The sequence below is a fragment of the Coptis chinensis genome, chromosome 2 (genome assembly GCF_015680905.1).
Source record: "Coptis chinensis isolate HL-2020 chromosome 2, ASM1568090v1, whole genome shotgun sequence".
In the NCBI taxonomy this organism is placed as follows: Eukaryota; Viridiplantae; Streptophyta; class Magnoliopsida; order Ranunculales; family Ranunculaceae; genus Coptis; species Coptis chinensis.
The window spans coordinates 99,217,172-99,288,551 of NC_141457.1; the positions used below are offsets into that span (position 1 = coordinate 99,217,172).

Below are 71,380 nucleotides of genomic sequence, written 5' to 3' on the forward strand. Positions count from 1 at the left end.
GTGATTCAAATAGTTGTAGAAATGGATGATAGTAAAGTCTTCAGAGAGTCAGCCTATAGGAAGAGTTTGAAAACATTATTATTTGCTATAGTTAGTGTTATTTTATTTGTAAGAGTTTGACCACCATTTAGTTGTATTTCAAGGTACTCATTGATCTTTGTAAACCTCAATTGTGTTCATATTTGACTTTATGTATCTTGATTTGGATTCGTCCAATTTCAAGGGAATGGTTGCAGTGGAAACTTAGTTACCACATTGTAGGTGTACCAAGGTCATATGATCATTTATGTGTAATGCATCGATCACCGTATTAGTAGGATTAGAAAATAATTAAGGTCTTAATTGTCAAAATCCTTGAACAATAAAAATAAAGGGTTAACCCACACACACACACACACTAGATGAGCCAATTAGGATTTCCCCACTAGATGAGAAATTAGGGTCTCCCCTAAATACACAAAAAAAAAGTCAGGCTTTGACTTTTTTTTTTGTGTATTTAGGGGGGAGACCCTAATTTCCCATCTAGTGGGGAAATCCTAATTGGCTCATCTAGGGTAATACTAGTTCACCCAAAAATAAATCGTCATTTAACGGATAGAATTTAAAGGTTTAGCGAATAAACTTACCTCTCCCGTAGTTAAAGAGCAAGTATCAATTTCTTCTCTCTCTCATAGAAGACAAAGTTTAGTCACACATATTTTTTGCAATTCATCTCAATCTATCACTAGAAGGTATGTACTCACAAGTAAGTAATCTCCTCTTATGTGTTTTGTTTTCACCTGAAAGTCCAAACTAACACAATCAAATGTATACTGATTGAGCTATTCTTCATCGAACTCATGATGACAAATCTTTTGTTGCAAGAATTTTTGAAGAAAGTGAAAAGGTCCAGGTATGAAATGTCAAATGCTTTATTACAGATATAATTTGTGTTCTTCCATCTTTTTTGTTTGAAAACAAACAGTTCATTGTGTCAAGGTGTTCAAAAGGGCCTAGAATCACCGGCATACTACATTGGCAGGTATGCTCCCACCGTTGTAGTTATTTGATGTTTCATTAAGTACATATTCTATGCAAATCACATGTATTATTACAGGGTATATGATTAATTCGTTGTAGAAACACCTAATTTTTGTAATTTTAGTGTAACCCCCAATGAATACCAAAAGTCCACAAAGCTTTTGATACTTGGTTAATGAATACTTAGTTAAGTTAAGGATTTTGGATACTCAGAACTTTTATAGACTTTGAGTTCTGTTTAATTGTCATTGGGGTTGAATTCTTCACACCAACTTTAATTTCTTTAACTTAAATGTTTAAGTACTTTGCTCTTCGCTTAAAAGTTACATTTCTAAATATTTTCCTGTGATAATTTTCCTTCACCATTTTCATCTGCTATTGCGATCATTTACATTTATTTTGGTTTCAATTTGAAATTGCATACATGTAGATGGTTGTGATTTTGATCCTATGACCTTAAGTATATAGGCTTCTTCAGATTGACAAGGATTCATCAAATTCCATGCTTTCACTTGGAGAACTATAAGCAAGGGAAGCAGGCGCTAATGGTTGTTTGAAGTTGATTTGCACTAATGTGGAGGTTAGTTCAGACTCAATATTTAGAAGTACATATAGTTGATGGCAGATGACATGCACCTTGGTATTGTCTTAATATGGCAGAATATATAAGTAGGAAGCTAGCAGTTACATGATTCATCATGGGTTAGGGGGTAACGAATCAAGTAGTAGCTAGACTTGCTAGCAATATTTTTGAGTGTGGTTGATGATGCTACTTTGAACTTTGCCCCTCCACTGAATGTATAGTGGAAAAAACTCTATGGGGGTATTTATGATACAAGTCATTGAGTGCAACTGATAAGGCGTTCCTCTCTACCTATATTTTGGCACATTTATCGTCCGAAGTTCCTATCTGTTTTGGTGAGGTTTCTTGGCTAAACCTTTTGAATGATTATATTGCAAATGGGTTCACGGGGGATTCTATAAACTACTCATTCCATTTCTAATCTTTTTTTATTGTTAAACTTTTTTATACTCACTCTACCGAGTTACTTTATATATAGACGAACCTCAAATGCACATTTGAAGAACTTTTATGAATTGACACCTTTTCTGCGAAGGTCTATCTGAATATGTTTCTTTGTTTCGATGGTCATGTGTCTTCAGGTATGCTCAAATTAGCTCAATGCATGTTCTTTTTTTACCTAATAACGCAAGCGACATAGTACACTAGAAAAGAACATGTAGGGTTCTCACCAAAAGGCATCTCATGGGAAGTGCTTCAGTGGTCACACAATGATATGCTTTTGTTTTAACCATCACGACTCCATTATGCAAAGGAACGCCATCACATTAAGAATTTCATAATTGCACCAGTTTGAGGTACTTGAATCTATCTATGTTAATCTAACATTACTTTATAGTATTTAAGCTGAACAATCACTATTGCAAAACCTTATCTGATGGGTTTTCATGATTTCTTCTCCACATTCAAAGAAAGGTAAAGAGTCTGGTTCCTCTATAACCGGGTACATAGATTAATCTCTGTAACCGTGTTATTTAATCGTTGGATCGTCTCGAAATACACACATTTGCCTCGAAATACAGACCACGACCTTGACATTCGTGTGTTATGTATCTCGGCACAGTTTTAACGGTTAAATAACACGGTTACAAAGATTAATCTCTGTACCCAGTTATAGAGGAACCGGACTCAAAATTAAAAGCTAACAAATATTTGACAAATAGGTAAAATATAGAATAACAACATTTGTTGAATTTGTTGGACTGATGGTCCTTTCAACAGTATCATGATATTTTATCTTTGGTTAGCATTGAAGATGAGGGCTACCACCAGGTTCCCTATTCATTTACTTTTTCTTAAACTTTTTTTTTTCTCTTGCTTTTTTTTCCTTTCTTTATTTGGTTGTTCATATATCTTTTTCCAAAATTTTGTCTCTGCAATAGATTTCAGCTCTTTGTTCTTCTATTTTATATTACTTTTTGTTAATGTTGAGATGATACCCTCAAAGAGATGAAAAACTCAAACTATTGATTTCTTCAACTATAAATTTCTAGGTCAAATGAGATGGATCCTGCTGACTTTAAAGTTGAGGAATTTGTGGCCAGCAAAGACCCCTTAAACTGTTTTTATGAAGAGTTGTTGTCTAGCAATTGAGGGTATATAACGCTAAGAAATACTTGGCATGCCATTAGTAATCACTACTCAATCACTATATTTTCAAGTTCGCGACCATTGGAATTGTATCACATATCAAATATTTCTAGAATGATATTATCTTATCATTTTGTAATTGAGACCATTTAAAACTCCACTATTCACTACACCATAATACCTATTTTGTAACAGTGCAAATTTTCAATTAGTAACGGATATAATTGTTACTGCATCCATAACAGTTATATCCGTTACTTACTACAACAAGCGTTACTTAAAATTTTGAATTAATATTTAATAATGTTTTCACGGTTAAGTTGGGATATGCTAACATTTATATCCGTTAGAAAAGGAATACAATTAAATTGAAAAATAAAGAAATATCACGAGCGTTCTTTTTTCTTATTTTTTTCGGCTAACACTTAATCTTGCCTCTTTTTTCGTACGACAGGAAACAAAAAAAAAAAACACTCTCGAAGAACCCTAGCTTCTCTTCGCATCTTCTCAAATTTCTCTTCACTAAATTCTCGACGAACCAGGTAAATCTCGTCACTAAATTCTCGATTAATAAAGAAACTCATGCTGATGGATTCTGAATCACGTAGATTAATTGATTGGATGGAAAAAGGTGTTTATGATGCGTTGTATAAGAAGTACCTGAAAACGCTACTTTTCTGTGTTTGTGAAACAATAGAAGGACTAATGATTGATTGAGGAATATGCTTGTAAGCTAAATTTCTTGTGAATATCTCTTGAATATATCATGAGAAAATGAAATTGAAATGGGAAATTGTGGTTTGTTTGTTTGTTTGTTTACAGTTTTGTTTAGTTATTCAAATTCGGATAGTCAAGAAGTGATGATGAATATAAGTAGAACTGGGAATAATAAGAAACAAGGAGCAACATTCGAGTCTAATACTACTATTAATATCACTCCAAATCAGATGAGGTATACCAAAATTACTTGTTTTAGTTTGTGTTTGAGTTTTTACTAAATGATCAATGTGAATAATTGGGTTTTTAGGAGTTCTGCTTGTAAAATGGTTAAAACTTTGGTTCAGTTGATGAAAACTCTTGACAGAATGCCTGAAGATGTAAAAAAAAAAACTAATAATCCATTTCTGTTATCTAAAGTTACACTGTTGGTTTTGATGTATTTGTGAACATTTATGAGTTGTTGATAAAATGTTTGAATTGATTTGTGTTTCAGCGTACTATTTTGATGAAGCTTCACTACTATATGATGATATTACGGTACGATCAATGCTTCATCTCTGACTTGTTATGAAACTTAAATGTAGTCATGTAGTATGCTTTAGCTAGATATGTATGTCGTTACGATCCTAGACTTATTATTGGTTCATTTGGTAGTTATTTTTATCCTTGAATTACCCCTGGACTTAATAATCAGTGAATGTGCTGCAATTAAACTTGCCTACATATCAGCTGACTACTTTAACTACTTTGTGAGATGTATTATTTATGTTATTTCTAAGAGCTGATGCCCACATATCAGCTCATGTTCTACTTTTGGCTGTATGGTATTGAATGCTACTACAGTCATATTCCAAGAAGTTGTAAGTCTAATACCAGTTCCAATGGAATTAGATCGCTCTAATCCTTTTTAGTTATAGATCTCTGAAATTATAGATACGATTCTTTGTAGAATTATCTTTGGCTTTTGAATACTCCAACTTTTGCATAGGAAGGTGGATGAATTGAATAAGACGATAGCTGTCGCTGCCAGAGATCTTGCCTTTTTTAGTATCGATGAAGTGGAGCTAGAAAAATGAAAAAGATGGACCAGCACTGCTCATACACAATTATGATATTTGACTGTTCACTAGAAACTCTTCTTTTCCTGGCTTTATTAGTTGACCGAAACTAATGTATGGATTGCCAGTTTTCTCTTTTTAATTATAGGAATATTGGATCTTACTCATACAGGGCGTCACTCCTATAATATTTAGCACCTGTATGTGTGTCATGCATTGCACGATTTGTAATATGAAAAATAAGTCTGGATCTCCGGACATGTTATAATATTCATTAGGTAGCTATAGTGAGGAAATCCGTTGAAGCTGGAAAAGAGCAGAACAACACAATCAATAACACAAATGGCATGTACCAAGAGCTGATGAGGTTTCTAAATGGCAGTCCGTATCAGGCAAGCAGATCAAACCAGTATGGTGCCCGAGATAATGATGGCTTTATTTCATCAGAATCGGATAGGCAGCTGCTTCTCATGAGGTAACCTTTTCCCCTATTGCGTTCTTTCCTTGTAAAAGGTGGAGGATGCGGCGGAGACTATGGTGGAGGCTGTGGTGGAGCTCAAACTGATTTCTACTCAGTAAACTTTGTTCAATTGCGGCCGATCTCATTTACTGACTATTTTACTTGTAAGTTTTCCCATTTTTCAATCGCTATTTAATTTTAGTTTGCTTCTCTTTATATATACGTATAATAATAAGTACGGTTCATAATTGCATTTGACTTTAGATGTGTAGTCTCATCTTAATATTGGGTGTATGACAACTCTTTAATGACATGCTTTTATCTTTTCTAGTAGTTTTTATCTTTTCTAGTACGGTTCATCTTAATAATAAGTACTAGTAGTTTTTATCTTTTCTAGCCGGGCTTGAATTTGGTATATACAGTGCTTTGAGAATTGAGATTATTGAAAGGGTACTTCTTGAATTCGGCATATCAGACTGCATTATACACACACACACACACTGATTTTGCAGTTGAAAGTTTAAGATGTTTGTTTAATGAAGTCTGAAGTTGAATTATAGTCCAAGTGTCGCCTCATGCTATTGAACCGTTTGCTATCTTGGAATGTCGTAGCTCACTTTTATGTTTACATGCATCTATAGCTCACATTATTGTGTAAAGAAAGTTAGCTATATTGGTAAGATTCAGATGAAGGAAATATTTTTATTGTTGTACTATTTTAAGAGCTAGCTTTTGATCTCGAGTAAATATGTTTGTTATCTTTCACCCCTTTAAGTACAAATCATAGTTCTGAATCGTTCCACAGTTATAACGTTTTTATGTAGTGACGATACACTTTACTTTTGAATATGGTAAAGAGTAGAGGCTGTGGCGGTGGCTGTGGGAATATGGTAATTAAATAGTGGAGGCTGCGGTGGAGGTTGTGGTGGTGGTGGCAGCTGTGGAAATATGGTAAAGAGTGGTGGTGGTGGAGGGCTGTAGTGGCAACAATCTTGCAAGCGATAGCAATGAGGGGTGGCATTCAGTCATTCACGCATGTTGAGCGAGGGTGGCATTATGAAGTTATGATGCTTCAGTTGATATAATGTAATTGTGCAAGTACTAGTTAATTGTAATAATACTATAAATTTTCTATTTTGATATATATACAAATGTTGGTGTGTGTTGTTTTTATTTTAGATCTTCATTTAATGATACCTGGATATGAAGTTGTCACTTAAAAAATATTACAAGGGAAATTACTGGTTTTAACTTGAAGAGACCATTAGAAAGTGTTGAATCAAGAAGATAGAAAGAGTTGTATTGGACATTATTTGACCCAGGATTTTTTTTTTTTTTTTAGTGGCTACAGTTTACTAACGGATATTTCTGTTACAAACAATTGTTAGTAAATTAAGTGACCACATCTATTACTAACGGATATATCCGTTAGAAATGACAAATTTAATCGGGCCACCAATAGTTGACTATTTGTTACAAATAATTTTAGTAACGGTTATATCTGTTACTAAAAATATTATTAGTAACGGTTATATCCGTTACTAAATTTGGCCTAAGTGAGAGTGACGCCACAGAGTTAACGGATATAACCGTTAGTAAACGCCTTTTCTGTTGTAGTGATTTACTTATTTAATGATATATATGAAGTCTTCATATAGTTGTATCAAAGAGTTTTGTTAGGATTTCAAAAGGAGGAGCATGTTGGAGTTATCCCTCACATGAGGAGAATGAGAGAAATCAGTTCAGCTTGTGTGGAGAAGACAGAGCACGCCCCGTGCCCTCCACAAGCCATTCTAAAGCGCGCCCCGCGCTAAAGTGCCTGGACATCGTCCAAGGCAAGAGAGCGCCCCACGCCCTCCACAAGCCAATATGAAGCGCGCAATGTGCTCAAGCGCCTGGACATCGTCAAGGCAAAAGCGGCGCCAGCCCTCGATACACTAATTTCGCCGGCCCGGCGCCCATGCCTATTTTGGCAGAATTCTATTTTTGCGAAATCACAAGTTTTGCACTATATGTTTGGGTTTTTGGCAAAACCAAACACATGAGAGGCAACACAAAAGTCAGAGAATACCCAATCTTGAAAGCTATCAAGATTGAGAGATAACCTTTACAGAGATACAACCCTATAAAGAGATAAGAGTGATCTAGTAAGGTGAGAGACTGAAAGGAGAGATTATAATATTCCTTCCCACTTTATAAAAAAACTAGCTCTTGTGGAAGTAGGCACCATTAGACGAACCACGGTATATCTTTGTGTTGTGGTTTGTTTTTACTGCTTTACATTATTATTTGTTGTTAATAGTTGTTTAGCGAGTTGGGCATATTAGCTAGTTGTAGTTGATATTGAGATTGTTGTCTGGAGTTGAATTAAGTTTAAATACAAGTTATCTGTGTAGTGGGGAATCGATTGGTATTGGTATTAACCCCAACAAGTGGTATCAAAGCCTTGGTTAGATTAGCCTAGGGTGTTATCCAAATCTTGGTCGGAAGGTCTTTGACAAAATTCTTGAGAGAAGATTTGAGTTTAAATAACTTGTAGAAATGGACCATTCCATGAACACTCGCATGACGAGTCTGAATAGGAAGAACTACACCATTTGGAAAGCCAAGATGGAAGACTTGCTTTATTGCAAGAATTTGGCACAACCCATTGAGAATGGAGGAGAAAACCGGAAGCGGTTGCTGCAGCTGAGTGGAGCAAGCTTGACAGAAAAACAATTGGGTACATTCGACAGTGGATTGACGACAGTGTCTTTCACCATGTATCCCAAGAGACTACAACTTTTGGCTTGTGGAAGAAACTCGAAGACCTTTATGAGAGGAAGTTGGGCGGAAACAAAGTGCTGGTCGTTAAGAAGTTTGCCGACACGAAGTACCAAGAATGTTCTTCAATGTCTAAGCATCTTAACGAATTACAGAATACCATCAATCAGATGCATTTGATGAAGATTAATTTGGGAGACAAAATTGAGGATTTGTTTCTATTAGGCTCTCTACCCGAAAGTTGGGAGACATTAGCAGTCTCTCTGCACGGAGCAACCAAGGATGGAATCGTTACCATGGAGATGGCTACCGCGTCTTTGTTAAATGAGGAGACTAGAAGGAGCTCAAAAGGCAGCTCCTCTCACTCAGAGATCCTTGTCCCAGAGAAACGGGGGAGAGGTAGATACAGAAAACCATCTCGTTATAGAGGTGATGATAGAAATAAATCTAGGGGTGAATCTAGAACTCCTAAGGCAAAAAAGCAATGTTACTATTGTGCCACCAAGGGCCACTTCAGATATGAGTGCAGAACACTGAAGAGGGATGAGAAGAATAAGCGCGGTACATGAAGACATGGTGCAGAAAGAAACGGAAACACAGAGATACTATCGCGACTTGCTCGACCCTAGTGAGAATTGTGTCGATTGTGGTGTGTCTTTGTTTTAGTACCTCATGTGGGGATCTGAGTGGGTGATAAATCTGAGGAGCATCTATCCGTCACAATCAAGACGGGGAATTCTTCACTACCTACAGCTGTAGTGAATATGGTGAAGTGAATATGGGTAACATTGGCGTCTCAAAGATTATAGGCATTGGTGATGTTCATGTAGAAACCAATGTCGGTTACACCTTGACACTCAAGGATGTAAGACATGTCCCTGACATTCAGCTAAGTCTAATTTCAATTTGGGAAGTTAGATGGCGATGGCTTTGTAAACCTGGTTTGGTAGCGGGGGTATGGAAACCGGTGAGGTTCCATTATAGCCGAGGGAAGAAAACTTGCTCTCTTTACAAAAAACAGGCTAGTTTGTGTAAAGAAAGAAGTGAATCTGCGCGGAAGAAGAAGCTTCCTCAAGGCGTAGCACAAGAGACTATGTCATATGGGCATAAAAGGGATGGAAGTTCTTGCTAAGCAAAAGGCCTTGCCAAACATCAAAGGTACACATTTAAATACATGTACTCACTGTTTGGTAGGAAAGCAACACAGGGTGTCTTGCTAAAGATTTCCGTCTCACAGAAGTCCTTGAACTAGTGCACACAGGTTTATGTGGTCTTATAAAAGTGAAGTCCCATGGGGGAGCTTCATACTTCGTGACCTTCATTGATGATGCGTCAAGAAAGATATGGGCCTATAGTATGAAGACCAAGGATGAAGTACTTGGCGTGTTTGAGAAATTCCACAGCATGGTGGAAAGAGAGACTGGGAAGTTGTTGAAGTGTATTTGCTCAGATAATGGGGGTGAGTATATTGGGCCGTTTGAAGAGTATTGCCAGAGTCATGGGATTAGTCAAAAGCAGTCGTAACATAATGGAATAGCAGAGAGAATGAACCGTACCATTGTAGGGATGATGAGATGCATGTTATCTCACTCTAAGCTACTTAGAACCTACTGGGTAGAAGCAATGTGTACAGCCGTACATGTTATCAACCTATCGCCGTCAAAACCTCTGAATAGTGATTATCTAGAGAGAGTATGGTTAGGCAGAGATGTTGATTATGGATACTGGAGGGTATTTGGGTGCAGGGCATTTGTGCATATTCCGAAGGATGAGAGATCCAAGCTTGATGACAAAGCCAAGCAGTGCATTTTTTTGGGTTATGGAGATGAAAAGTTTGGTTACAAACTCTATGATCCGATTAATAAGAAGGTAATCCGAAGTCGAGATGTTGTGTTCCTGGAAGACCAAACCATAGCAGACTTTGATGAGGGTGAGAAGCTACAGGCTTTCACTAATGATCTTGTTAATTCAAAACCAGAAGTTCCTACTATGGAACGTGCAGAAGGCATTGAGAATGTAGAGAACCATGAGTTTGAAGCTCATGATAAGAATCCTATTGCTCATGATGGGATAGAACCTATTGGTATAGAAGATGCAGATAAAGTGCATGAACCACCACCAGAGCAAGCAGAAGTGCATCCTCCTGAGGCACCAGTAGATGGGGCAAGGAGGTCAAACAGAGAGAGACTAGCTTCAACCAGGTATCCACCACATATGTATATCATACTATCGGATGGTGGAGAACATATGTACTATTAAGAGGCACTTGAAAGTACATACAAAGAAAAGTGGTTGAAAGCCATGCATGACGAGATGGATTCTTTGCATAAGAATCACACTTATGAGTTAGTTGAGAAACCGCAAGGACGAAAAATTATCAAGAATAAGTGGATATACAAAGTCAAGCATGAGGAGAACAATCCTCACCCAAGGCACAAAGCTCGCCTTGTTGTGAAGGGATTCGGTCAAAGGAAAGGGATTGACTTTGATGAGATTTTCTCTCCTGTAGTGAAGATGACTTCTATCTAGGTGGTATTGGGTATGACCGCAAGTATGAACGTAAAGGTTGAGCAGCTAGATGTTAAGACAATTTTTCTTCATGGAGACCTTGAAGAAGATGTCTACATGGACCAACCAGAGGGGTTTGAGGTCAAAGGCAAGGAGCACTTAGTATGCAAGCTGATAAAGAGCTTGTATGGGTTGAAGCAAGCACCAAAACAGTGGTACATAAAGTTTGATTCCTTTCTGGCGAAGCAAGGATACAAGAAGTTTGCTTCCGATCATTGTGTATTTGTTCAGAGATTTCCATATGGGGATTTCATAGTGCTATTGCTGTATGTGGATGATATGTTGATAGTTGGCCCAAACATCAACAAGATATCCAAGTTGAAGAAAAACTTGAGTAAGTCCTTTGAGATAAAGGATTTAGGTCAAGCAAGGCAGATACTTGGGATGCGGATCACTCAAGACAGAAAGAGTGGGAAGTTGTGGCTTTCTCAAGAAAGCTATATTGAGAAGGTGTTGAAGAGATTCAACATGGATCAATCGAAGCCAGTCAGTTGTCCGCTTGGTGGCCAGTTCTGCATGACCAAAGAGATGTGTCCAAAGGGTGAGCATGAGCAGAGTTAGATGGAAAATATTCCTTATGCATCCGCAGTGGGCAACTTGATGTACACAATGGTGTGTACAAGACCGGATATTGATTTCACCATTGGTGTTGTAAGCCAATTTTTGTCAAATCCGGGTAAGAAGCATTGGGAAGGTGTTAAGTGGATATTGAGATATCTCAAGGGCACTTCCAAATCATGTTTGTGTTTTGGTGGAAGTAAGCCCTTACTTAAAAGGCTAATCGATGCGGACATGGCGGGTGATGTTAACTTCGATGAAGTCCACCTCAGGTTATCGGTTACTTTTTATTGGGGGCGGTTTCTTGGCAATCTAAGTTGCAAAAGTGTGTTGCCCTCTCCACTACAAAAGCCAAGTATATTGCAGCCACTGAGTGTTGCAAAGAGATGCTATGGATGAAGAGGTTCTTCGACGAACTAGGGCTAAAGCAGAAACAATTTGTGGTTCTATGTGACAGTCAGAGCGCCATCCATTTAAGCAAGAATCTGAGTTTTTATTCTAGATCTAAGCACATACATGTGTGTTATTATTGGATTAGAGAAGTACTCGAAGACAAGCATTTGTGTATCGAGAAGATCCATACTGACAAGAACGGGTCGGATATGATGACCAAGGTCTTACCGAAAGGTAAGTTTGATGTTTGATGTGCTACCGCCGGAATGGTAGCAGACTCCTCCTGTTGATTTGGAAATTACATGGAGGTATCCCCCCTCACTTTTCGGGAGGGAGAGATTGTTGGAGTTATCCCTCACATGAGGAGAAGGAGAGAAATCAGTTTAGCTTATGTGGAGAAGACAAAGCGTGCCCCGCGCCCTCCACAAGCCATTATGAAGCACGCCCCTCGCTACAGTGCCTGGACCTTTTTAGCGAGCTATTCCCTCTATAACTATAAAAATAAGCATAAAAGGAAATTAGCTTGGTTCAACTAAAAAGTACTCCATCACGAGGAAAGCGGTTCAGCCAAGAAAGAAATTCTCATTCTAGAATGCCTAGTCCGCAGGTAGAATCGGATGCCAGCCGGGGTAGACGGATCAGTCCGTCCAAGGCAAGAGCGCGCCATGCGCTCAAGCGCCTAGACATCGTCCAAGGCAAGAGCGTGCCCTGCACCCTCGATAGCACAATTTCGAGCATTCCCCGCGCCCATGCCTATTTTGGCAGAATTCTATTTTTGTGGAACCGCAAGTTTTGCACTATATGTTTGGGTTTTTGGCAAAACCAAACACACGAGAGGCATCACAAAAGTCAGAGAAAATCCAATCTTGAAAGTTATCAAGATTGAGAGATAACCTTTATAGAGATACAACCCTGTAAAGAGATAAGAATGATCTAGTAAGGTGAGAGACTGAAAAGAGAGATTGTAATTTTCCTTCCCACTTTATAAAAGGACTAGCTCTTGTGGAAGTAGGCACCATTGGCCGAACCATGGTATATCTTTGTGTTGTGGTTTGCTTTTACTGTTTTACATTATTATTTGTTGTTAATAGTTGTTTAGCGAGTTGGATATGTTAGCTAGGTTGTAGTTGATATTGAGATTGTTGTTTGGAGTTGAATTGAGTTTAAATACAAGTTATCTATGTAGTGGGGAATCGATTGGTATTGGTATTAACCCCAACAGAGCATTTGCTATTTTATTTCTTCAAAATAATAATAATAATAATGAACAATTAGTACGTAAATCATGGCAGTATTAGCCAAATGAACAATTAGTATGTAAACCAAAACAGATAGTTCTTCTTCTTTGTGAAACTCTCTTCATGGTATCGGAGCCTGTATAGACCCTAAAACTCTCTTTTCTCAAACTCCTCCTTTCACTTTCTTTTCTCTCTCTTTCTCACTGTTCTCTCCTTTTTCACCCTAGCGGCCTCTTTTTTTTTCTCCTCATCTTCTCCTTTTCATATTCTCCCCCTTCTCATCTGGACCGCCCATCTGTCTGTTCATCCTACGACCCTCCTACCGACCGTACACCTGCCGCCCCATGGACTAGGGTTTCGTGGCCTTGATTCGCTGCTCCTCATTGTCCCTGCTTATGCTGCCTCCTATCCCCTACAATGCGGACTTAGTCCAATCTTACTACATCGTGCCACTACAAATTCCTCTTCTCGACTCCGCGGTTCTGTTAAGGGATCCGGGGTCGAGAACCCTCACTGTTATTCTCTTTCCACCGCCCATACTCTTTTTTCTTGGTTTGCGTGTGGACTGGACCGCAATCATCACGCGCGTTTTTAGCCGTCCCTCGTTCCTTGCGCTTCCACGTGTCTCGCGTTGGCTGGGCTACCCAACTGACTCCTCAAGCTCCACAACCCCAGTAATTACATTTTTACCCCTTCAGTATTTAAACCCTCTTCCCTCTCCCTCCTCCTCATTTCGCTTTCCCTCTCTCTTGGTTCTGATCAATCTCCGGTTTGCATGCGCTCTACTGGTTTCTTGGCGGTTCTTCCCTCCTTCCGGACCTCTACCCGGGCATAACCACTCTCCTTGCTCCCTTTGGTACGTTTTCTAGGCTTGCTTTATTTTTGTTCAAGCTAAATAGTAGGTTCTTCCCATTCTCTGCGTCTGTCTCTCTGTCTCTCTGTTTTTCTGATGTCGGGCTCTAACTCCGACGATTCTTCCACTTCCTGTTCACCCCAAGTAGCGTCTCCGCCTCCCACTCCTCTTACAGCGGCCCCCTCCACCTCCGGGCGCCCAGCCTCTTTGCTACCTCCACCCTCACGATGTCGCCGCCCTAATTTAGACGCCATTAGGGCTGCTTATGGCATTCCAACCAACATAACTCTAGAACACGTGCCATCCATCACACACTACCCTCACCTGGTTCTCCGTCGTCCCGGTCACCTAGTGATCATGGTGGGTCAAATTATTACCGGTCTACGGCTACCCCTCACTCTCTTGGATGTCGAGGTGTGCAACCACTTCAACATCCCCCGCCAAGGCATAGGAAACTTTTGGAGGACTATGTATGCCGCGAATGCTTACAATAAAACCGGCGAGCCCAAAATCACCAGCCGCGACATCTTCTCCCACTACTTCCTTAAGAAAAGCACCAAAGATGTCGGTGTGGGATACCAGTCTTTTTGTGTACGCCCTCAGAAGCTACCCCTCTTGCTCCGTATTACATCCTCAAACAAAGTGTGGCACCATTACCCTTTATATGTTTCAAAACAATTTCTATCCGCGGACCTTCCTTCCGATTTAAATCTTAACCATCTCACCTTCATCACCCGTGGTGAGTATCCTTGTCTTTCGCTTCTTTCTTATTGCATTGTTTCTGTTATGCTCTAACTCACTGTTCTTCTCTGTGTTGTAGGTTGGCGGCCAAACTCTAAATCCCAATTCTACTCGACATATCTTGTCCCATTTTTCAAAGACTCTGCGACCTCGGACCCGCTCAAGCCAGTCACTTAGGCATCCACCCTACCACCGCCACCCCGCTGTTGCAAATTCCCAGTCTACAAACCTTTCGTGGCTTCTCAGCTCTCTTTTACCACCCTCCCCCTCCCAAAGAGCGAAAACCCCGAGCCTCTCCGCCTACCAGAAAAAGATCCCACATTTTGTCCTCCCACCATCGTCGTCCTCGCACCTCCTCTCAATCCCTAAGATCTCGAGACTCTCCCGCCACCTCCGTGCCCGAAGACATCCCCTCCAACCACTCCATTTCCAACTGGGACGACCAGTATACTTCCCCTAACTCCCCCACCGACGACATGGACGTTCATAAACAGAAGCTTTTTGATAGCGACTCTGAGAACGATGAGGTGACAAGGTTTCCCCAACCGAGGCGATGGCTCCTGCTGAAATGCCCCCGTCCAAGAGATAGCGGACATTGGCCTCTGAAGGGTCAGTCCCTGTAGTTCTGCGGACCTCTGTGTCTGAAGCACCTGCCCCCATCACCTCTTCACTTCAACCCGCAGTCCCTTCTCCATGCGCCCGCCGGCCTGGCAAAGAACCGATTCCCGGCGGCCGGTTTTCGATCGCCCCCGAGAAGACTTCTGCCCCATTTTCAACGTGCGCAACCGCCAAGTATCCACAGCTGACTCTGCCCTAGACAATGCGGCAGTAGCCTCTTCCTTATTCTACAACGCCCATTTGCCCAGGGACATCGCCTGCGCCGATGGGGGTTCGTTTGATACCCACCGCACCTCTTTTTATACTAACTGGGAATGGGTAAGCCCCTCACTTTTTTTTTTTTTTTTTTTTTACCTCTTTATTTCTGTTTCTAGGTGAGCTTGGACATTTCTTTCATGATCCGTGGTCTTCTCAACACCAAGAACAAGTTGGCTACCTTGGATAAAGAGGTCAACGACCCTTCTGGTTTAAAGGCTACCTACGCAAGACTTCAATCCGATCTAGCTGCTGCTAACTTGGCCAAACTCAAGGCCCAGGACAAACTGCAATCCACAAAATCTTCCCATCATAACTATATGGATACGGTCAATGACCGTCTGAGTCGTCAGCGGGAAATGCTCCTTGAACAACATCAACTCAACCTATCTGCCTTAGCCCAACAACACCAAGCTGCTGTCGGCACCCTCAATCAAGAACAGAAAGATGCTACCGCCGCCCTACTTCAGCAACACCAAGATGACATGGCTACTCTTCGCGAACGCTTCAAGCTTCTTGCTGACAAAAGGGTAACCAAGAAGATCCATGAAGAGCTTGCCCGACTCACCCAGGAAGGACGGCTTCTGCCTGAAAAGCCCTACACCCCAGCAGCAGCCCCCTTCGCAGACGCCTAGGAAAAAGTGGCTGCCACCGAGACCCTTCCCTGCTCCCCAGTGCATGAAGAGATTTCCAACCCTACCGCGGCTACTGAAGAGACCCCTACCGAGACCCTGGAGAACGTTACTGCAGCAACCACCACCGTCCCTTCTGAAGCAGTTTCTGATGTCCTACTTGCCATTGACTCCCCCTCCGAGAATCACTAGAAATACTCTTTGTCTTTCGCACTTTTTGTAATAAGTCACTTTATCCCATCTGGGTCACTGATTGTAGTACATTTGTTCTGTTTATGTTTGAATATTAATCTCTTTCATGTAATGTTTGATTTTTCTTAACATGTTTGTCATCTCTTCCTCTCCTGACTTTGCTACTTGCGCAAGCCACCCCGCCCCTCTGGTCTACCGGTCTCTCCCCCCCCCCCCCCTTTCTTCTGTGGTTTGGTCTCTTTACTTTACTCCAATGTAGCCCTTGCCCTGTCTTTTTCTCTATGTTTAGCTGTTCCATCAACTGTGAGCCAGCCTCCATGCTCCACGACTAGTTCCTTGCATTAGTGATAGGCTCGTTTCTCTCGCTGTTTTTGCAATGGTTGAGTATATTTGTGAAGGACTCCAACTCCCCACTATTTCTCTCCATGTTTGGGCCTCATTCCCCACATGGTACTAGTATCTCTAATCCGCGAAGAGCTCATCCCACTCCGCGGACCATATAACTTCAGCGAGTCGATTGAGGCAACTCCTCTTGCCCCTGACTCCTTCTAACCTCTTATCAGCGAAGGGCTCCTCCCCTCCGCTGTCTCCCTCCACGCTGGGATTTCATGCCCCATGTGTGACTTGCATCTCTCCCTGCGAAGGGCTCATCCCGCTCTGCAGGTTCTATCTGCAGTCTCAGCCAGTTCCTTGGGGCAACTCCTCTTGCCCCTGGCTTATCTCTAGCCTCGTATCAGCGAAGAGCTCATCCCTTCCGTTGTCTCTCTCCACCCTTGGGCTCTATGCCCCACGTATTATTCATGCCTCTTATCCCGCTCCGCGGGTTTCATAGCTTTTGAAAGTCATTGGGGCCTCGCCTTGCCCAGTCCATTCCGACCTTGTGTAATCGTGAAAGTCTCCCGCCCGTTGTCTCGTTGGCATTCCATGTCTCATGTTTATTTTGGACCCCTACCTTTATAAATGATGGTTTCATCTCAAAAGTGTTGTTGCATTATATATTTACATACAGCCACAGATTCACGCATTAGATTTCTATTATGTTCAAGTGTGATTATTTTTTTAACATTCTCACGTTCCACGACTTCTCTATCAGCTTGCCTTCTTGGGTCCGCAATTCGTAGGTGCCAGCCCCTCCGATATCCACCACCGTATAAGGTCCCTCCTAATTCGGACCCAGCCAGCTTTCCAGCTTTCCATCTTTCCATCTTTCTTTTTCCTGGTACTAGGTGTCACTCGGCGGAGCACTAGGTCACCCATTTGGAATTATCTCGGCTTGACCCTCCTGTTGTACTGTCTTTGCAGTCTCCTATGATACTCTTCCAGCTTTATACCGACAATGTCTCTTATCTCCTCTGCTAAATTCAGATCTGCTGCTAAAATTCTCCAGTTTGAGCCCTCCTCCACGGCCTTTGTTCGCGTTGTAGCTGCCACCATCTCCGATGGGATCACGGCTTCCACCCCGTAGGCCAATGAGAATGGAGTCTCTCGGGTAGATGTCCGAGGTGTGGTCCGGTAGGCCCATAGCACATGATTCAGCTCGTCGGCCCACGCCCCCTTCTTGTCTTCCAATTTCCTCTTAAGGTTGTTCATGATGATCTTGTTGGATGACTCTGCCTGTCCGTTGCCCTCGGGATTGTAAGGGGCCGAGAACCCCTATCTCACTTTGTAGGCTTGTAAGAACCTGGTCACCTTCGCTCCCGTAAATTGAGTCCCATTGTCAGCTATGATGGTGTACAGCAACCCAAATCTGCAGATGATATTCTCCCATAAAAACTTGATGATTTGCGCTTCCTTCACTTGCTGCAGGGGTACGACTTCAATCCATTTTGTGAAATAATCCGTGGCTGCGAGCATAAATCTCCTTTTGCCACTGGCCATGGGCAGCTGTCCCACTATATCCATTCCCCACATAGAAAAAGGCCACGGACTTGAGACATTATGAAGGGGTTCAGCGGGGGCGAATATCAACTGGGCAAATCTCTGACACTTGTCACATCTCTTAGCAAATTCCACAACATCCCTTTTCATGTGGGGCCAAAAATACCCCTGTGTCAACAATCGATGTGCTGTCGTTCTTCCCGCTGAATGGCTCCCGCAATCCCCCTCATGTAGCTCTGCCATTGAAGTTTTTCCGTTGAAGAACGACATTTTAACAGTGGTCCATTGAAGTTTTTCCGATATAACTCTCCTTCTAGTAGAACGTATCTCCGAGAAGTTTGCTCCCATCTCCTTCTTTCCTTTTTATCCGTCACTTCATTTTCTACCAAAAAGTCTTTAATTGGCTCCATCCTGCAACCCTCCTTCTCTTTTGCGACCTGAGAAATCTCCATCACATCCTCGGTGCTCGGTTTCTCTAACCTTCCCACGCGTATCGTTCTTTCCTCCGACCCGGGATTTGCGGCTGCCAGGGCATCGGCGTGTCTGTTCTCTCCACAGCCCAAATGAAGGAAACGGAGTTTTGTGAATTTCGTAGATCGTTTACGCACTACATCCAAATATCTGGCCATCCTGGGGCATCGGGCGGCGAACCCTCCATTCACTTGACACACCACTAAGTTTGAATAAGAATATACTGTCATCTCTTTCACTCCCAAATCTTCAGCCATTCTCAATCCTGCGATCACCGCTTCATACTCCGCTTCATTACTGGACGCCGTGAACCCTAGTTTCATGGTTTGCTCTATTCTGCTATTATCAGGTGTAACCAACATCACTCCTATGCCGCTGCATGCATCGATAGCCGATCCATCCGCGAATACCCTCCACCCATTCCTCCTATCCCACGGGTCTAGGAGGTCTGGCTCACCTTCCCATTCCAGCTCCATAACCTTTTCCTCTCCCCACGTGGGATCCTCCGCGGGAAACTCTGCCAGAAACTCAGCCACCGCCTATGCCTTTTCCGCGGTTCTTATCTGATATTGTATCTCATAGGAACTCAGCATCACTGCCCATTTGAACATTCTACCAGAATTTTCTGTCTTTAGTGCTTGTCTTAGAGGCAAATTCTTTACCACCACCACTACATACGCTTCAAAGTAGGGCCGGTTTCAGTTTCAGGGTTGAAAAAACTAACGCCAAGGCATACCTCTCAATCCTACTATATCGCATCTCTGCATCTAACAAAGTCTTGCTCTGAAAATATACCGGCTTCTCCATCTTGTCTACCACCCGAAAGAACTGAGCTGACTGCATACTCCGTGGCCCCCAAGTACAAATACAGTTTCTCCCCGGTCTCGGGCCTTGACAGCAAAAGTGCTTTGCCCAAATATTTTTTCAACTCCTGGAATGCCTCCTCACACTCCGCGGTCCATACGAAATCCGGTGTGCTCCTTTAATCGTCGGTACAGCAGTCTGATTTATCGAATGACTTGGAAATGAATCTGTTTAGGGCCGCAACCCTTCCTGCTAACCGCTGTACTTCCTTCACATTCTGCGGAGATGGCATCTCTACTAGGGACCTTATCAGCTCGGGGTTAGCCTCGATCCCTCTATGCGTAATGATATAACCCAAGAACTTTCCCGTGGTCACCCCGAAAGTACACTTCTCAGGGTTCAGCTTCAAGTTGTATTTACGCAGTATCCCAAAGGTCTCTTTCAACCCGTCTATATGTTCCTCTTCCGACATACTTTTCTCCACCATGTCGTCTATATAAATCTTAATTCCCTTCCAAATCTTGCTTTCAAACATTTTCTCCCCTAATCGCTGGAATATTGCCCCTGCATTTTTCAAACCAAATGACATCCTTGTATAGCAGTAAGTACCGCCCTCCACCATAAACGATGTCTTCTCCTGATCTGGCTCGTACATCGCGACTTGATTATACCCCATCGATGCGTCCATGAAGGAAAATATCTTGAACCCGGCCGTCCTGTCCACCAACTCATCTACTCACGGCATGGGATAACTGTCTTTCGGGCACTCCAAATTTACATCAGTAAAGTCCACGCACATACGTACTTTTTCATTCTTTTTTGGTACTGCGACTATGTTAGATAACCAGTCCGTGAACTCCACCTCTCGGATTATTCCCACCCCATTCAATCTAGCGACCTCTTCTCAGATCCCCTCGGCGTATTTTGGCCTAATACTGCGCATCTTTTGCCTCACATGTTTGGCGCCCTCTTTCATATGTAAGTGGTGACATGCGAACTCTGGGTTCAACCCAGTAACATCCTCTATAGTCCAAGCGAAGACATCCCTATTATCCGATAAGAACTGTATCAACTTATCCCTCCTTCCTCGGGCAAATTGGATCTTATAGACGTGAACTTCTCCTCTTCCCCTATCCCAATATTCACTAATCCTACCTCATTGATCGTCTTTGTATCCGCCGATGTCCCATCCTCTCTCTCCTTGGAGGTGCACTGTAATTGCTATGTCGGTCTCTTCCTAGGGTTGGAAGTCTCTCCTTCCGATCCGTTGATCAACCGCTTCATGGTTCCCCGATGACTGTTCTTGGCAGTTACCTGATCACCGTAAACCTCGTACATGCTGGTAGGGGTGGGGAACCGTATTACCTGATAATATGTTGACGGGACCGCCTTCATCTCGTGAATCCACCGTCTTCCCAAGATTGCATTATATTGCGAAGCCGAATCTACCACCGTGAACCGAGCAAAGACTGTCACCGGCCCTGTTGTCACGGGTAATAAGAGTTCCCCCATGGGCTCTGTTATACTTCCATTAAATCCATATAAATTAGTTCGCGAAGGACGTAACTGCTTAGGATCGACTCCCATTTCCTCCAAAGCACCTCTGAACAACAGATCTACTGCACTTCTACAATCAATCAACACCCTTTTCACCATGTAGTTTCCCATTGCCACTGTAATGACTAACGCATCTTCATGTGGTGAGTCCACTACCCATAGGTCCACGTTGCTAAACACGATTCTATCCTTTTCTGCCGCCGCCACCTCTCTCTGTCGTGGCCTATCTATTCTCTCATTAATTTGTTGGATGCTCGCGGTCCGCCGTATCTTGTCTCTATGAGCATTATGACTCATAACCTCCCCGCTGTAAATCACATTGATGGTTCCTAGTATTCTTCCCTGCGGCGGCCTGCGCTCCTCATTCCCAGTGTCTCTCACAAATTCTCCCATCCTCCCTTTCTCTACCATTCTCTGAACCAACCATTTTAGGGCGTAACAGTCATTCGTCTCATGATTCCTTATCTGATGATATGCGCAGAAAGGTTTCTCAAGTATTTCTATTGGCATGCTTCGCGGTCCTTCATACCCTGGTAGACTCTTTATTAAGGGTAAGATCTCACTGAGCGGTTTGTTCAATGGAGTCTGTTCCATCTCGCGGTATGACTTCCTTTCTCTGTACTCCCTTCGGATTCCTTCCCGGCTTCCCTCTGCTCGCGCTCCGTACCCGCGATATCTCCCACTTTCTTTTTCCGACGTCCCCGCTTTCCGGTGTTCTCGTTCCTTCTCCAAAGATAACACGGCATTCCCTGATCTCTTGGAATCTTTCTGCATAGAGTCTTCATATCTTATATACTTTTCCACTCGTGGATACAGCTCATGTAATGTCGCGATCTCATTCTAGGCTGGTTGGATTGGTGCACTCGCCCCCGGCGCAAGCTCTCTCAAAGGCTATCACCATTGCCCTCCTCTCATCCAGATTTTTTAACTTTCGGTGTCTCGCGCCTTTGAACCGGCTAATGTAAACTCCCCTAACTTATTCCGTGGACCTTTGTCGCACATTGAACAGAGCCGCGATGTCCACCACCCCGCTTTTTCTGATGTATGAAGTGATTTATGAACGCCTACTCCAATTTCTGGAACTGGCAATCTGTAGTACCAATCCGACGCCCCTCCTTTAAGGCTAGCCAGGAACATCATACATCGCAAACCATCATACCGAGATTCCTGCCAGAGTGGCATCTATTGCCTAAAATGATGAATGTGGTCCGCTAGATCTCCTTTGCCGTCGTACCTCTCGAACCTCGGCTGGGCGAACCGCTTTGGAACCTCTGAAGCCCATATGTCATCTGCTAACGGGTTGCGATTCAACCCCGCCAAAGACTGACCGCCCCTAACGACTCTCCTTCGTGCGCGCCGGTTTGCCTCCCTATCATTGTATATCATCTCTTGGACTTGCTCCATTGTCAATCCCGCTACCGGATTTTCTACTAGATTCGGTCCGGGCTCCTCCTCGTCTTCAGATCCCTCATTTTCAGACCCCTCGCTTAGCTCTTCCCCAGCCTCCTCCTCCGTCTTCTCTCTCTCTTCGCAGCTCATCGTTTTCCTCTCTCAGCCTCTCGATCTCTTCTTGCATCAGGCATGTTTCTTCCGCTGCTTGCCCTTCTTCTAGTTCTTCCCTTCCTCAATCACCGCTTTCGGCGTCGGCTCATGAACCCTAATCTTCTTTGGCCTACCCACTGCTCTCTTTGGTGTCATTTCTAAGTTGCTTTTCTCTAGTCCCCACAGATGTCGCCAAATGTATAGACCTTAAAACTCTCTTTTCTCAAACTCCTCCGATCCTTTCTCTTTCTTTTCTCTCTCTTTCTCACTATTTCTCTCATTTTTCATCCTAGCGGTCTCCTATTTTTTTCTCCTCATCTTCTCCTTTTTATATTCTCCCCCTTCTCATCTGGACCGCCCATCTGTCGTTCATCCTACGACCCTCCTACCGACCGTACACCTGCCGCCCTATGGACTAGGGTTCTGCGGCCTTGATTCGCTGCTCCTTATTGTCCCTGCTTATGCTGCCTCCTATCCCCTACAATGCGGACTTAGTCCAATCTTGCTACATCGTGGCACTACATAGTCCTTAAAGCCAAATGGCTGATTTTGGATCTTAAGATCAGTTTCATTAGTAACTTCATCTCCATCGAACTCACACAAAAGAAAATTATCATCTCTGGACAATTTTGATTTGCTAGGTTTCGTTGATGGAACAATTCCATTCCATGTCCAGATAAAATGTTTCAAGCTACAAATGCCGATCAAACTATTTCTATTCTTCTTAATGACAGGTACATTGAGTGGAAGAAGCAAGCTCGTATTTGGATTAATGCTACACTCTCGGAAACTGTTCTTCCATTCGTTCTAAATCATATAGTCTGGTTCTAACTGAAGAAATCTCAATTGAAGAACGAAGTCGAGTCCCAAATCAATCAGATATGATGCCAACTCAATGCAAACAAAATCACGCGACACCTGACTTGTCAAATCTCTCCATGTATATATTCTGATTATCAAATCTCTGTTGGTAATGGTCAAGGCTTACCGATCGATTGCTCACACTGGTACATCCACTCTTACCTCCTCTTTATCATCTTTTAAGTTGCTTAATATAATACTTCATGTGCCTCATATTTCTCATAATCTGCTGTCAGTTTATCGATCAGTTTACAAAAGATAATACTTGTTCTTTGTTTGTTACTTCTACTAGCTTCTTTTGTTGTTAAGGACAACAATTCTGGGAAGATCCTTTTTCAAGGGCAGCCTAAAAATGGTTTCTACCCTTTCCATCTCAAAGTCAGACCATCAAATGCTACTGCCATGATCTTCTTCCATTTCCATTCCTTCAACATCAACATGAACCTCAGCTCCTACTGCTCTTATTAATGAAAGAACTTCTTCAACAATATGGCATCAACAACTAGGCCATCCCTCTCACCAACTTTGCAATTTGTTTAACATAAGCGTCATGTACCTGTATCTGACACTTTCCATGTAAACAATTTCTTTTGTGAATCTTGTAAATTTGGCAAAAGTACCAAATTACCATTTAAAGAATCTTTCTCTCACACTACTTCTCCATTACAATTGCTTCATATTGATTTGTGGGGACCTTCCCCTTGTTCTTCTGTCTGGATTCAAATATTATCTGAGTGTTGTGGATGACTGGTCTCGATTTACTTGGATTTATCCTTTAACTTTGAAGTCTGATTTTTATAATGTTTTCGTCCCTTTCACCACATCAGTTGAAAATCAATTCAACACACACATCAAGATTCTTAGAACTGATGCAGGGGGTGAATTCACTAGTAACTTGTTCAAACAATTTCTACAGTAAAGGGTATATTTCATCGGTTTTCTTGTCCTCATACACCATAGTGGAGAGAAAAAACAGACACATTCTTGACTTAAGTAGAATTTTATTTGTTCAAAGTAATATTCCATACTCTTATTGGGTTGATGTATTTCTTACTTTTGTCTTTCTCATAAATAGATTGCCCACTCTAGTTCTATCACAAAAAACCACCTTTTGACTTGTTGTTCAATCATCCCCCTGACTATCATTTTCGTAAATCATATGGATGTTCTTGTTATCCATGGATTAGACCATACACAAATAGTAAACTTCAAGCTAGGAGTGTTCACTGTGTTTTCATTGGTTATAGTCCACATCATAAAGGATATAGATGCTTAGATGTGCAAACCGGCAAAATATATATCTCGCAGCATGTTATCTCTAATGAATCAAACTTTCCATTAATTTCATTCCTCTCATGTTTTTCATTCCTTAATTCCTACTGCTACTTTCTCTTCTAATCCAATCATTCTTGTGTTTCCTAACTATGCGTGCTCCATAACAAGAAGTTATTTCTCCACAACCTTCAAATAATTTCCAGACCACTACTTCTCTTCAACCACACTCAAGTTCATCTGCAGTCACAATCTTGCCCCTTCTCCACAACATTCACATTCTACTAATGCATCCACTCCTCAATCAAATTCTAACTCTCCTTCAAATTCTAATTCTACTAGTCCATCAAATTCATCGTATTCTTCTCCTACTCCTCATGTTCAAGCTCCTATTCAATCTATTTCACAATTTTATCCTGCTACTTCTACTATTCCATTCATTGTTCCCGACAATAATCATTCTATGCATACAAGAGCCAAAGGGGGGATATCAAAACCTAAAATCTTCACTGTCACCAAACATCCAATTCCTAAACTCATTCTAAATGCAACCAGTCCTATTCTTCAAATTCCTACTTGTTACACACAAGCCATCAAAGATCCAGGTTGGCAAAGAACAATGACTGATGAGTATGATGTTCTTATGAGAAATGACACTTGGGACTTGGTACCTTATCATCCTTCTTTTAACCCTGTTGGAAATAAATGGGTTTTTCGAGTGAAATAGAAGCCAAATGGTTCGACTGATAAACTGAAAGCGAGGCTTGTAGCTAAAGGTTTTCATCAAATCTATGACTTTAACTATCATGAAACCTTCAACCTAGTAGCTAAACCAGCTACTATAAGACTAATCATTTCTATTGCTCTTAATCACGGCTGGCCTATTCAGCAATTGGGTGTTAGAAATGCTTTCTTGCACGACCACTTAAAGGAAGACATTTATATGATCTAGCCTCCTGGTTTCACCCATCCTGACAAACGTACGCATCTGTGCAAACTTAAGAAATCCCTTTATGGTCTGAAACAAGCACCAAGAGCTTGGTACCACGCTCTTTACTCTGCACTTTTGCAACTAGATTTCATTCCTTCTCATGCAGACACTTCATTATTCACAAGAAAAGATTCTACATCAGTCACTTATTTTTTAGTATATGTGTATGATATCTTGGTCACTGGGAATTCTCCTAGCTTTATTCATCATGTGATTCATCAGCTTGGTTTATAATTCAGTATGAAGAACCTAGGTCAATCCACACCCCAAATTAGGATTTCTCCCCCACTAGATGAGAAATTAGGTTCCCCCCCCCCCCGAAATACAAATTTGACTTTTTTTTGTGGGTGTATTTTTTTTTTAGGGTGTGGGGTAATACTAGTTAACCCTTGCATTATTTGTTGGGGCTAGAAATAAAAATAACTAATCAAGCCATCTATATGACTCAGTCTAAATACATATCATCATGGATTTGCTGAAGAAATCACATGTGGAGGGTGCCAAGCCTTGTTCTACTCTGGTCTCTGCAGGTCCAAAATTGAATAATGTTGATGGTGACCCTCTTCAAGATCGCCAAGAGTATAGATCACTGGTGGGTGCTCTTCAATATCTTTGCTGGAATCGACCGGATATCTCATTTTCTGTTAATCAAGTGTGCCAGTTCATGCAGTTTCCTAGGACTACACATTTTGCTGTTGTAAAAAGGATTAATCGATACTTGAAAGGCACCATTTCCCATGGTCTTGTTTTTAAGAAGAGTTCCACTTCCATTACTGCATTTTGTGACGCTGATTGGGCAGGCTGCCCTATTGATAGGAGATCAACAAATGTTTTTTGCATCTATTTCGGTTCGAATCCTATCTCTTGGAGTGCTAAGAAACAATCAACAGTCTCAAGGTCCTCTGCTGAATCTGAATATCGAGCTCTAGTTTATACTTGCACTAAGTTACATTGGTTATGTCAGCTCCTACAAGACTTGCATGTTCACTTACCTAAACCTCCAATATTGTGGTGTGACAATATTGGTGCCTTAGCGTTGGCTTCAAATCCAGTTTTCCATGCCCGCACCAAACATATTGAGGTAGATTACCATTATTCAAGAGAATTAGTTATTAGTGGTGCTCTGCTTTTGAAATATATCTGCACTGATGACCAAATTTCAGATACCTTCACTAAAAGCCTCTCTGCAAGCAGGTTCAACTTGTCAAGGTCCAAGCTTTCAGTTGCTTCTCATCCTCAGATTGAGGGTGTAATAGTGTAGTTAGTTATATTTAGCTAAGTGCTAAAATAGATTATTGACAGATCGATGTCACTTTTGTATTGGTAGTTAGTGAAAGAGAGGTGAGATCATTCTATGACAGATGTCATGTTTGTATGCATAGTTAGTGAAATAGCGGTGTGAGTGATTTACTATAAATACGTGTACTGCTGAAACAGAACTAAGTTTTAGACAATAGAAATTTTCATTTTGTTTAGTTGTTCTTCTTCATGAAACTCTCTTTAGCACACTAGTACGGTAGTACCACGAAATATCATGCACATTAAATATCATGAATATCAAGTTACATTTTGAATACTGTAGTATGCACATTAAACGAATACTCGAGTCTGCATGTAGGTGATGGTTGGTTGGTCAAGGTGATTCCACTATGAAATTAAAATGGAAAAAGGAAAAAAATAAATACATAGAAATAGTAGTTACCTCCCAAATGAAAACCACTGTCTGGTAGGTATTATTGTTCATGCTTGCCTTTGATTGGGAGGATATATCTTAAACATCAATCCTTTTATTAGATTTAGGTGTTTCAATCCTCATTGTGCGTCGTTAGGGCAGGAACTTCATTTATTTTATAGTGGAAATATTTGTAATTTATTTTATTCGTTTTGAGATGATCTAAGTTGTTGAATTTTTTAAGTGTAAATGTTATGCTATTAATAGTTAATTGTTTTATTTCACGTTAATATTTGGTGAATTATCTTGTTTGGATTTGGTGTGTATACGTTATGGAGGTTGCATTGTATTAAGGGTTCCGATGGGAGCTCCAAAACAATTATAGAATTGAAATAAGACAAATGATTGATAATGACTGTTCATTTAACTTGTTGAGAATATATGTTTGCATTGTACTAGTGGCGGATATACCTAAGGAACATATGAGGTTTCGAATATGATATGCTATATATATATATGTCAGTCCTATCAGTGTATAAAGGTGACTATCGTGGTCGTGGCTAGAGATATTTGTATGTATTATTATAATGAATTTAGATTATGTAGTTAAGTTTGAATTATTATAAATATTAGATAGTTTCACTCGTTTTAAAATATGTTTTGCAGGATGGTAAGTATACTAACTTTCTTGTAGGGATGACTTACCAAATAAAGATTTTTTAACAAGGTAAACTTATTTTATTTGTTGGTTAACTTTGATAAAAGGACATCTCACATTGTATATATAGAGGAACTAATAGTGTTGATGTAAATTATACAATGTTTTTAGTAGATTTTAGACACGTTAGGGAAACTAATGCCTTCCAAGGGAAGGAACTAAATTGTCTCAAGGCGTAAGGGTTTAACTGTTCTGGCATTCGTCAAGACGGTTAAGTAGCTGAGTTAAGTAATGAGATATATATATTGTTATGATTTCTAGGTTATGACAGGATTTAAGTTTATGAAATGTCGAAAATACAGAGGAGATTTTGTCGAAATTTTTGTAGGATTTTTCTGCCTTTGTATAGTTTGAGTTTTGCTTGGTTGGTCCGTATCATGTCCCGAGTTTCGTAATGATTGTAGATGCCACATGTCTTTGGTATTCAGTCATTATAAAATTTGGGGCGTGACATGTGATGAACTATTGTAAACAAGGAAGATTCATTCATTCATCACGGCTTCAGGTCGGAGTTGCAGGTTATATATTCATTCGAAGACAATAATTGGATCTTTAGCTCAAAGGGTAGAGCACTTGGGATTGTAATGTATTACGTACGTCTCAAGAGATGGTGGTTCAAATCCACTAAGGTCTTTCTATCTTTCCCAATAATGCTTCAAGAACTTGTTGCAATGACTGACTTTCTTACTGGTTCCTATAGGTTGCATTGAAATAAAAATAGAGATCAGTTTGCGGAATCAGTTTTGAGAATATTTAATTGTCCTTCTTTAAATTACAGGGTGGTAGCTTCACACTAAATGTGGCTTCACCTGTGAAAGCAAAAGTTTCAAATAAAAAAGCAATGTCCTAATAGATAAAAGACACAAGTGAACGCTTTGTTGACGCTGAACAAGTCACCTCATGCACCAAAATCACTAGTATGATACAAGGACTAAAACTGAATATAAAAGTATTACCATCGTTAAGATGTGATTTGATAGAAATTGCATTTCTAGAACAACCAATCGTAATTCATATAAAGATTACAGGGAATGATTTTTTCTTTAGTTATTCTTTTGTTTCCTTTAGTTGATGGAAGAAGCACATATGATGGGAGTCAATTATCTCCGATCGATATCATTTGATGGAAATTTAAAACTCATTCGGTTAATATGTCTTTGTAGTATTGTACTCAAAAAACCTGGATAAATCCAATATGGAATATATCGGATATATCTATTTTTTTGTGACCAGTCCAAATTATTTAAAATATCAGAAATATCAGATATATTGGAAACATCGGAAATATATTGGAAATATCGGATTTATATTAAAAAATGGTCAAAAAGTCAAACGATATATATCATAAATATCGGATATATCAATTATCTCGGTGATATAAAATTTTATATTGGAAATTCCGATATATATCGAGAAAAAAAGGATTCTATATTCGGTAGATATATATCAAAAATATCGATATCGGTGTACCAAAATACCGATATATATCAACGATATATCGGATATATCGGCGATATTTTGGTCCATGGTATGATATAGGTGAAAGTGTGAAACCATATACAAAAGTAAGAGTTACTATAATTTTTAAATCTTAAATATTTTAAAAACACAAAAAATAAAAAATTGAAAATTTTATCGCGGCAAATGTTGACAATCAAACAACAACAAATAGTTGCAAATCACAACAAATATCATTTGCCAGAATATCATCAAACAATGACAAATTTAATTATGCCACAAATTATTTGTAATTTTCACGAGGCAAATTCGCCATTAACAAATGGTGACAAAATTTGGGTTCGCAACAGCTCTTATCAAACGTAACCTAAATGCTTAAATTGTGGCTACGAGTCTACAACTTCACATAAATGAAAGTCTTCGTATTCTACTTTGACGTGTCAAACTAAATGTATATGCTCCTGCTACTTCTGTTTTGCCTACCACAATAAATGCATAGCTGCCCATCGTAATCACAAGTATTAAAGGTGTCACAATGCTTAACGTAAACCATGATATGGAGTATGGACTTGACATATAATCCATTAGCTGTTTTTGATCAATTTCCTATCACGACCAATTCTCTTCAAACGACCGGTTTAAGAGTATATCCTACTCGCCTACTCGGATAGATAATAAGACACACTCATCAAGATAATCCAATTCGTTCATCTCATCTGTTATATTTGTGAGAAAATGTTGGCTGCTCCCAAGTCCTTATGAAAGACCAAGAGCATTGTTGATCATCCTTCAAGACCAAAATTAGTACTCGTGTGATTTACGCTCCATCAAGGCCCAAAATTTCGATATCGGTTAATATATTGGTGTACCCAAAAACCGAGATATATCGGATATCTTGGATATATCGGATATCTAAGTTTTTTTGGTGACCAGTTCAAAGTTTCTAAAATCTCGGATATCTCGCCGATATATCTCGGATATATCGGATATTTCAGAAATTTCAATATTAAGTTATTAACAATTGGTAAAAAAATCAACTGATATATATCGATTATCTCGGAAATATCAATTATATCGGCGATATAAATTTTCATATCGGAAATTTCGATATATCTCGGAAAAAAAAGATTCAATATTCGGTGGATATATGTCGGAAATATCGATATCGGTGTACCAATTTACTGAGATATATCGGCGAGATATCGGATATCTCGGCGATATTTTGGGCCATGCGCTCCATGTGTCCAAATTAAATCTAGCCAAAGTACTAAAATGGTTTTCATAGGTCAGTATGCAGAGGTGACACTTGAGTTGGCACTTAGTCACTTAGAGTTGATATAAAGCTTACTAATACCGTTACCGATTTAGTTTCCAAGTACCTCGAATCATTCCTCAGAAAAGTTACATAAATTTTGAACGTAAACAATTACAAATTATACTTAATGGAAAAGAGGAAATCAGGAATACAGTTTTTTGAAGCCATACTTAATTACTTATCAATCATCATCAACTTCCTAGATCCGACCGCTTTAGCATTATGTTCAAAGGTGTACTTACAAATTACAACTCACTCTCCAGGCTCCACGACTCCACCACTTCAGCATTCAAATTTGTGTGGCGGAGGAAAACATTTTCCATAGCAAAAGTCCTGCATGTTCCTTACTTCTTTATTCCACGAAGGCCCAATTTTTATGGAACTTAATTATGGAACAAAAACCAAGTAGTAACTGCGCGCCTCACTGAAGTTCTGGGAACATGGCATGGCATATACATCACTAGAAGTGCCAAATTCGAGATTGTCGATCCACCTAGGTACCTAGATACAAACAAGGCCCAAAATATCGATATCGATGAATATATCGGTGTATCCAAAAACCGATATATATCGGATATATCCATTTTTTAGTGACCAGTTCAAACTATTTAAAATATCGGATATATTATATATATCGGAAATATCGGAAATATATTGAAAATATCGGATTTATATTAAAAAATGGTTAAAAAGTCAACCGATATATATCATAAATATCAATTATATCGGCGATATAAAGTTTTATATCAGAAATTCTGATATATATCGGAAAAAAAAGAATTCTATATTCGGTGGATATATGTCAAAAATATCGATATCGGTGTATCAAAATACCGATATATATCGGCGATATTTTGGTCCATGGATACAAACATCCAAATCATAGACTCAATCATATGTCAAAATCATTGTATAATACTTTAAGTCAAGGCACATACCCTTTAAGTCTTTTATCCAGAGGTCGTCACCAAGTAAATGAGTTTAAGTGGTTTTAACGGGCTTTGGACTCACTAAACTGCCATATCACAATTTGTGAAATACAAAGTTAGCCGTCAAATAGGACCATATGCCCCCACATCAAGTCTTTTTATTAGATAGATGATCAAACGATTTTAATTATCGTTCAATATGTCAAAGACTGCTTCTACTCAAACTCTCTTGGGACTCCATTTCTTACGTGGCATACAAATCACACTTTCTCTTTTCAAAAGTAAAAAAACAAACATAGAAACAAAATAATAACTAATAACTTACCTAATTAAATAACTAAAATCATAAATAATAACAAATGAATAAAAAACTTACCAATATTTTCACAAACAAGTAAATAAATAAATAAAGAACCAATCTTAATTACTTAATGCAAAAAAAAAAAAAAACTTGAATAAGGTTAATTAATTTTCTTTTCTAGTGCATCCCCATCTTTAGTCACACCATTTTCATATTCAAAATATTAATTCATCTTCCATCATCTTTCTTTATACGTTTGTTCAAGTCAATAAATAGAGAACATACAATTTTTTTTTTCTCTATTCAAAACTAATATAAACTAAAGACATAGGAAAATAATTTTATAAAAAAAAAAAGGTGTGCTACATGTGAAAAAAAAGGGACGGAAGTGAAACAGAACCAAGCTTTGCAAAACGTGATAAAAAGTAGAATTTTGTAACAAGAAAGAGATAGGGGATTGATAATGAGTAAAGTGATGTTTTTGGGTGTTGGGTTTTTTTGGACAATATATGTAAGTTTTTTGTTATTTATTTGTTACTATATTGAGTTTTAGCTAATTAATTGGGTAAGTTATATATATATTTATTTTTGGAAAGAGAAATATAATTTGGATACCACTTAAAATATAGAGTCCATAGGGAGTTTATTAAGGGAGTCTAAATAGATTTTTTGCATGTCAAAATCATCATAAAATGCTTATTTGGTATTATCGAATGATTTCTATTAAGAAAACGCGGTGGTCAAACTTACAATTCAACTTGTCAGAATCTTTCTTTTTTGATCATGCAACAACACTAATCTTCCACAATGTGGTTGACTTAGCCGGTCGTCGAATCACAAGTGCATATTATGGCGGAATATGATTTAACTTCTTGACTTCTTCAGCGAGAGGAGGCAGGTGTAATATGAATTGAAGAATATAATTGAAGTCAAGATATACAAAGGGAGAATTCATAAGCCAAATCTGAAGGTTTTATAATTTGGACTTGTTTAACACGGGCTGAACCGCTGAGGTGGCTTACTTAGGTACGAAACCAAAAAATGATCCAACAAAAATCCAAGCTTGCTAAAGGACAATCTAATTTTCAACGCAAAACTCAAAACAACCAGCTAATTAAGAACTTTCCCTCTTTAGCTTCAGGTTCCGGCCTATATAAGCATCTCTTGCATGCCCATTTCAATCTAACATAACTACTACAGTCTTATAAGAACAACAGTTCTCTTCATTGGAATACTCTATCAGAGTCCTTCATTGCTTTCTTTAAGCTGTTCTTATCCATCAATTATAAGTTTTCCTTCACCTATTGTCCATATAATGCAGAAATCACAATCCCTTCTGTTACAACCCCCAACGTATGGAAATCTAGTTACAATTCTTAGTATTGATGGAGGTGGTATAAGAGGAATCATTCCAGGAACTATTCTTGCTTTCCTAGAGTCTGAACTCCAGGTACAGTAGTATCTATCTAGCTACATGCATGCATGCTAATTTCTTAATTACTTAAAAGAGATGAGTATTAAGTATAACTGTATAAGCCTGACCTCATAGGCCTGGCAAAACCACTGGTATATCACCATCATATCCCACCTGTAGACCGGCCTCCTCCTGTGTTTCCTTTTTTTTCCCCCAAGTATACACAACTTATTCTCAAAAGGAAATTATATATTGTTTTTTGGTAACTCAAAACGAAATTATATTGAACATATCAAGCTATAAGTGTTATTTGCGTGCGAATTCTAAAACTTTAAATACAGTTGTATATCATTATGTAGATTTTCGTGACAAGCAAAATTTAAATAGTTATACCTTTTAGTTTTCCAAATTAAAACACAAAAAAAAATGTCTTTTAAGTACAGTAGTGCTACAATACTTGTTCTTTTTGAAAGTGTTGTTCCTTGTTGGATTCCCCTGTTCGATCGCATCCCTCATCTGTGCAAACTAAAAGAAAACAACAACATGCATGCTATATTGCTGATGTATTTAGCCATGTTATAGTTGTAAATAATCTTCTAGGAGTTTACAATAGTAAGATATCTTTTTCTCACTTGCTTTGATTGCATTTTGGTTAATGTAGAAGCTTGATGGAGAAGATGCAAGACTTGCAGATTACTTCGATGTAATGGCAGGAACAAGCACTGGTGGACTTGTGACAGCCATGTTAACTGCACCAAATGAAAATAACCGCCCTATATATGCTGCCAAAGATATCGCTCGGTTCTACCTTGAGAACTGCCCACAAATTTTTCCACAAAGAAGGTACCAAAAGTACAATCAAAATTGCCTAATGCACTTTTAGTATCATAGTATGCAATGGTTTCGGATTTTTCGACGTACGTGAGATTAATTCGCCATTGGCCTCACATTTACATAAAAAGTTCACGTCACAATTCAAGAATGTTGTCCGTTGATTTTGCGAATTGATTCTCAAAAAACATTAGCTTGCATAGTTATTTGTTCAGGCAAATGAATAGGTACGTAATTGATGATAATTTATATTGTTATTTTTTTATAACAGCGGGTTTCCTTTGACAAAACTATACACAACTGCGACCGCTCCAAAATATGATGGAAAATATCTTCGTAGCCTTCTAGGGCGAGAATTAGGAGAGACGAGGTTGAACCAGACCTTGACGAATGTAGTTATTCCTGCTTTTGATATTAAGCGACTTCAGCCAACTATCTTCTCAAGCTATGAGGTAATTATTCCTCTCTTTCTTCCACACACGCATCACACACAATTAGAGATTTCAGTCATTTCACTAAGAATATCTTGTCATGTTCCAGAACAGAGAAAATTCATTTTCCACAAACGATTCTTTATATTGAAATTTCAATGATGGCTGAATAATAGTCGAATATTCTTCTCAATAGGCCATATTTTATTGGTTCCACAGACTTTGGATGTCGAGTTCTGGACTCCAAGATAGTTCCTGCTACATAACACGCGTTTATGGTCTTTTTTTCAACATTCCCTAACCTATGCGCTACGGCGCTACCTATATTTTACCAACTATTTTTCTTACTTAAGTAAACTATGTAGGAAACTGAGTCAGAAACTTTTGTTAACAAACAATTAAACTTCTGCTACTTGTTTAATCAAATAAAGACTTAACAACACTATAATCAGAGACCCAATCATCATTAATTATCTCTTATTTTTTAATCGGTACCATCTGTATTTATTAAGTGCTATCAACTTCTATCAGTTATTAGTGATGTTAATATTCCTTTTAGAATACAATGAATAAAATAACACTTTATTCTTATGTGAATTTGAAATGGATTAGTAACGATAAATTAGTCGTCGTAATATATATGATCATATTGTACTAATGCAGGTGAAAACACATCCTACCTTGGATGCCCGTCTATACGACATATGCATTGGCACCTCTGCTGCGCCAACTTACCTTCCCGCACATTCCTTTGTAAACACAGATGAACAAGGGAATTCCGACGAGTTTAACCTTGTGGATGGTGCCGTAGCTGCTAATAATCCGGTAATATATACAGAACATGAATCAGTAATATAGAGTATTAATCAGTGCAAAAAGAAAGTTATGTTGCTAAAAACTACTTTGTAACATTTTACATCATGTGCTTATTTGCCAGGCTTTGGTTGCCCTCACTGAAGTGACCAAGCAAATTTTCACTGAGAATTCAGATTTCTTCCCAATTAAGCCAATGGACTATGGTCGATTTCTTGTTATATCGCTAGGCACTGGTGCAGCAAAGTCTGACGAGAAGTACAATGCTGTTATGGCAGCCAAGTGGGGAGTTTTAGGTTGGCTCACTGCTGGTGGTTCAACTCCATTAGTTGACGTGTTCACTCAATCTAGCGCAGATATGGTTGATTACCACCTTTCTGTTGTTTTCCAAGCTCTGAAGTCAGAAGCCAATTACCTAAGAATTCAGGTACACATTAATAGTGATGGTGAAGTTGTTCAGATACATATATGAGTCCGGTTATGCAATAACCGGTTACTGGGATCCCAACCCAGTAACCGTGCGAAATCAGATGCCATGTGTCCTAGCTGCTAACGGCAAGTTAAACACGTTTTTCTTTTTCTTTTTTTCCATTTTTCAACAATAAAAGATAAAAAAACCAACGAATAAGAAAACCACACTTCGTCTGCCTCCTCCTCCAAAATCTCACATCCTTTCTCTAGAAAAAAAATATATACGAAAATGAAAACAAAATCGTGTTTGTTTTGAGAGAGAATCTGTTTTGTTCTAAATTATTCATAATGTTTTTTTAGAGGGAAAGATCAAATACTTGAACAACACAAACATCTTTGTCCACTGTATGTTAGTATATATTTGACAACAACCAAGAAACATATCAAAATCATCAACCAGATCGTGTGTTTTTTTCTCAACTAATCTCTTGTTACATACCCACAAGACCACAATTTCTTTTATTTTTCTTTTTCGATTCTTTTTTTTTCCGTAAGAATCTTGGGTGTGGGGGGATTATTTAGAGGCCGAGGAAAACGAGTTGTGGAGCGTGGGAGGTGGTCAGCTTCCTTGGGTTTTTTTTAGTTTGTGAGTTTTTTGTGTTTAAAATAGAAAAAACTGAAAAAAGAAATGTAAAATGAACAAGAAAACGCAGGTTAACTTCTGTTAGCCTTAGATTTTACACGGTTACTGGGTTGGGATCCCAGTAATCGGTTATTGCATAGCCGGACTCTACATATATACTATGTAAGAATTTTTATTGAGCCATGCACCATTTAGTGAGTACTCAATTGCATCTATGTTCTAAATTCAGGAGGACACATTGGTCGGCATGGAATCTTCGGTTGATGGCGCAACAAAAGAGAACTTAGACAATCTTGTACTAGTTGGGGAAAAGCTATTGAAGAAACCAGTTTCAAGGGTGAACTTGAGAACAGGTCTCGCAGAGCCTGTGAAAAATGGTGGCACTAATGAGGAGTCTCTCACAAAGTAAATATATGCATTTCTCAAAATTTACTCTCAGAGATAGATTAGACATCCATAGTAGTAGTAAGGTACATATACAAGAGTGTCTGTGTTAGAGTACTCATTATTGTTTTCTAATGGTGTTTACAGGTTTGCCAAAATGCTTTCAAATGAAAGAAAACTCCGGGATATGAGATCACCACGCACTAAATCCTAGATTATCTGAAGCATGTTCGAGTACGAGTGGAGCTGTGGAAATGTTCATGTATTTAGGAGATTGGATTAATTCTGTTAATTCTTTGTCATGTTCCTATTGCAATGTAATTCATTTAATTCTATGTAAGCTAAGTGAAATGTACGTGTAACGTCTAATTCATTAATTATTTTTACATGAAATAAAGTTTGATTTGTTATCTTTCTCTTCGTCATCAAGATCAATGATATAAAACCTACATAATATATTTTTCAATTCTACATAGGGCATTTATTTTTTTGGCAAGCCTGTTTTAAATGAGATCGGTAACTCTGTGATGTTGACGGAATAAGCCCCAGACCTCTGGTATCATCACCCAAAGATTTTACCGACTTTATTAGTGGGCACCTGTTTATAGGGCCTTGCTCAATCTAAGGGTGCATTTTCTTGAGTGCTGTAAATCTGCAACAAAATGGTTGTTTTTGGCATTCCTGATCAGTTCCAGACAAGATCATTAAATAACTCCTTAGGGTTTTCTTCTATACGCAGAATGGATTAATCTGGGAATTAATGATATAAGATTCTAATACCTTTATGTTTATTGAGCGACATTGAGGCAATGCTCTGGCTAGGAATTGTTTCATTTGCATGGGCTTAATCTGATTCAAACTTCATTGGGTATTTATCTTACATTGTATCTTCTTACTAAATATTGGAGGCCTACACAGGACTCTCACAAATGTAAACTGTAAGTTTTCTTTTGCTCAATACAATTACCTTTTTAAGCCAAAAAAAAAATATATATATATATTTATCTATAGTTTTACGTCAAGACCTTTAGTTTGGGCTTCAGGCTTGGGCTCGGTCGTCATGCACAACCAATGTTCACTTTTTGTAGAAGGAAATTGCTTTTATGACAGTGTCAATAAGACCAGGCTCATTAGCCATGCTTACTGAAAATCTTGAGTAGTTGTGAACAATTCCTGCATCAGTCGTTTACAATTTCAAATCCGTTCCAAAATTTCTCAAAATCTCAAAGCAATTTGTTCTTTCCAATTTTCCATATCACTAATTAGCTCCCCGCCACCTTAATAATTAAAGCTATCATTTTCACTCCCCACCTCTTTTAGTCTTTAGCATTAAAAAAAGACCTTAGAGTCAATTATTTTGGACTATTCCACATGGGCGGCTCTTGATTCTCGAATGGTCCTGTGCAAAAATGGACAACCTATCCCTTTCTCAAATTTTGTTTTGGAGCACTCCTATAATTAAATTAACTTTCTTGGGACTCTATTTCCTATGTGGCATCCAAATCCCACTTTCTCTTTCTAAAAATAAAAAAACAAACATAGAAATAAAATAATAACTAATAACTTACCTAATTAAATAACTAAAACCGTAAATAGTAACAAATAAATAAATAAAAAATTTCCACAAACAAAAAAAAATTAAAGAAAAAAAACAATCTTACTTAACGCAAACAAATAATAATTGAATAATGTTAATTAATTTTCTTTTCTACTGCATATCTTTCTTAAGTCGCACAATAGGGTGGGAATTTGGCCCTAACGATCCTAACCCGGCCCTGACCGACCCAACCCTAAGCCCTATAAAGCCCTTACAACTAAAGCCCTCACAGAATTTAGGGTAGGGCCTAACCCTAATTTCTAATGCCTTTAAAAAGTAGGTCGGCTAAGGTTCAAACATAAAGGCCTAACCCTAACTAAGCCCTAACCAAGCCCAGTTATAATTTATTTTATAAAATCAACAACTAAAACTATCCAACTCAGCATTACATATTTTCAATTAAAATAACACTATCATTTGTAATTTATCACTTACAGGTATGGGTCTTACAATAATAACTTGTCTTTATATCATAAAACTTGTAAACCTAATTGTTTCTATCTCACAACTCACGACACCTCACAACTCCCCCGACTAACCTAAATAACAATAACAATAATGAGCGGGCACCAAATTTAATGAAAAATAGGTTGACGTTAGTAAAACTTATTCCATACTCTTATTTGAATTGTCTTTGCGTTCTTCAATATTAAATGTAATTTTAGTGAGATTTGAAAGTACAAGAAATAACGGATTTATGTCGGTGAAAAGCTCATTCCAAAATGTCTCTTGTGATTTTAAGCTGTAATTTTGAAATATAAATATGAGTCATTATATATCTTGAGTTTATTAGATCATGGATATGTATTTTAAATTGTTGAACTTATTAAAATTATTACTTAGATTGGTTGTTATTCAAATTTCAAAGTGGTGGGACTTTTGAGTTTGCAAATCTTTGAATTTTTTTTGTAATATAAATGAGTTTTACAAAATGATGCAATAAAAAAAGAAGAAAATATATAGCCCATTGGACCCCGGCCCTAAATTGTTAAAGAGGGCTTAGGGTAGGGTCGAGCTCTGAAATTTAGATTTATGACCCTACCGACCCAGGCCCTATGGGGACTTTAGGGCCGGACTGGCTCGGCCCTAATAACTGAAAGGCTTTAAATGTTTAGGGCCGGACTAGCCCGACCCGGCCCATTGCCCACCCTTATCGCACAATGTTCATGTTCAAAACATTCATCTTCCATCATCTTTCTTTATACATTTGTTCAAATCAATAAATAAAAGAACAGAACAAAAAAAAAAAAAAAAAATCTTCATTCAAAATTAATATAAACTAAATTGATAAAAAGTAAAACTTTGTAACAAAATAGATAGAGAGATGATTGATAATAAAGATGGTGAATTTTTGAGGCGGTTGGTTTTTGTTGGGCGTTGGTTTTTTCTTTCCTTTTTTGTTTGATGAAATATAGATAAGTTTTTTATTATTTATTTGTTATTATATTGAGTTCTAGCTAATTATTTGGGTAAGTTATTAGTTATTTATTTGTTTATATTTTTGTTTTTTATTTTTGAAAAGAGAAATATAATTTGGATGTCTAAATAATTTTTTGTTGAGCTGTTTTTTAGTTTTGTTTTTCAATAATCATATGCCCGTTTGGCTTCCTATTTTATGTTTAACATTTTCACTCAACTCCTCATTTATTGGCTAAACAAAAATGAATTCCTATCCTATAAGTGGAGCTTAACTAGAAATTTATCAAGAGAGAGAAATTTTGAGTTTAGAAGTTAGATTTTAGGAATTTTATATCTCATAATTAGTTTTTCCGTACTGGACAACAAATTATGGAACCCTGGCACTCACCTCAAAGATGCCCATATTAATCCACAATTCCACACTCAACTTTTTCAATGACGCAAATTCTTAATAAATTACTCTTAGGAAAGGGAAATTCGTCTAGTAGTCCTTGTTTTTAGTCCATTCGCGCATATTACTTTTTTGTGTAATTTTTAGTCGCACATCCTTCACCTACCAAAGAATCGTGAAAAGATAAGTCATGCATAAGCAAATTTGTTGATGAAAAAAAACATGTACCACCCACCTAATTATAGACACTTCAGGCTTCAATTCAGTGGCTTCAGAATTCAGATAAGTGTTGAACAAGTGGACAAGTGGACAATATGGCGCACAAGTATACCGGAGTAACAAACAAAAGAAACTCGCACACCTTACATTCGCACGATCTGTATTCTCTATGTAAACTGTGATTGTCTTTACTGCTGGTGATACTTTTTCCCCACATCAATTTTACTGAGCATTTTGGGCACGCTGAGCATGAAATCTACGGTGTGCTACATGTTTATACGTACAAAAAATTATTACATATAATATCTACCATACAATTTCGTCTTTTTGCAGATAAAGATATAAATGCTGAACTATAGACTTATCCCAGTAGAATGGAGCCTGGTTTTGTTATTCTAAAATACTGTGTCCTAGCTGTCCAGACTCAGTGTGTACCGTTGGTTTGCATTGAAATACACACGGACATTTGTGTGTAAATCTCGAGGCATTATATAAGCGGTTGTGATCTATTTTGGATAGCTGGGCAACAAACTTTGGGACAGCATAGTTCAGTAGAATGATGCGTAGATGGAGCACAATTCGATTAAAATATAGAATCACCCTAATAGTCTGATTTCATGACCTGGTAGTCTAAATTATGGGTTTGGTAACTCTAAATTATGGGTTTGGGTAGATAATCTAAATTATGGGTTTGGTAACTCTAAATTATGGGTTTGGGTAGATAATCTAAATTATGGGTTTGGTAACTTTCAGAATCTCACATACAAGTGAAGGCAGCCCATGTTTAAAAGGTCGCAGAAAAATGTAAATAAAGATCAGTTAAGGGAATTGAGACGGAGTACAAATGACATATACTAAAGCTATTGAGACGGAGTACAAACTCAATAGTTGATAAAAAGTCATAAGAAGATACTAAATACCATATACATGTGCAGATGCAAAAGAAGACATGGCTTAATATGTTTCACTTCCACTGGGTACACATATATTATATAGTAATTTATAGTAATTTTCTCCTAAAATTCTATGTATGGTAGGTAACTGATCTGGTACATGTGCTTATGCCCTCATAGAGAAAAGGTCCACATTAGCCATCCAAAAATCAGAGTAGTTAGCAGACGGAAGCAAGCATTTGTTGTGAAGTTTCACAATCTACAAATATAAGATGATAAACATTTAATCAGTACGTAAATATCACCATAAATATAGTTCATGATCAAATGCCATTTTCATTCATTAATCGTCGTCTATAATTCAGGCGCTTTCGTTCTCGTAGTTGGGACATTTGCTCTGCTGTCATTTCGGCCATTTGCCGTCTATAACGGATACGACAACGTTCTCTATCATAAGGCAACTGATCTTTACTCTTATTAAGATTTCGTCTTCGCTCATAAAAGCGTCTCCGCTCATGTTGCTCATCAATTAATCTTCTACTTGATAGAGGACAATGGCCAATGTATTTCGCAACATCGGTCGACATGATGACACCTGCTGGAGAACGAATATACATTAATAAATACAATAATGAAATATTTCAACAATATAGAGATAGTAATTTCAGACATGATGAATTAAAAATAAAAATAAATAAATAAATAAAATGTAAAGAGCGAGTTCACGAACCGCTTCTAAACTAAAAGAAAAATTATTGAACTTAAATACTCATCAGCTTGATGATTATAGTAGAAATAGAATCAGCAAATGTGAAAAGAGCAATACTATACCAATAGCAAGAGTTTGGATTATTTATATGAGCAGATGGAATGAGTTGATATAAAAATCACTCAAAGATGAAGTATTACACTATATTCAATTGAAATTAATCCGTGGGAAATTGGGAATTTGAAAGATATGCGTGAATAGAGATGGAAAATTGGAGCTTGAAGAATCTGGAATAGGTTGTGGACCATCCATAAAGCCCATCAGAAAAGAAATAATCACACATTGAAAGACATCTATGCCTTTATTTAACATCATATATTACAATTAGATACAATACAGGAGTCCATAAATATCAGAATTAAGGATAAAATAGGAAATGAAAAAATCCTTGCGATGAAACGGAACTATTAGGCGGGGAGTTTATATATATATATATACTAGGATATGCCCGTGCCTACTACCATGAGACCTCGGCACAAGCGACATTACCCCAACAACTCATCATACCGCCGTCATGGCGCATACTACATCTTAAAGCGTAAAATATTCTAAGAGCCAAATAAACAACTCAATTTATAAATACGTTATGCAAGGCCATCCCATTACCCATTATCTATAAGCCCAAATCAATTGGAGTATTAGCAGGTTTATGAAATTTGGCCAACAATTTATAAGTTCAATTTTTAATTGTTGATTTTTGGTTGATTTTTGGATAGATCCCATAAGTATTGATTTACACTTAACAAAATTACACAAACTCTCTAAACACTTGGATCTTACGCCACAACTTAGAAAAACCGATAGGCCAAGATTGGATCGGATAGATCTCGCTCTACACTATTATTTTTTTTATTATATATATATATATATATATATATATATATATATATATATAGGTGAAAGATATGAATCTCCAGCATTATGGACATACCCCGATAATAATAGAGCAATTATGGCTTCGAACATGTATGACAAACTAGTAAGTAAGTGATATGCGTCACCCATCCACATATGCGAGGAGGCTAAATAAACGCGTCAGTGAAAAGGCCAAATTTGAGGGTTTTGGATAAGTTGGTTTCGCCTCGGTACAATACACGGGCTTTTGATCATCAAATAATTGATTGGAACACTTCCAAGCAAGTAGTTGTTGAAGCAGTACTAGAAACATATTTTCCAAGTCAAACGACTTTAGCAATTGGTTGAGAGTTGAACAAGAACAGTTTCCCTCTTAGGCCTATATATAAGTTTCACTTCATCACTTGGTCACCACAGAGCTTCAGAACTCAGTTGTTACTTAACTCTCTTCACAGATTACAGTGTTAGCTAAATTCTTTGTAGCTATCTGTAGCCTTTCTTGTTCATTGGGACGTTGGGTTATATATCGCAGAATCAGTCCTAATGAAAAAAACAAATTCCCTCCATTTACAACCCGCAAGGTACGGAAATCGAGTGTCAATTCTCAGTATTGATGGAGGTGGAATTAAAGGGATTATTCCAGGAACTATACTTGCCTTCCTAGAGTCACAACTCCAGGTACAATATATAAGATATATATGCTTTGCCTGCGGACTTGTAATCGATGAATTCTGTAAATTAAATGTATACTTGAACGTATGTGTTATTTGAGCATTCTTATAAGTGATTGTGGTTAATTCCCTTAGACAGAAGCGCCGAGGTACTCGTTTAAAAGACAAGGTTATATAGTAGCCGTACGTCCTGTACTTGTATGCCTACGTCTATAGACTATATACACTATAATGTCTCGAATGTAACATAGATTGGCAATCTAGCTATTTGGGTTTTTTCTTGTCAATCTGTTTCAAGTTTTGAGGATTTTGCATGTTGGTGTAGAAACTGGATGGGAATCCGGATGCAAGACTTGCAGATTACTTTGATGTAATAGCAGGAACAAGCACTGGTGGACTTGTGACGGGTATGCTAACTGCACCAAATGAAAACCAGCGCCCTCTGTTTGCTGCCAAAGATATCACTCCATTCTACCTTGAGCACTGCCCAAAAATATTCCCTCAAAATAGGTACTACTGACGATAAGTAATCAAGTAGTTCAGTTTATTTTTCAATTCATGGGTCTTTCAAAAATAAAGCACGCGGAACCTGGACATACAACTTGACGTCATAGCTCGCCCAAGCTAATTACATCATGTCTGGAAAAAAATTAGATTGATTAGAACAATAATTGACAGATATATATGCATGTACTAGATGCTATAATTGTCTATTGAAGTATATGAACAGCTAATTGTAATATCTAGTAATCGAAAAACAGTAATAATAAAGCAGGTAAAACTTATCACTGAGGATTGTGCTCGGCACAATTTCCTTAAGACGAAAAAACGGTCGGTATGGTTCTCTCAGATAAGTGTATGAGCGTGTCACCAGCCAATGACCAGCTCTGCAGGAACCCTCAGCATACTCCAGACAAGTTTTAAAACAGAGAAAAATAATGTTGTGTTTTCGTATCTGTAAAACAGGAGAGACCTTTGTTACGCAACTTCAGGCTATTGCCTTTATGGTTTGACTTGAATCAAGGAAAGATTTTGTAACTGTTACAGTTTTGGAAAGAAGACCAAAAACAAGCCCAGTACTCGCACCCACGCGAAGCCCAATTGGGTGGATTTGCACCCCCCCCTGCGCGCGACGTGTGTGGGCACACGCGCACTAAGGTTTTCTGGAGCTCCCGCCTTGTGTGCGCGCGAGCACCTCCTTATATCTCTCTACACTATCCCTCCATAAGGACACAACCAATATAAACTTAAGAGTCTTAAGTTTAGTAACCAATGTGGGACTAAAGCCCCCCACATTAGAGTGTAGTAGATACAAAAGGTCATGGGTTCAAACCCATGAGGACACAAATTCATTCACATTTCCAACACTAATTAATCTTTCCCATTTTATATCAGCGGTCTGTTTTCTTCAGTAAGAAACTTGTTTACATCTGCAACGGGACCAAAATATGATGGAAAGTATCTTCACAAGCTTGTGCGGGACACATTAAAGGCTACCAAGTTGCACGAGACTTTGACGAAGGTAGTCATTCCTAGTTTTGATATTAAACGACTCCAGCCAACCATCTTTTCTAGCTACGAGGTACTCTCTCTCTTCTATCTTTCTCTATTAATTCTCGATGAATTTTAGTGTTCATTGTTTGTTATAGACATAAATCCAAGTTTGTTACGGTGATTGTACATAATCAATTCGCAGATAATTGAGTGTTTTGGAAGTTTGGAGTTAATTTTTGTGTAGTGATACTCTTGATCTGCTAAGCAAATCAATTTTGGTAGACATATTATTCCCTAATAATAAAAAGAGTTAACTGGTATTACCCTCTACTAGATTCCTAATTGGTAGGGATAATACTCGTTAACTCTAATAAAAAAAACGTAGGGCTCACTCTTGAACTGTAGAAAATTCATGTTCTAGAATTAAGAAATAGAGATGTTTCCCTAAAGTGAATGGTTGAAAACTGAAGAAGCCATATTGCTGGACTAATACTTTATGTTTAAACACGCATGAGCTGTTCCATTACTGTTTAGGCATATAGTGAACAGTACTACTTTCTTCTTTTATTTGAGTAATTCTTTTGGTAATGCACTAGCTAGTAACAATATTGCAGAAGTGAACCAGAGACCATTGCGATTTGACGTTATTAATTTACTACTGTAGGTGAAGATAGATCCGGATCTGGATGCTAAACTATCCGACATTTGCATTGGCACGTCTGCGGCGCCAACTTACCTCCCTGCCTACCATTTCAAAAATGGGCGGGACTTCGACCTTGTGGACGGTGCTGTAGCTGCTAATAATCCGGTAAAACATATAAAATACAACAAAGATATCCTAAATGCATATCCAAATTTATCATAAATGAATAGTACACCAATTAGTAGATAGTAATTTGAAACTTTGAAAACTATATATGCATTTCAAAAACGGACTTTCACATTGAACTAAGGGATGAGATAGAGATAATTTATCTATTATGAATTTTTGTAAAGATGATCTTTATGGTTAGTAGATCATATCTACAAAATATTAGATTTAAATTCATTTTGTAGGTGAAGTTATAGATTGTTTTAGATTTGATACTTATTTTAAAATCTTTTTAAGAACCTATATATTATGTTATATTATATATTTTTATATATTATTATTATTATTATACTTCTCAATTCTAATATATATTGAATGTTATTTCAGGCTTTGGTTGCCCTCAGTGAAGTGACCAATGATATTTACAGTCATGACGATCCAGATTTCTTCGAAATTAGTCCAACGGACTATGGTCGATTTCTTATTATATCGTTAGGGACTGGCTCAGCAAAGACTGCAGAGAAATACAATGCTGATGCGGCATCCAAGTGGGGGGTTTTGGGTTGGCTTACTGCTAATAGTTCAACTCCAATAATTGATTGTTTCACTCAATCGAGTGCCGACATGGTTGATTTCCACCTTTACGTGGCTTTCAAAGCTCTTAAATCTGAAGGCAATTATCTAAGAATTCAGGTAATACATGTATAGAGTTAGGATGAAACTAAGTTCTCTTTGACGGTGAATTTAACTGTATCGAATTACCTATTATTGTTACTAATTTTCACCTTGGCGTGAATCATTTAACACTAGGAGGACACAATGAGCGACTTAGAATCTTCGCTTGATAATGCGACAAAAGAGAACTTGGAGAATCTTGTACAAATTGGGGAAAAGTTGTTAAAGAAACCAGTTTCAAGGATAAACTTGGTAACAGGTCTCTCAGAACCTGTGGCTAATGGTGGCACCAATGAAGAGGCTCTCATAAAGTAAATATATGCACATTCCTATTACTCTTGAAAGACAAATAAATTAATCAATATATATATATATTAAAAATCTGTTTTGTAGTACTAATTGTTGTTTCTATTCATGTGTACAGGTTTGCAGAACTACTATCGAAAGAAAGAAAACTCCGGGAGATCAGATCACCACATACTCAAACACCAAATCGCTCAAACTAGAGGTGTCATGCTTGATGGTGTTCGAGTAGTTAGTTCTTTTCGAAAGAAGAGTCGATCTTCTTATCGTGACTAGAGCTACATACTATCCATTAAAAATTAATTCCAGTTTATCTTCAAGATTTAAAGCAGGATATTTTTTCTTGTTAGAGAAGTCCGTTCCTCGTGAGATTAACTTATGCAGTAATTCTTGAGTTGAATAGAATTATAGCATCTCACCTTTTGGCAATTAAGTTGTTCAGAGGTATAGGCAAAGATAATTAAACTGTTTTCCAATATCCTACCTACATTAATATCCGTTCTTTCTAAAATACTCCTATTGAACCACGTTAGCAATATTTTTAAAAAAGTATCTATTTAAAAAATAATTAATCGTTTGATTACCAAGATAACTTTGGTTTTGGTCTTTTTCCAATATTTTGGAAATAAAAAAGTTGAACACACGCCATTATTTTCTACTGGTCGCGTGAGTAATATGTAACAAAAAAAAAACAGGAAAAAAAGAAAGAAAGAAAAAATAAACCCTTCGGTAAACACTCAAAACCCTACCCCAAAACTCTATCTTGAGCAGCAATCACCCTCATCTATTGCTCAAACTTCTCTCTTATCTCTTCAACGTTTTAGGCAGTTTGCTCCAGCCTCCAAGTAAGCAATTTTTTTTTGTCTCTCAAAACTCTGTTGAAGGGGAAAAAAAAGAAGAAGAAGAAGATTAAAAGTAATGGGGCTTGCTTCCAAGATGAACACGGTCTGAAGGAGTAGAATGCAGTTGTATGTGTTAGTTCACCTACACTGGAGATGACAGATTTAGGTGAGGCTAATCCACTTTTCCAGCAATCATACCCAATTCTTGAGGATGACTAATCCATGTTTCCTCTAGTGATTTGGCATACAAAGAAACAGGTACGGAAAATAAGAATTTTGATATTGTATTTCTTCAGTTTTGATGGCAAAATGTGTTACTGGGTTTTCGATTATTCAGCAATCATACCCAATTGAGGTGGAAAATTTTTTAGTGGCATCAAAAGGTGTAAGCATGCTATAAAGTCAAGTTTGTTTGGTATGAGCTCAAGTTATGATTAGCAGTAAGGCCAGTTTGAATCAACCAAATGGTCTTACCTCTTATACTTCTTCAATGATGTAATTAGAGTGCTTATGTATTTTATTAAGTAAAGAGCATTTTGCTGATCTTGAAGTGAAGTATCTTAACATTTTCACATTAAGCTATATGAATTATGGGTGCTTTGTACCGAGCTGATAAATTAAATGGTCAAATTTTGTTACTATTAGTGTTTTTCATATTATTCTTATGTAGCTGTTCTATCTTAGATATATTTTTAAAACATACTAAGTTTACTATCTTAGATATATTTTTAAGACATACTAAGTTGTAAACCTATCAGATTTAGGGAGGACATCCAATGATATACAATGGAGACTTGACACACTTCTTATCATGCCGGCTTGCTATTTTGTCGATATTGTTGTGCAAGATATTGTTATTGCTTAAGAATTGAACACAATAATAGCTTTGTGGCATACTCTTATCTAGACCAATCTATCATAACTTAGGTTACTTAAGTCATGTTCTTATGAAAATATAATGGCCTTTCTTCTTTATTATAACTAGCAAGATGCACGTGCTATGCATGCGATGTCAAACAAAACTTACTAAAGAGTGTAAACATATATAATTTGGGTGAGCACACTTACAATTGATATTATGCCTGAGCAGACACACTGGCAGCCGTTTAAATTGCTTGGTTCCCAACTTCAACCTATGAGTAAAGTTCTTGGATCAATCCTTGGCGATGGTGTTGCGCCAAGACCAGACTTTTGTTTTTGGGTATCTCTGGCTAGTCCATGGAAGTAACCACGCCTTTCATCTTACCCGCTAAATCAAAGTCTATGTGTTGGGCAGTACTTAGGCTCTAGTCATCCCCCGGGACATTGTCCCATATCAGAAGTATAAACTTTAAAGTCTTGCATAATAGCATATGTGTTCCTGAGTCGGCTCCACTCATTGCCAATTGATATTGAGTTAGATGTTCCAAAGTTTAATACACTTACATAATACTCTATGAAAAAAAATGAGAACACAAAAAACTCTAAATATTCATTTTAAAGCACTATATTATCTGATTAGAGGAGGATTTATCTAATCCACTTAAGATAACTCTTTTAAGAACATATAAGAGCATTGTATTAAGAAGTTAATTACCCATTCAACCAAGCTTCTATCAGATTCTGAAGACTCAGATTGCAAAGCTTCTCTCCCAAGCTGCAGACTCATTAAACTTGGCTCGGAGATCAGGACGCAATGGCAATAATGCAATCTGAGGGTTGGCATCATCTTTGGTCAGTTCAAACTCCCACCACTCATCCCATGGCAAAACAGCAACAATATCTTCTCCCTTTGACAAATGAGTAAGCAACAATTCAGTAATAATCTCATATGGAAATTCTTTTGATTAAGTTAGAAAAAGATAACTACGGAATAAAGCATGTATGTAGCAATGATGGTACAACCATACGATGAGAAAAATTATAGTTTTTAAGAAGACTTTATACTAACATAAAACGGACGAACCCAGATTAAGCTGCAGTACAAATGGGGGTTGTGTGGCTTCCCTAAGACTTCTGCTAACAGATTCTGAATGTTGAAATGGAATAAGACTCCCATTGAGAAACCCATCAAGGAAGCCTTGTAATGAAGAATAGCTAAAGTTCTCTTGTTGAGGATAGATAAAATGTTGCTCAGAAAAGGGATCAACTATAACTACTGATGGAATCTCTGACCTTGCAGTCAGTGAGTTCAGCCACATTCAGAAAAGTAGAATCTCAAAACATCTCGCCTAGTAGGTTCTTGCACATCCAACTTGCCTGCCTCTGTAGAATTTTTCTCTTCCAATGGAAGAGAGTGGTTTGCAACCATCTTATCTGGTGATGAAGGAACAGTCCCAGTGTGTTTCACAATGTAAGTGTAAAGGAGCGTTTTAGCTATCTCCTGATTACTGTAGAGGAGAACGAGATGGGTTTGGACTTTGATGGGACCGGAGGTCGCCAGGAATTTAACCGCCTACGATCTCTCCTTTTCTTTTTTTTTGGGAGAGAAGAATCAGGCCCGACGTAGTTCCAATAGATGGTATTTATAGGATTCGAGGGTGGAGATCCTTCAGACACGTGTACCCTTTATGTACAAATGTAGGGCGTAGATCGCGGAATGAGTCGCCGGAGTGGTTTTGGTGTGAGTCATAATTCGATTGGGAGTTGGCGCGGTAGTCCCTATTTCCTGGGTGGAAATGCAAATAAGATTTTGCAATGATTACATCCGGTGGGGCTGCGTTCATTCGCCAAGTGTTCGTGATCAAGTATCTTTGTTCGCATTCACCTACTTGTAAGGAGTCGCCAAGATCGGGTCTTGAGGTCGACGCGTTGAGGTCGCCTTTGTGCTTCGCAAAAAACACACCTATTTGTACAACACACCGATCGGTCTTGGAGGTCGATGCGTTTGAGGTCGCTTTGGTTTCGCCTCGCAATGTTCCTTAGTGGGGATATTGTCCCCTACACAGCTCCTCAAGAGAATGGTCGGGTTCATGCAGCGACTGGCCGAGAGAAGACGCCACCCTTGGGGACGATGAACGAAGCTATGGAGATCGCTCATTGGGATGCCGCCGAAGTTGGAAACCGGGCGGAAAGAAATTTTGCGTTGCGGTGCACGCGACGTAATCATAGCAATTGGAAAGGAATCGCGGTCGCCGCGGTATTCGAAGTCGAAAAGACAGATTCCTTGACACGGTGTGTGGGCTATATCATATGCCGTAATCATAACTTCTTGGAACTGAACAGCGGTTGTGCAAAATCAAAATTGAGGCAACCAAAAAGGCATTTCCGTGTTTCTTCTTCCGCAAAACGCAAGCGAGGGATTTGCGTGAGTGCTTTCGCTGTCGCTTTTGCTTTTCATTTTCGCTTTGCTTTTTCTTCGCTCCGGTAGGGTTTATTAAGTTGGTAGGTCAGTGTTAGGTTATAGGGTTTGTGGTTTGGTGATTCGAGAATAAGGTGATATTACCATGTCGGATTCTGATGACACTCGTTCGGAAGAGGTACGGGAGGTTTCACCGAGTTGTGGAGAGTATGAAGAAGAGGATGAGGATTCGCTGAGCGGCGGTGATGATCGGATCAGAAGTGGAAGAAGAAGTTAGGGGTAGAGGAGGTTAATAGCCGATCCGGGTCGAGGATGAGGTGGCTAGTACGCCCGGGTCGAGGAGGATGACGCCAGCAGGTGACCCACCCCCAAGAGCTGTAAATCAGCCGGGCCGCCATTGTTTCCGAGCTGCGAAAGCAGCAGATGGGATTAATGTGCCCGACACGGAAATATACGTAACCTAGGTTAAGTGAAAATGTTCAGAGTGAGGGGTACAAGCCCGAATGGTGGAGTAATCATATGTGAAGGTCACCGAGAGCCGCTCATGCAGCCTACCGCTCTCGAAAATTAGTTTGTGACTTCGAGCTATTGTGGGAAGTCTCCATGTCGGGTTCGTTGGCAACACCGCTAACTATCAGTGGTGTTCAATCTGTTAAATGCGAGTGGGGAATTCCACATAGGTGTGTCCGACATAATAGAGCATTACGAATGAGGCGGTCCGGGTAATATGAACTTTAGCTTGCAAACCATGCCGACGCTGCTCGGGCTGTGGTTTTGATGGTGTAAGCAATGAGGCCCGGACGAGGAGGCCATTGTTGTTAGTGGGCAACTACCGCGCTGGATGGAGGTTGCTTAACTAGGATGTGTAGTCTAGCCGGTGGGTAGGATTGGCTTCCTCTTGTTGTGTTAGTGGGTGAGCCATTGCTCCTCTAACCGGGTTCATCTCTTTGTTTTGTTTGCAGATATTCCCCGCGGCGGACTCGAATCGATCGTGGGGAGATAGAAAGGTTCGCGACGGGTTGAGTCGGGAACAAAAGCGAAGCTAAGCTTCCGGAGTTTGCTCATTTCTTTGAGGAAAAAGGAGGTGCCGCGATCCCGAGAAGAGGAAGGTGCAAAAGGAACGAGCTCTAAGTCGGACGGCCGGGGGTGATGGAGAAGCGCATAAGTGATCCGATAACACGGAGGACGGAGACCGGGCGCTGGGCGCCTCGAGGCGGGCGCCCCTGTTGTGGATGCCGCGGGGCTGGTAGCTCGAGCTTTTATCCCGGGATCGAAAGCATTGATGCTCCCGTGGAGTTGAGATCAGAGCTGGCCGCTCCTCCTGTGGGTAGGTCGGAGAAGAGGAGAGCTGGTGGCGAGCCGGAGGGAGCTCGAATGACTAAAGTGATGGCTACGCGTTGGGGAGGGTTCAAGTGGAGGAGGTGGTGGCCGGGCGGGCGCCGGAGTCGGGCTGGCCCCGAAAGGTGTCATGGACTTGGCCACCTTCGCGGGATCTAGTCCGCTCGACAAGTACGGGAACCCCCACCGGGTGAAAGCGAAGGCTCCCCGTGAAGGCGAAAGTGGAAAAGCGGTTTGGAGTGGCGATGAGCCGGAGGCTCAATTTGTGTACCGGACGAAGCACGAGGGCGCCGAATCAGAAGCGACCGATCGCAGCCTTCAGTCGTAAGGTAGCTACCGTCTGGCTGGAATGATCGCCTGGATGGGAACCGCAAGGAACTTGATGAGAAGGGGCTAGCGGATACCATACGCCGGATGGAAATCGCATGAATGTCCGGTGCAATGAGAATTATCGTCCGTTAGTATAGCATGTTAACCTCTATTCGTTGCTTTGATCCGTTTGCGCGGTGTGCCTTTGTGGCAGCTTTTGTCACCGGGTTCCAAAAGTTGAAAGAGATTGCGCAGTTCAACAAAACAGATAGGAGTCAGGCGAGGTCGATCAAGAGCTGAAAACGCGCGGGTGACGCGCCAAGATGGAGCGTGATGAGCTCGAGGGTCTCGCGGAAGGCACATGAAGCTCGACTCCGGTCGAAGATGCCGAAAAGACACGGGTCAAGATCCGGGCCGGTTAGAAGGAGCGGAAGGTAACGCTCGGCCGCCACCGCGGGAAATTGGGAGGCCGAACGATTATACCCCGTGACCGTAAGAAGAAAATTGCTCAGACGCTACTAAGGCGCATTTAACGATCCGGATGCCGACTACGGAGATCCGGAAATGGAGTACAAGGCTTTGAAGGAGGAACATGCATCGCCGCGACGCCCCGCACTACAGTGGAACAGTAACGAGGAGACGCCGGTGGGCGATATCGGGTCTTCCTTGATCATACCGTAAACCCGTGGTGTCCGGTCGGAACCGTTGCGACCTGGACGCTAGTGGATGAGTTTAGAACCGGACGGGATATCGATCGAAGTGGGGGGGAAGGTCGCCGAGGTTGATGAAGCCGTTTGAGCCCGCTTAATCGAATGTGGTGCCCATGGAGGGCGAAATGTGAATTTATTTTGTTTTGTTTCTTGTCGCATTTATATGCCGCGGATACAATAGAACCGGGTTTCCCGGGTAACCCGGGCGCTTCGCTTTTTCTTGTGTTGTTATACTATACTTGAGCAAAGCCGGGTACCCGTGCTAATTCGGGGTAACCATGCGATGTTAGTATTTGTGTAGCCGGGTTGATTTCGAGTAGTCTCAAAGAACTCGGCTAAACAACGATCTTTATGAGAAAACCGTAAAACCAGTCGTTCCTTGTTTTCATCGCGGTGTCGGCTATTTGTTTTCGCGTTGTGTGGTTTGACTCGCTTTGTTTGATCATAGCCGACAGGATTAGATCGCGCGATAACGTAACGTGGTAGGTGCGCGGTGACCACTTAGTGGCCGATGACCGGTAAGCATGGAAGAGCGCCCCGCTGTTGGGTTATACCGCCGTGACGTTGTTTGAATTGCGATTTATTCAAAAGGGGCAACCCGGAAGTGTAGTTTCACGCTCGTGACACGGTAGGGAGGCGAGGGTTCAGGGGACATAATGATGGCGGGCAGATGGCGCTTACGCCTCAAGGCAATTATGAGGCTCTTAGGAAAAGACGCTTTCCTAAGGAATATAAACGCTCTTTACATACCATCGGTATTTTGGCCATCGTTGAAGTCATACGCTTCTATCTTCTTCGCTTCTACCTCGCCGCGCTTTGCTTTTCTTGCTTCTTCACCGTGCACGCGGATTCCTTCTTTATAAATGTTATTCGTTTGAATAATACCTAGAGTAAGTGTTAACCGGCCGCCGTGAACTTTGCCGCTAGGTTGGGATGGCTAGATGTCGCGGCGTTTAGGAGAGAAACGCCGCCACTATCAATGGAGGAGATGGAGTTTGAGCCTCATGTTCATGGCGATCGGGGAAAGAGAAAGGTTGCGAGGGAGAAGCCGGGCGGTCATAAACGCATCGAGGAGAGATAGTCGCTCGGGCCGGGCGGCATTGTATTCGTGTCGCCACGCCGAGTGGGTGAAACCATCGGGTCGTTTGGTCGAGCACAACGAAGTTGGGGCAAGGTCGCCGATTCATGTGAGAGTTCGCCCCGCCATGTAAGGATGTGGGGAGCTTAATTCTACCACCGGGAAGACGGGAAGAAACGGATGGTAAAACGCCGGATCAGAAGCTTCCACTCGGCCCCATAGCGAATAGCAGCGCTCGGGCGGGATTGTGCTAGATGGTGATAAAGCGCAGGTTGAGGACGAGGACATGGGGACACCACCGGGGACGATGGATATGGCCGCTTTGTTTGGTGAGTTCCCGATATTTTAAGCCGCCAGATCGACTTTTCGATGGAGTTTGGTGGTCTAACCGTGTTCATGTAGTTTCTGCGGGTATGATAAGTCGAAAGATGCCGCGGCAGCCGCTCGAGACTAGTGGGAATCCGCGACGCGGAGCTGGGTTGACGCGAGAAGCGTGGGGGTAGACAAGAAGAAACTAGAAGTGATGTCCACCAAGTACCGTAACGAATCGCCGGAGAACGCCAGATCGCGGACGGATGTGGATCGAAATGGAAAGGGAATTGGCGGTTCAGGACGGCTTATGCGAAAGAAATGTCGAAGGTGGCGCTGAAGGCTAAGAAGGCGATATCGAAGCCCAGATCGTTTTTATGCCGCCTGGACGAAAAAGTATGACACCGAGGTCATTTCGACATACCGCTTCGACTAGCGAAAATCCGGAAGACAAGCATGTCATTACCGAAAATTGATAAGGTGATCGCCATTTGACTGGCCATCGTCGAAATTGTGAGTATAGTCTACATTCCTCTCTTTATAATGGTGAAAGCAAACAATAGAGTCGTGGTTTTCAGCTTGCCCGAGCGGTTGGCCTTTTGTTCGGAGGGGGTTTCCGAAAAGCGGCGCTCTATATTTTGTTTACTTTGTATGAGACGCCGACCGGATTTTCCGGGTAGTCCCAAAGAGATCGGTGGGCATATCTATGCAATTCTTAGTCTAATATTGTTATTGGTTGTATTTCGAAATGATGCATGTTATGTGTTTCAGGTAATGATGCATGTAGCTTCGCGATAGCCGAAAGTGTTTGCTCGTGGAAAGCGTTCCGAGAGGCCTCGCTTTAGTCGATCCTTGAAATATAGGTCCCTCGACGCTACAAGAATTGGAGAGGCTATGGAGCTTGGAGCTCCGAGAAATGGGTCATTACCGGAGCCGTTTCGCTTTAGTCGATCCTAGAAATATAGGTGCTCGACGTTACAAGAATCGAGAGGCTATAGCCCGTGGAGCTCCTCGAAGCATCCTACCGAGAGAGTGTTCTCGATTTAGTCGATCCTAGAAATATAGGTTCTCGACGCTATAAGAATTGGAGAGGCTAAGTAGCCCTGTGGAGCTCCCCGAGAGCCGCCCTCGCCACCGAGAGCGTTCTCGATTTAGTCGATCCTAGAAATATAGGTGCTCGACGCTATAAGAATTGGAGAGGCTATAGCCCCCGGAGCGGTGCTCCCCCGAGAATCCGAGAGAGTTCTCGCTTTCGATTTAGTCGATCCTAGAAATATAGGTTCTCGACGCTACAAGAATTGGAGAGGCTATGGAGCCCGTGAGCTCCCCGAGAGTCGGGTCGCCGAGAGCGTTCTCGCTTTAAGTCGATCCTAGAAAAATATAGGTTCTCGACGCTATAAGAATTGGAGAGGCTAAGTAGCCCGTGAAATGCACTCAATACAACTAACCGGAGTAGATAGTATCACAAAGATAAAAACTTGTCATACATTAATGAAAACAAAAGATTTACAACATGAATGGCGCCATCGATAAAAATTTTTCAAGTAGATAAGTTGTTCCAAGGTCGGGCAACATCTTCCCCTCTTGGGTTCTTATCCAAGATGCTCCATTGCCAACGACGCCACCCACGATGTAGGGGCCTTCCCATGTGGGGCTAACTTGGAATCGCCCCGCCTTTTGAGCACTAGGTCTCCAGTTGAAAAACCTAGGATGAAACTTCGCTTTATCAGGAGGAGTTCTTCGTGAGTTTGTCGGTAGGATGCGACTGACGGCAGCCTAAGTCTCGCTTTTCTTCCAACAAGTCGACGCCCCGGGATAACACGGAGTCGCTATACCCCTCGATTCAACAAGTTCGATCGAGTTGTAGTGACGGTCAACTCGGTGGGAATTACGGCCGTGCCATAACATAAGGAGAATGGCGATTACCGGCCGAGCGAAATGCGGGTGCGGTGAGCCCATAGAATGTTTTCCAACTGGTTTGGCCATTGGCTCTTATTCTTTTCAATCTTTTTCTTCAAATTTTCCAAGATTGCTTTGTTACGGCTTCGCTTGGTCGCTACTCGAGCGCATCGCTGGAGTAGAGAACGCATGAATGATCTTCCACTTGGCTAGGAACTCTTTAACCGCTCGCCTTTGAATGAGGCCCGTTGTCCATTACTAATGTATGTGGTAAACCAAATCGGGTGATAATGTGAGTCCGGATGAAGTTTCGGACATGGGACTCTTTGACGTGGGGCGAGAGGAATGGCCTCGACCCACTTGGTGAAGTAGTCGGTGGCGTTAGGACAAAGCGGAAGCCGCGATTTTTCGCGTGGAATGAATGGTCCCATGATGTCCATGCCCCACATGTGAAATGGCTACCGGCTCGCTATGCCGACCGGGCCATGAAAGCAGGTTGGATGATGTTGGGCCTAACGCTTGGCATTTGAGACATTTGAGGACGATGCTTTAGCATCGACCGCATCCGGGCCGAAATATCCTTGAGATGGCCTTGTGGGCTAACGAGCGTCGCCCGGCTGATTTCCACATTCGCCTTTCGTGGATTTCGCAAAAATCAATCGACTTCGCTCGGGGGGTAATGCACCGTAAGTGTGGGCCACCACCGGATTTCCGAATAGCTTGTTTTGGACTAAACAATAACGCCGAAGCTTGATAAGAGAGACCGCCGGCCTTGGTACGCCCTCGGGGGCGCGCATCGTCGGATATAATCGATGATGGGTCGCGATCCATGTTTGGCTCAACCGACCGGGCGGAGAGAGGAAATAGGTCGCTTATCATCAAGGTATGGTCGATTTGGTATGCGTGTCGGTCGATCGACTTTATGAGAACTTGTCGGGAACGCATTTCGAGGTCCGGGTAGCCAAATAAGTAAAAACCGTCCGCATGTATGTTCTCCTCACGCAAGAAATGATGTATGTGTACCGCTAAAAAAGAAGGCAATAACCGATGAACGACCAAGATACTTGGAAAGGTTACCTTCGTGGGTAGTGTACTCTTTTGCAACCCGGGCTAATCCACACGGTTGAAGGCGAGTCACTAAAGACTTGGAGCTCTTCAACACCGGAAGCCGCAGCCGCCATCCGTAGTCCCCTAATTAGCGCCAGACTCGGGCTTCATTGTTGGATGTTGCAAAATCAACGCGGATCGACTTTTCAATCATATTTCCGCCGTGGGGAAACTAAGACGACTCGATGCCGCTTCCACCGAGATTACTCGAACCATCCACAAAGAGAGACCAACGCGATTTGACTCCGCTTTTGTGTCCGGGAGCTCGGTTTCTTGTTCCCTATTGGGGTCCTCGACCGGGAAATCTGCTAGGAAATCGGGCGACGACCGACCTTTCTCGAGAAGTGCGCGGGGACTAACTCTATGTGGTGTTCTCCGAAGTTCTTCGCCCAAACCGCCATTCGAGTAGTCTTATTTTCTTTGTGAAGGACTTTCTTCAATGGAAGGTCGGTAAGAACTTTAATTTGATGTGTTTTGAAAGTACGGCCCGAACTTCCGCGGCGAATACAACAAAGCAAGTACGCTCGCTCCAGAAGGAATAATTCTTTTCGGCCGGGCGTGAGTGTCTTACTCGTGAAGTAGATCGGCTTCTCCGAATTGTTCTCCTCTTTAAAGAGAACCGAAATGATGGCTAAGTCGAAATGGCCGTGATAAAGCCCCAGTGTCTCTCCATATACCGGTTTGGCTAAGACGAGAGGCGTGGTGAGATACTCTTTGAGAGTAAATAATGCATGATGACATTGATCGCTTCCATGAGAACGGCTCGCCTTTTTGAGGAGCCGCAGAACGGTCGACATTTATCCGAGGCCCTTGATATGAATCGGTTGAAAGCCGCGACCATTCCCCGACAACTTCAGATTGCGTTTCTTTGTGCGTGGATCGGGCATATCTAAGAACGCCGGATCTGGTCGGATTTGCCTCGATCCCTGGCCACGCGACACCCGATACCTAAAAACTTTGGGAGGACGCCCCAAAGAGGCATTTTTCGGGTTCAACTTCATACCCGCATCGGGCGTGAGTCCGGGAGAACGCTTTGTTCTAAGTGGGTGAGGTGATCACCGCTTTTTGCTTTTGACCACCATGTCGCCAATGTAGACCTCCATGGTGTCGCCTAACATGTCTTGGAACATATCCGACTCAAAGCGTTGGTATGTCGCCTTCCAAATAGTTCTTTTAGACCGAACGGGAGGACGTTGTAACAATAGATGCCTTGTTCGTGAATGAACGAGGTCTTCTCTTGATCTTCCTCGGCGAGTGGGATTTGGTTGTACCCATCGTGATGCATCCATAAAGGAGAGGAGTTCATGACCACAGTTTGGTCGACCTACCTTGGTCAATGCGCGAGGCAAGGAAAGCTATCTTTAGGGCGTGGCCCGATTGACATTTGTGAAATCGACGATAAGTTTAACCGCGCATTCTTTTTGGGACGGTGACAATATTGGCAATCCACTCGGGGTAGTCTACCTTTCGATGAAACCGACTTTGTTCGAAGTTTTTCGACCTCGCCATTGATGGCTTTTGAAAGCGCAGGATAGTCGACGAGGTCGTTGGTCGAACCGGGTCTAGCATTGGGGTTCACGCTTAATTTGTGGCAAGCGAGGTTAGGATCGATTCCAGCACATCGATATACCTACCAAGCAAAACATCTTTATTCATTGATAAGAAATTTACAAGTCGATCCGAGTGTGGGGTCGAGGTTAGCCCCTACATATACAAACTTCGGGTCGCCTTCGCGCTAAGATTCACTTTTTCTTTTCGCCATCGGGGTTTTACAACCGGTGGCGAAGCACTATTTTGGCTTAACTCACTTCCGCAGAAGCGGTGGAACCGGCTGGTGGACGATCCGACCGGTCGCCGATGGTGGAGCGACATTGTTTCGCAAGGCGCTGTGGGTAGCCAATTTAACCGGGAGTGGGACCTGGCTGCAAACACATTGATGGGTGCGGGCTGCTGGCACCGTGGCGACGCTGCATGGGCGAGATGATCTCGAAACTTTAATCGACGGCCACCGTCACTGGTCAAAGCTAGAGGTCTTCGCCGGTGCATTGAGGACTCGGGGCGCGCGAAAGTATCGGTATCGGCATCGAGAGAACTTCGCTTGGAAGAGCCCCCGCTCGCTTGGCGCAGTTCGGTTGGACTTCGCGACTAAGTCACGCGTGCCATTGGTAGCCGAGGGCTCCTCGTGATGGTGGGAAGCAATTCACGAGCAGTGCATCCGCTGATTGACCGGTTACAATGGTACGCTTCAAGTTGATTGCTTCTAAGCTCCATCATGCCTCGAGGTCCGGGAAACGGAGAACTTGGTAAAGTGGTGGGCGGTGCATACCGCAGATCCCGATTGAATGAATCCAGCCGTCCGAGGATGGTATTGTATGGCTTAATTTGTCCGCCGAGAACGCAGAACCGAAAGTATTGCGGTAATCTTATCCCTCGAGATCCCACCGACATCGGGCAAGATAATGTCACCAATGGGGTCGGCCCGGAGCCATTGAACCCATAAAGGGAGCGATCGGGTCGACGGAGAACGGACTTGGGGAGGTTCATCTCTTGCATGGTGTGGTAAAATAAGATGTCACAGAACCGCCAGTGGTCGATCAGACGCTTTGATCGGTCGGGGCCGCTGATTTTGACATGAACGCACCAATGCGTCATTATGAGGAAGGCGACTTTGCTTAAGTCGGCCTCTGCGGAAAGTGATATCGCCGTCTTTCGCGACTGAACCACGCGCGGAGCTGCCTGCGGAAGTAAAATGATAGACTTCGAAGAGCGCCGACCGACGCCTTTTCTCTGAAGAAGTCACGGAATCGTCCGGAAAGGTAATCACATGAATAGTGCGAGCATTGTCACGATCGGACGAAGTGTCGCCGCTTTCGTGGCGAAGAACGCCACACGAGCCGCCCTCGACCGTGAGGACGAGCCCCAGATCCCTTGGCGGTGACGGGTGAGGTGGAGATCGACGCACGCACGACACGACGAAAGAACTTCAGGACGCAGTCGCCATCGAATGCTAATGTAGTGTTTGATATAACCAACTTCCACCGTGTCTTGAGATAATGCTTGAGCCCCCAAAGATGCATCGGGTTTCATGGCACTTTGCTTTATGAAATGCACAAAAAGGCTTGCCGTGTCGACCGCTGGCTGCCTCGATGGTTGGCCGGAAAATGAGGCGCCGCTTTAATCTTATCCAAGATGTGATCGGGAGAACGCGGTCGACGTTGAACTCTCTCGTTGTTATCCGATCGCGCACGAAGCCGGGGGCATGCGACTGGCGCTTCTTGCCCCGAGGAGAACGATCCGAGACTTCGCGACCTCGCGGGCTCTCTGCTAAACCATGGAGTTTTAAAGTTTCTTGTAACTTGATGTACTTTATCCACGCTGAAGCGTAGAGCTCGGACAGTTGTCTCATGTTTCTTCATCAACGACCTAGCTAGGTCGCTATTTCGCGACTCGGCAAGCATCGAAAAGGCCGCTGGGCTTAAAGATTCTTTCAAGCCACTTTCCATGCATGTTAGTTCGCCTTGAACCGCCCTAGGAACTCACTTAATAGTTTCGCCTTCCTTGAATGATAATTGAAACAGAGAATCAAGATCCGCCTTCTTCCACTGTTTGGACGATCGGGCCGGGCGAACAAATCGATAGAAGTCGCTCGAAAGTGTTTATAGAATCAGACTCCAGTGAAAAGAACCAATCTAGAGCGCCATCCTTGAGGCTGGCTGGAAATAATCTGCAATGGAGATAATCGAACTCGGGTGAGCTATAGAGTGCCAAGCTCTGGATATAGCGAGCCACATCTTCAATTGGGCATGTGGCCGCCATCGCATAATGGGGAAGCGTGGTGGATAAAGTCGTGTGGAGAGGATTTATCGAGGACCTCTCGGTGAACGGGATGCGCTGATACGCCTTAAGCATCTTGTGCACAACTGGTCGAGTCCTTCTTCGCGGAGGTCTGGCCAATCCTTTGGGATAACTCGTTAAGCTGCTGATTAACGTCATTGATGCTGTGTTCGGCTCCGTTTCCGACTTGTTGTTGCTGATAACTATCCACCTGAGCACGTAAAGTAGCATTTTCCTCCCTGAGCAAGGAAATGCTCTCATTCGTTATTCCTAACTGGTGGGCGAGGTTCTGAACTTGATCTTCTATGCTAACCATGCTTCGCGGGTCGGAGAGTTAGAGATAGATGAACCGATCTAAAGTGGCTCTCCAAGAATCGAAAACCACAGACGGGCCAATGTAAAAGGAGCGTTTTAGCTATATCTCCCCGACATCGTAGAGAGGAGAACGAGATGGGTTTGGACTTTGATGGGACCGAGGTCGTTGCGGAGCTTAACCGCCCCACGATCTTCTCGTTTTTTCCTTTTGTCGGGAGAGAAGAATCAGTCCCACGTGAAGTTCCAATAGATGGTATTTATAGGATTTCGAGGGTGGAGATCCTTCGACACGTGTACCCTTTATGTACAAATGTAGGGCGAGATCGCGGAATGAGTGCCGGAGTGGTTTTGGTGTGAGTCATACCGATTGGGAGTTGGCGGTAGTCCCTATTTCCGGTGGTGGGAAATGCAAATAAGATTTTGCAATGATTACATCCGGTGGGGCTGCGTTCGCCTCGGCCAAGTGTTCGTGACTGGCATCTTTGTTCGTACCACCTACTTGTAAGGAGTCGCTCGAAGATCGGTCTTGGAGGTCGATGCGTTGAGGTCGCTTGTGCTTCGTCTGCACAACACACCAGATCGGTCTTGGAGGTCGATGCGTTGAGGTCGCTTGTGTTTCGTCTGCAATGTTCCTTAGTGGGGATATTGCTCCCCTACAGTAAGTCATCGCTCTTTCTTTAATTTTGGAAGGCTTAACTCCTGTTAGGTCCTCAGACTCTAGTAGAGTTAAAATTTCATCGTTATGAACATTTGCCTTATCTGGATTCACATCATTCTCAGCAATGTTTCCTGTTTGAACTTCCAATAATGCTTTGTTGGATTTGCTATTGGTCTGTGGCTGCAACAACTCTACTAATTTGACCTCAAAATCATCAAATAAAAGCCGAAACCCTACCTATTTTGCAATATAGCTTAATTTAGCTTGTTTCTTATCTTGAAGTAGAAGTGCCAAGATGTCATGAATGGACCTGCCCTGTGCATCTGCAGATAACTCATTCAAAACAATATTTTCTCCCTCATTTATAACCATAACAGACACCTTATTCTTTAAGCTGCCCACCCTTGTTAATGTTGAGTGCCTTCTTGGATGTTTCGATTGATCTGAGGCACTTCCACCTTTCTTTACTGGGAATGCCTGTGCTGAAAATTTGCTAAGAGTGACAGCTTCCTTTAAATCTGTCTGAACTGAGACATGATTGTCCAGTGCAAACTTTCTGAATACCTGGAGAGCAGCCTGGCTCTATCTTTTAGTAATCAAGGATTCAGATGATCTGTCCACAAAAAGAATCATTGATGGCTTGTTTGCTGGTAAAGTAAAATCAGCATCATTTCCCTCACGTTCCAGCTGCATGATAAATAGTAAGTGGCTTGATTAAACACAGCATAAAAAAAAATAGTAGAAGCCCCTTGTTAACTGCTATAAAACAATATTGATATGGAATAGATAGTGGAACATTTAATATGTGCAAAGCCTCACAAGCAACAAAACAGACCTATGCACGCATGATAGGAAACCAGTATAATCTTCAAATCTTGACTTAGAACAAATGCAACATGAGTGTCTTGAGAGACTGAATGCATGAGTTGCTACCATGGATCCTGAGGGCAAGAATCCAAAAAATAGCTCATGATGGTTGATATCTATTTATATTTATCCTACTTTGTTTCTTGTGGTGTTGTTATTTTCATTCTAACTTTTAAGTGCCCTATGGAATACCTTCATATTCACTTTTCTGTTTCACTTTGAGTAGGCTAACATAGATGACAATGGTCGGTAAAATGATAAATGATCCTACCACAGTAACAGGAGAATGGTGCATGTACAATGCACTTCTAAAATCATTTCCGTCTTTGAGCACTTTTGAACAGTTTGGACATCCAGCAACGTGATCTCTAGCCTCCAGAGATGTAAACAAAAAACTTTCAGTAACCAGACCAAAACTATGCCTCTCAGGTAGCAGGAAAAACTCTCTAGATAGTGTCATAAAGTCCAAAAAGAAAGCTTCAAACTTCTGGAATTCATCAAAGGTACAGGGCATCCTAGCACCACGTAATGTATACTCGGTCTCTGAAGTAGCACTTTGGTTTGCTGAGGCAAATTCACCCACCCAAGGAATTTCACCAAGTCCACTTTCGGCACCACAAGTTAGCTTTTCATTATTAGATCCCTGTTTTTAAGTCAAAAGAAACATTGAATCAGGATTTTCATTACCTGGTGCATTCCGTTCTATATCTGTTGCAAAATCAGTCTCATTGTTACGTGTGATATAAATCTAACAGCCACCGTCTGGTTTTCCTCCCGGCCAGATGCAGGACTTAGATTTCTTTCTCCATAAAAATTTGCTCCAGAGATGATCCTTGCATGTCAAAATAGGAGTTAACAGAAGAAAGAAAAATGCTCTTATGATGATACCGTGAAAGCTAGAGTGTAGAAGGAAGCGCCATCAAGGTCCAAGGGCTGGTCCAAAGAGCTTGCAGTTAGTTTCCTTTTTCCCGTCTTTCCTGTCCTATTAACATTAAACTTAAATGAAACTATATTTAAGTATTTTTTCATATCACTACGGTAAAGGTGTGATTTGGTTTTCCCTTACAAACAGTCACTGGGGGACTGGAATAGGTTATTGCACATATCCAGATCCCCTATCCAGAAGCACGGGTCAAACGTTCGCACATGTACAAATCCCCTATCCAGAAGCAATCATGACTAAAGGTGTACTTGCACATATCTTGACCGTCAGCCACTGGTCACAGCCGCAAGCTACTTGTACAGACTGCCACTCCACATCATTACCGTGTGAGCTGGTGGGTGCTTAACGTTTGACCCGTGTTCAGCACGTGACAGGATATGAGCAGTTCTAGAGAAGAAACGTGGCGCCCCGTTTTTTCGGGATGTGAAAAGACAGGACAGTTGGTTGGAAGTCGTAGGCAGCTAGGGCTGGGGTGTAATCATGATGCCTTGGAAACTGGAGGGGCGGTTGCTCAAAAATTTCACTTGCTCTTTTGAAACTTCATTTGGCTGCTTCGTCTGGTAGACAGAACTACATTACCGCATCATCCTTCAGGTTAGTTCTCTGCCATTTTTGAACCTCTTCTTCTTGTTTTGTACTAAGCCTCTATTCTAGAGTTGTTAGGATACCCTGTTAGATACTAGTAGCTAGACTTGTTAGGGTTAGAAGAGAAAATGTCGGACTCCGATGACACTCGATCTAATGAGGTTCGCGAAGTTTCTCTTGGCTGGGATGACGAAGGTGATGAGAAAGATGAGTCTGTGTGTGAGATGGGTGAGAGTGATGATGAAGGTGAGGCGGCTGAGGGGGCTAGTAGTGAGGAAGATGTGGCTCGATCTGCGTCTGTAGCTGCTGAAGCTAGCACTTCAGGTCGCGGTGAGGGGTCGTCGTTTTCAAGCGGGCTGCCGCCTAGGGCTGTGGATAGACATGCTTTGAGGGCGTTCCCATATCTGATAAAGAAATATGGGATGACCATAAGCAAACTGGAGATCCATGAGCCTGATCAGAACGCTCTGGTTTATAGTGATAGGTACACCCCACCAAATCATGGGGTGATCATTTGTGAGGGACATCTGAGGGCGCACATGACGATACCGTTCTCCCAATTTGGGTTCGCGAAGTTCACGAACCGTTGTGGCAAAAGCGCTGTTCGGTTTTGTGGATAACACGTGGCGATTATTCAAGGTTTTTGACCTATTGAACGCCAGTGGTGAGTACCGAATCGAGGTCGCTAATGTTATCGAGCACTACCTCATAAAGCGATCTAGGTCGCTGAACTTTAGCCTGCAAACTCGAGCTACGCTATCGGGCGTTCTGGATGGTAAGAGTAACGAGTCGTGGGACAAACGACCACTGCTCCTTGTAGACGCCTTCTTGGCTAAGCGGGTTCAGTGTGGACCATAAAATATGCGACTTTACTGGTGGGTAGCAGCGCGTTGTCTGATTAGGTCAACTTGGTTTTGTTGAACTTATACTGAAACTGTTGTCTTGTTGCCTATGCAGATATCCGCCTGAAAAAGGAGTCGAGTCGAGAGGTGATCGAGAAGTTCGCTAGGCTCACGCGAGCTGAAAAACAGGCAAAGCTACCGGAAGTTGCGCATTTCTTCAAAGAGCGCAGAGGACCTGCAATCCGGGAGAAAAGAGAAGAGCAGAAAGCCAGAGCGCGGGGTAACGTGAGTGGGAAGACGTCGAAGAAAGCCGTGATGGAGAAGCGTAAAGAGCAATAACGGTGACGCGGGAAGACAGCAACGAGGCCGCATCGGGGAAGCGACCGTTGGAAGTCTTTGGGGCCTCTGGTCTGAGCGGGGCGGTCGAGAGGACGCTCCTTTGATGTGGACGACGTTCTCTTCGATCCATCAGTATCGACCTGCGAAGGTCTGCGAGGGTGTTGAGACCGATTTGGGTGGTGAAGTGGCTGGCGAATCGGGAAGGGCGGCGCTCGTAACTCGAGGGCGAAGGCCGATGCCCGACTTCGGCCCTAGGTGAGGACGCCGGAGGTTGCCCCGGAGGTCGCTCGACCCAGGGTTGTTGGAGATCCCTCTGGCGAGATGAAAGGAAAGGTTGGTGCAAGAGAGACGGTAAAGGGGCACTCCAAAGATGGGAAAGATGAGTTGAGCGCCATGACGATGTACATCGATGAGGTAACTTGGGAAGAAGCTATGTGAGGAGGTCGGACTGCAGCTACAAGTCCGCACCCATAGCTGCTTGCTTGTTGGAGGGGATGACCCTGGACGGTGATAGGAAGGACCTGGATGCTAAGGAGCTGGAGTCGAACCTGAGGGGGATGGACAAAGCGATGTGCCTGGTGAGTAACCCTTTCGTTCTACTTGACTGTGTTATCGCGTTACATGCTGTTTGTTTGGTAATAACGTGATATGTTGTGTGATCTGTCGCAGCTGATTGCTAGGTACCGAAATTTGAAGACGGCCGCTTGTGCATCTGAACTGGAGAAGGCGGACGTTGAGTCACTAAGGGACGAAGTAGTCGAATCGACCTTGGCGATGAAAGAAAAGAAGAGGCCGAAGGGCCGAACCGAGGCCGAGGCCTCAGCTCGCCGCCGACTCGAGAAGACCTCTGCTGTGAACGAGTCGATCGAGTTGAAACATGAGGTGGAGGCGTTGAGGGGCCAACTAGCCGCGGCGAACACCTATGTTGAACGATGTAAGACTTCCACTCTGCAAGCAAAAGAGGCCTATCTCACCATCTGTGCTGAGGTGGAGGAGCTGGAAAGGAAGTTGAACGACCTGCAGGAGGAGCGGGAACGCCGGACTTTGGGCTTCGCAAACGCCTGAAGATGTCGCCTGTTCCTCGATCGTGTCACCCTCCCTCACCGGGTCCGATGAGCGAAAGTAGCTTGGGTCCCGATCTCCATGTGGTTGGTGTTGAAGGCGGCCAGGGTGTCTTACGGTGATCCAAGCTCGTCTTTTTTTTGAATGTCGCCTCGAAAAGATTTAGGCTAAAAATGTTTAGAACATTTGTTTATTGTATCGCGGTTTATCTTGGGCCTCTCGCCGTAAACAATAGATTTGGTTTCCTAGGTTGACTGGGCATTTCGCTTTTCTTCTTTGTTATTGATTATGATACTTGATGTTTAATTTCTTTGGATTTCCCGAAAGTGTTCTCGAAGACGGTTAATCTAATGGAACTGGGCGCCCCTCTTGTCGTTAGGTCGCCTCCTTGTATGAATGTGAATCTTGTTGCTCTCTCCCTTTATACGGCCTGTGTATAAGAGGAATGTTTATATTTGTAAAGCGTGTGCATCTTTGTTGCGAACTAAATGGTGCAGTCGTTCATCTCGATGAAGGCGCCGAGGCGTTTTGTACTCTGGCGCCGCCCGGCTATAGTCGCGTCGCGTGGCGCGTGTCGGGATAATGGGCGGGAGATATGAAATGATGGGCCGGGTTGGCTGGCGTTTGGTGTCTCGATGCCATAATGGTGTGCCTTGGGAAGAGACGTTTCGTGGGTATAAATACGACCGGTCTTGGGAGAGCAACGACATTTGCTCTTCTTGTTTTTCCTACTGCGGCTGCTCCCCTTCTCACTTGCTTCCGTTTCGCTCCGCTTTCCCTTTTACTCAGGTACGTTTCTCTTTCCTTCGTTTAGATCATGAACGTAAAGGTTACTGGCCGCTCTGATCATCTCTGTTTTGTTTTTTGTGCCCAGCTTTCATTATGGCTCGGTGTTTCCCCTACGTCAGAGGAGAAGGGAGTGTAAGAGCGAGTTCCCCTCTGCTCATGGAGGAGATGGAGTTCTGTCCTCATGTGCATGGGGACCGCGGTAAGAGGAAAGCTGTGGCGTCTGGGGGCAAGAAGAGCAAGCGATCCAAGGGATCAGGTCGCTCTACGGGCGGCATTGTATTCAGTCGCCCGCGTGGCGGAATGCTCCCCCATTTCTTGATGGAAGCGGCGACCGGGGCAAAGGTCGTCCACGTCGCTAGTGAGTTCGCTCCCCTCGTCGGGGGCGTGGGGAGTTTAATTCTACGACGGGGAGAACGGGGGGAAGAAGCGTCTTTGTAAACGCCTCGATTGTAGCTTCCACTCGGCGCCCATAGCGACTAGTCTGCTGAAGGGGATCGTGTTAGATGGGGACCGAGCTAAAGTCGAGGATGAAGACATGGATACGCTGCTGGGGACCATGGATATGGCTAGTTGTTTGGTGAGTGTTTCCCTGTCAACTTCGCCGCTTTGTTGTTTAAGTGATTCTGATTGTGATTTTGTCCTTGTAGTTTCTGGCTGGGTACGATAAGCTCAAGAACGCTGTGCAATGTGCTGACACTGACGTCAACTCCCGGGTCGAGTTGGGATGCTTGCGAGCTGCCTGGGGGGCTGACAAGAGGAAGCCGACGCGCGATGACGACCAAATCACCGTCTTCTTCGATGAGAACGCTAAACCGGTCGCCTTCAATGGTATCGAAAGCTGCAAATGGAGGTAGCGGAAGTCACCGAAAGCACGCAGCTAAGCGATGTCGGCCGGGTTGCTTTCATAAAGCTCAAAGTGCGTATACCACAGCCTGTAGCGAGTATGCCAAGCTGGACGAGAAGTATTGTCACCGGTGACAAAGCGCGGTGCTTTCGGGGCGGGTATGTCGCGTTGTTTTCGCTGGGCTGCGAGGCACATTCTTGACCAAAGCCATAGCTCCTCAAGATAAACATGTGGTTGCGGCTCCGTGATGGTGATTTCTCTTCCTAGTAAGAAACTTAGTTCGTGTTGAAGTGATCTGTCTGTTCTTTGCCCCTACGAGGGTTAAACATTAGAGTTGTGGTTTTTAGGCTTGCCCTGAGCAGTTTGCTTTTATTTGATACAGAGAACTGGCTCCACGAAAGTGGCAGTTCGTTAATTTTCCTTTCTTTGTTCACCGGTCCGATCTGGATTTCCTGGGTAAACCCAGCAGATCGGTGGGTTTGAACTGGTTACCTGAAATATGTTGTATAGTTCCATGGTAATTGTATGCTTAATGTTTATCTTTTGCTTGAATGCCTGTAACTATTACTCTCTTACTTAGTTCATTGGGCTTGTTTCTGAGATGTGTTCTCGTAAAGCGTTATGCTTGTTTAGTATTGCGCGGGAGAGCGATCTAGGAGATGTAAGTGTTTGATTAGCTTAGGCAAAGGGGGAACGTGACCCTGCGAGTTCCTGAGGTCGTGTTGCTCACTGGGAGCATTCTTACGTAGTTGATCTTAGGAGTATAGGTCCTTGATTAGCGAGGCTCAGAGAGGCTATGAGCCTGTAAGCCCCCCGAGAGCGAGCGGCAGAGAGCGTATAGCCCCCGAGGCTGCCCCAGGCGTTCGCTGAGTTGATCCTAGGAGTGTAGGTCCTCAACTTAGCAAGATTCGGAGAGGCGATAAGCCTGTAAGCTCCTGATAGCGTTCTGCTCGCTTGAGAGTGTGCGTAGCTCCTGAGGGCGTGCTGCTCCTGAGAGCGTTCTCGCTGAGTTGATCCTAGGAGTGTAGGTCCTCAACTTAGCAAGATTCGGAGAGGCGATAAGCCTGTAAGGAAGCAGTGCATATGGTGCTTGCGGTGCGAGTGGCGTGGTTTGGAGATGCGAGTAAAACCGCAGTTTATGATAACAATCTTGAGTATCTTACACTTTAGCTTGTAGTAGATGGAAACATGAATTACAATACCAAATGCAACTACTGGTAAAACTGTTTTAGCAAGTATGTGTTCCAAGGTCGTGGCAACAACTTCCTTTCCTGGGTTTTAATCCAATACGCTCCATTGCCAACTACGCGTTCCACTATGTAAGGGCCTTCCCACGTTGGTGCTAGCTTAGAGTCATCTTGAGTTTTCTTCAAAACTAGATCCCCAGGTTGAAAAGATCGAGGATGTACTCGTTTGTTGTAAGATCGCTTTAGGACTTGTTGGTAGGATGCTACTCTGATAGCTGCTAGATCGCGCCGTTCTTCGAGGAGGTCGACCTCTCGAGCTAATACTAAGTCATTATGACCTGACTCGACAAGCTCAGATCGGGTTGTCGTGATTGTCAACTCGGTGGGGATGACGGCTTCTGTGCCATAGCATAAGGAAAATGGTGATTCGCCTGTGCTGGAGCGAGCTGTAGTGCGGTGAGCCCATAATATGTTCTCGAGCTGATTTGGCCATTGGCTCTTGTTCTTTTCGATTTTTTTCTTCAAATTCTCTAGAATGGCTTTGTTGTTGGCCTCCGCTTGTCCATTGCTTTGAGCGTACTGGGGCGTAGAGAATGCATGAACGATCTTCCACTTGGCCAGGAACTCTTTGACTGTTTTGCCCTTGAACTGGGAGCCATTGTCCATCACCAGTGTGTGTGGTAAGCCAAATCTGGTGATGATATGAGTCCAAATGAAATTCCTGACATGTGATTCTTTGACGTGTGCCAACGGAATTGCTTCGACCCACTTAGTGAAATAGTCTGTGGCAGCTAGGACAAAGCGGAAGCCGGTTCTCTTCTGAGGGATGAATGGTCCCATAATGTCCATGCCCCACATGTGGAACGGCCAAGGGCTCGCGATGTTGATCAGTTCGCGGGCTGGCTGTATGATGTTGTGACCAAATGTTTGACATTTGACACACTTGAGGACATACGATTTGGCATCAATCTGCATCACGGGGCGAAGTATCCTTGGGAGATCGCTTTGTGGGCCAATGAGGCGACCTCCGCATGATTGCCACACTCTCCTTCATGAATCTCAAATGAAAATTAACGACCTTTGCTCGGGTGATGTACCTCGGATGAGGTCCCCTAGCGGACTTCGCGGAATAACCTGTCATCACTTCACCAAACAATAGCTCGTGCACGGTGTGGAACCTTTTCGGCTTTGGTACGCTCATCCGGGAG

The 71,380-nt window shown here is 41.7% G+C and overlaps 4 protein-coding genes and 4 long non-coding RNA genes across 10 annotated transcripts; 4 read left to right on the forward strand and 4 right to left on the reverse strand.

Annotated features, from left to right (window-relative positions):
* Positions 1-558: 558 nt before the first annotated feature.
* Positions 559-2,401, forward strand: LOC147519524 (uncharacterized). 2 transcript variants are annotated; one of them, XR_015214244.1, is made up of 3 exons: positions 559-1,021; positions 1,489-1,600; positions 2,185-2,401. It is a non-coding gene; the product is annotated as an uncharacterized LOC147519524 (long non-coding RNA). The 2 variants fall into 2 exon arrangements; XR_015214245.1 differs by having other exon boundaries at positions 1,499-1,600.
* A 15,892-nt stretch (positions 2,402-18,293) lies between these two features.
* Positions 18,294-19,067, reverse strand: LOC147519525 (uncharacterized). The gene has a single exon (XM_086594140.1). It carries the CDS (start codon positions 19,065-19,067, stop codon positions 18,294-18,296), a length of 774 nt encoding a protein of 257 aa, XP_086450266.1.
* A 1,549-nt stretch (positions 19,068-20,616) lies between these two features.
* LOC147519526 (uncharacterized) lies at positions 20,617-21,726 on the reverse strand. The gene has a single exon (XM_086594142.1). The coding sequence runs from the start codon at positions 21,724-21,726 to the stop codon at positions 20,617-20,619; it is 1,110 nt and encodes a 369-aa protein (XP_086450268.1).
* A 1,243-nt stretch (positions 21,727-22,969) lies between these two features.
* On the forward strand, positions 22,970-24,005 carry LOC147519527 (uncharacterized). The gene is made up of 2 exons (XR_015212254.1): positions 22,970-23,501; positions 23,648-24,005. It is a non-coding gene; the product is annotated as an uncharacterized LOC147519527 (long non-coding RNA).
* A 9,182-nt stretch (positions 24,006-33,187) lies between these two features.
* Positions 33,188-37,350, forward strand: LOC147519528 (patatin-like protein 2). Its single transcript, XM_086591123.1, has 7 exons — positions 33,188-33,461; positions 34,087-34,268; positions 34,528-34,708; positions 35,351-35,512; positions 35,625-35,927; positions 36,784-36,959; positions 37,086-37,350. The coding sequence occupies exons 1-7, from the start codon at positions 33,327-33,329 to the stop codon at positions 37,150-37,152; spliced, it is 1,206 nt and encodes a 401-aa protein (XP_086447249.1). The 5' UTR covers positions 33,188-33,326; the 3' UTR covers positions 37,153-37,350.
* Positions 37,351-43,152: 5,802 nt separating this feature from the next.
* On the forward strand, positions 43,153-47,464 carry LOC147519529 (patatin-like protein 2). 2 transcript variants are annotated; one of them, XM_086591124.1, is made up of 7 exons: positions 43,153-43,759; positions 44,078-44,262; positions 45,148-45,334; positions 45,911-46,054; positions 46,445-46,750; positions 46,868-47,043; positions 47,157-47,464. In XM_086591124.1, exons 1-7 carry the CDS (start codon positions 43,625-43,627, stop codon positions 47,236-47,238), a joined length of 1,215 nt encoding a protein of 404 aa, XP_086447250.1. In that variant the 5' UTR covers positions 43,153-43,624; the 3' UTR covers positions 47,239-47,464. The 2 variants fall into 2 exon arrangements, with proteins under 2 accessions (XP_086447250.1, XP_086447251.1); XM_086591125.1 differs by lacking the exon at positions 47,157-47,464 and having other exon boundaries at positions 43,407-43,759; positions 46,868-47,048.
* A 222-nt stretch (positions 47,465-47,686) lies between these two features.
* LOC147519530 (uncharacterized) lies at positions 47,687-50,209 on the reverse strand. The gene is made up of 2 exons (XR_015212255.1): positions 49,808-50,209; positions 47,687-49,646 (listed from the first exon to the last, which is right to left on the reverse strand). It is a non-coding gene; the product is annotated as an uncharacterized LOC147519530 (long non-coding RNA).
* A 12,703-nt stretch (positions 50,210-62,912) lies between these two features.
* On the reverse strand, positions 62,913-64,408 carry LOC147519531 (uncharacterized). Its single transcript, XR_015212256.1, has 2 exons — positions 64,269-64,408; positions 62,913-64,186 (listed from the first exon to the last, which is right to left on the reverse strand). It is a non-coding gene; the product is annotated as an uncharacterized LOC147519531 (long non-coding RNA).
* Between the last annotated feature and the right edge of the window lie 6,972 nt (positions 64,409-71,380).

Bases quoted from the DNA above. Each gene is read 5' to 3' on its own strand.
- LOC147519528 (XM_086591123.1), top strand. From the start codon at position 33,327: ATGCAGAAATCACAATCCCTTCTGTTACAACCCCCAACGTATGGAAAT. The intron at 34,269-34,527 runs GTACCAAAAGTA...TTTTTATAACAG, and splicing joins CAAATTTTTCCACAAAGAAG to CGGGTTTCCTTTGACAAAAC. The intron at 35,928-36,783 runs GTACACATTAAT...TTCTAAATTCAG, and splicing joins CCAATTACCTAAGAATTCAG to GAGGACACATTGGTCGGCAT.
- LOC147519529 (XM_086591124.1), top strand. From the start codon at position 43,625: ATGAAAAAAACAAATTCCCTCCATTTACAACCCGCAAGGTACGGAAAT. The intron at 44,263-45,147 runs GTACTACTGACG...ATTTTATATCAG, and splicing joins AAAATATTCCCTCAAAATAG to CGGTCTGTTTTCTTCAGTAA. The intron at 46,751-46,867 runs GTAATACATGTA...ATTTAACACTAG, and splicing joins GCAATTATCTAAGAATTCAG to GAGGACACAATGAGCGACTT.
- LOC147519525 (XM_086594140.1), bottom strand. From the start codon at position 19,067: ATGGAGCTGGAATGGGAAGGTGAGCCAGACCTCCTAGACCCGTGGGAT.
- LOC147519526 (XM_086594142.1), bottom strand. From the start codon at position 21,726: ATGCAGAAAGATTCCAAGAGATCAGGGAATGCCGTGTTATCTTTGGAG.